Below are 72,089 nucleotides of genomic sequence, written 5' to 3'. Positions count from 1 at the left end.
AGTCAAAACCCAAATCGAGCTCTAATCTCAGCTTCAACATATAACCTCTGTAAACTGAGTAAATCAGTGCTCAATCCAAGCTCAAATCCATAGGCAAACCATAGGCATACATTCCCGTATGTATAGGCACCAACCGAGCATCAAATGCCAAGACCTATAAGCATAAAATTGAAGTAATAGGTGGCTGTCCTGTGTTGGATAGATCTGGGATTGTTCAAAACAGTCAATGGCTGAGCTAAATCAGCTCCAAATGTGTCTCACATAAGAGGCATAACATCCACAAGTGATCCGATATCAATAGACATCAGTAGAAGCATCACATAAGCCATAGGCATACAAATACATACTGTCTCAGACCTGAAATCTGTTGCAGAATATTCTGTCAATCAGAATTTGGCAAATCCAATATCGCCATCACGTCCGAAGCATGGCAAAACCCCAACTTAGACTCTTACCTTGCTTGAATCGGGTTTCGAATGCTCGCAAAAAGAGTGATTTTTGGGCCAAATTTTGAAACAGGCGCAAAAAAAACGTGAGCTGGCTGGGGAGGGTCTGTTGTCCCAGGTGTCAACAATTATTGAGATGGCAAGCTCAACACATGCGGACATTGATGATGGACCACCTGGTTAGATGGGTCCACACATCTACACTTAGCACGTCGATGGTCATTATGACTCTCACATGGCCACTGACTCATTACTTATTATATTCAGGTTGTTACACCTATTTACAGAGCTGGCATAGTTATAGCGCCAGTCGACTAGTGTAGTCGGTTATGCATTGTTTGACTTAGTAGGCCACTTTCCTTTATGTTATATCTTATCTATACTTTGTGTACATTGTAAAGTGTATGGAAGAAGAAGAAGAAATAAGCAAGAAAACGTTTTGGCCTCCATCTCTCTTCTTGTCTCTTGAGTGAGCTTCTCCTTGTGCATTCTGTGTGTGTTCGGCGCAGTATCTTGAGCAAGTCCCCACCACGCGATTCTTGACATGGTATCAGAGCTGCGCCACTGAGAGAGGCTGATTTCGAAGGCTGAAGCGAAGGAGAAGAAGCAAAGTTCGAGCAAGCAAGCCACGGGTAAGAAGCTCTCCCATTCTTCCACTCTCTCTCTTGGATAGTGCCTGTGGAGGCACCGAAAGCAGGGTCGAGCAAAAATCTCAGATTGCAGTGAGATTTGGTGTGCACAAAGAGCAATGTGTATTCTGTAGCTAAGCCCTTTTGGGCTTACCCGCAGTTATTTTGGGCATCTGAGGCCGTTTCAAGCCCCGTTTTAGAGCCGTAAGGTTGGAGACAGTAGTTTCAGGGTACACTGTGACTTCGACTGTATTGACCGAAAGTGGATGCACAGGTTACAGATTTCAGATCTGTAAGTTCAAAGGTGTTTACCAGCAAGTAAACACAAGGTTTATTTGCAAACTGGTTTTGCAGATTGCATGTATTGTTGAGTAGATAATGAAAAAGGCTGTCTGGTGTATTGCTGTGCTCTACAGGTCGAGGGTTGCAAAAGATTTGCTTGCTGTTGGTATTAATTTTGTGATAATGGCAGAGAATAGTGGAAGCCCCATCACTGAGAAGCTTGACAAGAACAACTACCCTTCATGGAAGTTCCGTATCACGAACTTCCTTATTGGAAAAGGCCTCTACGAGTTTGTTTCAGGTGAAGAAAAGGAGCCGGAGGTGAGTGATCCTCCAACTGCAGAAGAGACAAAGGCATGGAAGGAATGGAATGCAAAAGACAAGAAGGTCATGTATTGGTTGTCTGCAGTAATTGACAATAATATGCTGGGACACATTAGAAATGCAGAGAACTCATATGCAGCTTGGACCATACTTGAAAGTATGTTTTCTGTAAATACAAAGGCATGAAAGATTCAACTCAAGCAAGAGTTGAATACATTGAAGAAAGGGAAGATGTCTATCAATGAGTATGCACTGAAGATAAGGAGCATTGCAGATGCATTGGCAGCGATTGATGCAATGCCCGATGATGATGATTTGGTGTCATCTACCTTGGGTGGACTTAACAATGAAAAGGCTTGGAAGTCTTTTGTAACTTCCCTACATGTTAGAAAGCCATTTCCAGATTTCGTTGAGTTGGTCTCCCTTATGATCACTGAAGAGATTAACATGCAGAGTGAGACATCTGAAAGAAGTGGTGAACAGGTTCAAGCTTTCTACTCTAGTTCAAGAAGGGGACGTGACAGGTTTTCTTCAAGAGGCCATGGTACATGACGTGGTAGTGACAACCAGCAAAACAGATTGAATCAGCAATTTGGAGATATGCAGGTTTCAGGAGGTCGTGGTAACTTTAGAGGCAAGGGGAGCTTTAGAGGAAGACGTGGATGGCAGAACAGAGGTTCTAACAACTCTGGTATTGTGTGTCACTACTGTGGCAAAACAGGTCATATTGCAGCCCAATTTTATGCTAAGAAAGATGATATCCGCAGTGGTAAGTTGCAGCAAGGAAACTATGCATCGTCTTCACGATAGAATGAAGATAAAAATGAACGTTTGTTTGTTATGCAGCATATGATGAATGCTGTTACAGGAAAGGGAACACATGATGATGTTTGGTATGTTGATTCAGGTGCATCCAATCATATGACCAGCCATGCAGAATGGTTTGGAGAGATGCAGGATTTGCAAAATGCAGGTTATGTGTAGACGGGTGATGATTCATGCCACCCAATTTCACACATTGGAAAAGTTCCCTTGTCATTGCATGATGGTAAGACAAAGAGTCTTTCAGATGTATTACATGTGCCATCTATTACAAAGTACTTGGTATCAGTCCGTCAAATGGTAGAGCAAGGGCTGCAAGTGAGATTTAATGCAAAGGGCTGCTTTGTAGAAGACTTCAATGACAAGTGCAGGTTAGTTGCAAAGGGAAGTAGAGTTGGACGTATGTTTACTCTGGATGCTGGAATTCCTACTATGAATGCTGCTATGTATGCTAAAGGAAAAGGTGTTGTCAGATATTGAAATTTGGCACAAATGCATTGGACATGCAAATGTACAAAGATTAAAATTAATGCAGTCCAAAGGGTTAGCCTACATTTAGAGTTGTAGAATTTCATAAGGTATGCGAAGCATGTCAGTTTGGTAAGCAGGCAAGACAACCCTTTTCACATGACAGAGATGTAAGTAGAAATATCCTTGATGTTGTGCATACAGACATTTGGGGGCCTACACAAAATGTATCTCTTGGAGGCAGTTCATACTTTGTCACATTCATTGATGATTGTTCTAGAAAGCTGTGGGTATATTTTATGAAGGAAAAGAGTGAAGTGTTTGAGCACTTTATAACTTTCAAGGTTGCAGTTGAAAGAGAAACATGCTTCAAAGTAAAGTGCTTGAGGTCAGATGGAGGGGGAGAGTACCTCTCGAATGAGTTCACTGATTTTCTGAGGTGTCATGGGATAAAGAGACAGTTCACATGCATATATACCCCACAGCAAAATGGGGTTGCAGAAAGGAAAAACAGGCATATTGCAAAAGTTGCACGTGCCTTGATGTGGCTGAAAAGAATATGCCTAAGCATTTTTTGTCTAAGGCTGTTCATACTGTTGTTTATATTATGAACAGAACTCCCACATCTGTAGTTCATGGTATAACTCCTGAAGAATGCTTTACTGGCAAGAAGCCTGATGTATCACACTTGAAGGTATTTGGCTGTGTTGCATACGTTCATGTGCCAGATGAGTTGCGGAAGAAACTGGATCTAAAGGCTGAAAAGTGTGTCTTTATTGGATACTCTTTAGAGCAGAAAGGGTATCGTTGTTATAACCCTATCACATGTAAGTTTAGAGTGAGCAGGGATGTCATCTTTGATGAAATGAGCAGTTGGTATGCATCTAGTGGTGATGCATTGGATGATGATGATGATCATGACACTGATGTGCAGGTTGAAAAGCAAGAATCACAGACTCTTAGTGGACCAGAGACGTCATCTGGTAGTCCTTGGTCTGGGAGACTAAGGAGTACCTCTACATCTTCAGGTGCATCTAGTAGCACTATAGGTAAAGACAAAGGAAAGAATAAAGTGTCAGATGGCATTGATGCAGTTCTTGATGGAGACTCCAGTGGTTCAGAGAGCTTGGATGATGAGCTTGGTATTCCTCCTGTCAGGACACCAGGTGTACAGAGAGCTCATAGTAATGTAAAGGCTCCATTGAGTGATCCGGTGGTACGCAGATCTAGCAGGGTCAGATACCATGTTAAAAGATTTGGTTTTGAAGGTTATGCATCTCACCATTATGCTCATATGGTGAAACTAGTTGAGGATGTTGAGCCCACATGTTTTGAGGAGGCTGTTGGTCATGCTCATTGGGATGCAGCAATGGATGAGGAGATGGCTGCATTAGAGGCCAATAAGACTTGGGATCTAGTATCATTGCCAAAGGGCAAGAAAGCTATTGGATGTAAGTGGGTTTATAAGATTAAGCACAATGCAGATGGTTCTATTAGTAGGTACAAAGCTAGGCTGGTTGGAAAAGGCTATGCCCAAACATATGGCATAGATTATGAAGAAACCTTCAGTCCAGTTGCTAGGATGGCAACTGTCAGATGTGTGATTACTTTGGCAGCAGCCAAAGGTTGGAGTTTGCAGCAAATGGATGTGAAGAATGCCTTCTTGCATGGTGATTTGCAGGAAAAAGTGAAGATTTAGAGCATCCCACATATGTGTGCAGGTTGAAGAAGGTGCTCTATGGGCTCAAGCAAGCACCTAGAGCATGGTCTGACAAGATCAGAGAGTATCTTGTCAATATTGGCTTTTATGTTTCTGATGTTGATCACTCACTTTATGTGAGAAAGGGAGATGCAGGTTTGGTCATCATAGTCATCTATGTGGATGACTTGATTATTACAGGTGATAGTGATAGTGGGATTGCTGAAGTCAAGGAATTTTTGAAGAAGAAGTTTGAGATGAAGGATTTAGGTGAGCTAAGGTACTTCCTTGGCATTGAGGTGATCAGATGTGATGATGGTATATGGCTGTCCCAAAGACAGTATGGCTTGGATATGTTGTCCAAGTATGGTATGACAGCATGCAAACCACTTTCAGTCCCATTGGAGCAGAATGTAAAGTTGAGTGCTGATGTTGGGGATGAGATAGAAGACCCTACTATGTTCAGGAAGATAGTGGGGAGTTCGATCTACATGACCATTACAAGGCCAGACTTGAGCTATGCTGTTGGTCTTGTGAGTCAGTTTATGCAAGTACCTAGAAAGCCACATTTGGATGTAGTCAGACGCATATTGAGATATGTGAAGTCCACATTACATTATGGACTTTTCTATGAGGCAGGTACAGATGTACAGGTGTTTGGATACACAGATGCAGATTGGGCTAGTAGTATGTCTGATAGAAGATCTACCAGCGGATATATGTTCTCTCTTGGTAGTGCAGCAGTTGCTTGGAGCAGCAAAAAACAATCTACAGTTGCTTTGTCGAGTACAGAGGCTGAGTATAGAGGTGCTGCTATTGCAGCATGTGAGATAGTATGGCTACAAAAGTTAATGGCTGATTTGGATGTGCAGGTGGAAGGTCCAGTTGTCATTTATTGTGACAACATGAGCAGTATACAATTGGCTAGGAACCCTGTGTTCCATGCCAAGACAAAACATATTGAGGTACACTACCACTTTGTGAGAGAGAAGGTACTAGCAGGTGAGATTGACTTGGTGTATGTCAGCACATAGGATCAAATAGCTGACATCTTCACGAAGGCATTGGGTACAGAGAAGCTTCAAAAGTTTCGAAGCTTACTTGGAGTTGCAGAGATGCAGTTGAGCTTGAGGGGAAGTGTTGAGATGACAAGCTCAACACATGCGGACATTGATGATGGACCGCCTCGTTAGATGGGTCCACACATCTACACTTAGCATGTCGGTGGTCATTATGACTCTCACATGGCCACTGACTCATTACTTATTATATTCAGATTGTTATACCTATTTACAGCAGTTGGCATAGTTATAGCGCCAGTCGAATAGTGTAGTCGGTTATGCATTGTTTGACTTAGTAGGCCACTTTCCTTTATGTTGTATCTTATCTATACTTTGTGTACATTGTAAAGTGTGCGGAAGAAGAAGAAGAAATTAGCAAGAAAACGTTTTGGCCTCCATCTCTCTTCTTGTCTCTTGAGTGAGCTTCTCCTTGTGCATTCTGTGTGTGTTCGGCGCAGCATCTTGAGCAAGTCCCCCCACCACGCGATTCTTAACAACAATGGGGCCTAAAGGGGGCACAAATGGGGGCCAAAGAAGGCCTACACTAAGCCTCAGCAAGCCTTGATAGGCTGGAAGCAAGATCCTGGTGAAGGAAGCTCCAAGAGGTGTGAGCTATGGCTGCCCACAACCTGTGAAAACCCTATTTACCTAGATCTGTGGATTGAGATAAATCTCTGAAATAATGAAGTAATACCTCAATGTCAATGCCCTGATGGTGCCTCAATAGGCCGGAAAGAAGCTCAAGAAGCCGAGGAGTGACGGGAGCTCAAGAGAATGAGCTATGGCTATCGGGAAGGAGACCCAATGCGAGTGGGGAGTCAATGGGACGCTGAGAATGCCATGAGCCAATCTCAAGAGTCGGGAAGCTGTGCTCTGATACCAGTTGAAAGGTGAGAAGGATCGTAGCTTGCACTCGAGAGCTATGGCGGGAGAGCAAGAGCAAGAAAGAGAGAGACAAGACATGGAAATTCCAATAGTCACAATGTGTGACCGGGCCTTCCTTTATTCAAATTGTCACTAAAAGAATAAAGAATAAAGTGATGGTGACGGGCGCCCACCACCTGCAGTGTGCAATGGCGGTGACTGTCAGTGTAGTAATACATGGGCAGCTAGACGGAGGCGCCTTTACCCCCAACACTTCATTGTCTTCACAGGCACCGTATGGCTTTGATTTCTTCATCCAGTCTTGCCTGCCATTTAGCTTCTACTTCGTCTTTAGCGCCTGTAGCTGTTCTTTGAGCTCATCGATCTCCCTTTGGGCCATGGCTATTTGGTGGATTTTCTCCAACTGAATTGCAGCCATGGCCTCCTTTTCTGCTTCTAGCTTTGACACTGTGATTTTTTTCTCTTCCTTGGCTTTCTCTAGTTGAGAGAGAAGCTCCTTGACATATTCATCATACGCCGTAGGTTGTATCTTTGTTGCGGGGATGGAGATTATAGAGGTTGCTACCGTTTGCCTCTTCGGGTCTTGTCTAGACTTGGCATTTGCTTCAGTCTTTTGATTCGTGCCAGAGGGATCCCTTCTCCTACTCCTTGGCTCATTTCCTTAGTCACAAAGTATTGGACCCAAGCCATTAGGTTGTCGGCATCCACTTGGTCACAGAACTAGGTGTGGATATGGTAGTGCTAGTGGTGGCCGCCAAGAGAATAGGAATGGGGGTGATTGAGGCCTTGCCCTTGCCTTTTTGTACTACAGGTGGTACGAGTTCTGTCACATGGGAGCTTGAGCTTGGCCCTTCATCTCTAAGCGGGCTCATGGGCTTTGGCTCGTCCTGCCTGGACTGTTGCTTAATGGATCTGTGCATAGCAAGGGCTATGTCTTCCTCCTCCTCCTCTTCTGCTTTCTCCTTCTTTCCTCCTAAGCCTTTTTGGAATCCTTGCAAGCCTTTTGTGAGTCTGCTTTTTCTTTTTTCCTCCTCTCCTCTTCGTGCTTTTCCTATGCAATTTTCTTTTTCGCCTTCTTAGCCTCTCCACGGCTAGACTGTTGTTCCTATTCCATGTTCTCTTCTTGCTTTTCTTGTGCAATTTTCTTTTTCATCTTCTCGCTTTTCCTCCACTCCTCTTCTTTCTTTTCCTGTGCAATTTTCTTTTTCATCTTCTTAGCTTGCTCTTCCTATTCCTTGTCCTCTTCATCCTCACTCATCATCCTTTCACTGGAATGGGCCTCTTGTTCCTGATGAGGTGGCGACCTGCTTGGTGTCTCATCTACTCCTTCTTCTACTTCATGGCCTTTCCCCAAGGCTTCTCTAATGATGGCGGTGAGGACCCCACCGAATCCAATGGTTAAGGCTTTTGAAGATGAGGCCTTCCTTTTAGTCTTGGTAGCAGGGGACTCTCCTCCGGTGGGCTGTCCTCCTATTGCCAAAGCCTTTGTTGAGGTCTCAATGGTCTTCTCACAAAACCATTGAGGTTCACCTCATCCAGCGATCGTGTTGCTATGCTCTCTAGCAAGGGAACATATGAATGTGTTGTACCTCTAACTAGAGAACAATGCGTGTATCATCTTGGCTTGGAGTTGGATTTCGGGATCCGAAATGTCTGCCAAGCTGATGCCGTCATTCATGTGGACCTTCACCTTGTCCATTCCTAGCATGGCCTATACACATCTCTTCAACTTTCTCTCTTCTTTGTTTGCCAAGCCCAATGTTTTTTCTACCAACTTTGAGGTCAATTCAATCTGCACCTAACGAGTTTCTTCTCCCTCTCGCACAATCACAGTGCTACGGTTCCTATGAAAAGTCTGTAAGAACTTGATATGTTGGAATTTAAACTGATTGAAAGCCCTCGTCTCCACCAAGAGGTCGTTTTTACAAGTTCAACCAAGTTCATTAGCTTATCTTCAAGTTAATCTTTGTCTCCTGCCCATACACGAGAATTATATATCTCCTTCTGTCCGCTAACAAAAGTACCCCTTTTGCCCTATAAAAGTAACTAGTCCAAATCACATGGCACCATAAATTCCATCTTCCATCCATTACCTAGAATAGGATCTTCCAACGCCTCAGATGTTAGGCTCATGGCAGTCCACCTCCATTCCGGACTAGGCAAGGGGTGTCTAGAGCTCCACTTGTCCCGAAGCGGCCTAGGAGTGAAACACAATTTTCGCGGTTGGCCTTTTTCGCCACTTGACCTTCTTTATCACATAAGTAAAGTTAGTTCCTATCGATTTAATAAATACATACGAGGAACGTGGCTATATATTTTTGCACTCGTTTTTTAGTACAGACTTACAAATAATGAGAAAAAGTTTAACAAAGGAAGGGACTCTCAATGTCCAACACATATTGTGCAAGTTAATTCAATGTTTAGACTCAAAAAATATCATTTGACAATCAAACAATACAATGAATAACAAAAAGCACACAAAGATCCATAATGTAGATGTATATGATTCAAAGCAATGAAACATAATCATCAAAAGCTAAACACACATAGAAAATCAATACAATGCCAAGTAGACAAGGTAGCAAAAGTGGCACAAAGGAACACCACGTGACTACAAGGAATGTAAATATGCTCAAGAAAGCTTTCTTTTTCTAGAGCATATTTTCTCTGGGAGGACCAATGGTGCCTCTACAACATTATGCATCTGTAGCTTGCAGAATAATGGCCAGAATGTTCAAATTTAGCACCCTTAGTCTTAAAAATATTCCTTTTAGCTACAAACACATGAAGTTGAACTTACGAGGACAAAGGACCAGAAATTGCAATGGAATGTCCAACCAACAACAATATTACTTGCCAACATTCAAAGAAGGCATGTGAGCTTATGTGCCACATGATGACTTGATTGGATGCAAAATTGATGCACCCTAACCAGGCATGATAAGTCAAAGAACTTGTGATGTTGATAGGAAAAAAGGAACCCTCAAGGTATGCATCTTCTGGATCAAGAAACCACCTAAGGGGCCCATAACAAGAAAACATTGGGCATATCCTCCATACTGCACCTCTACAAAAGCATTTGTCAATGGATCCAAATATGGCAATGTAGGAAGCCCCTCAATAATGCGAGCTAGGGTTCTACCGCATAATGGCATCCGACAAAAGGGGTGCGAACTACTCCTACAAGCGCAACTATGTAGATGAAGCAAGATAGTATCTATAGGTTGGGGTGGACATCGAAGTCATCATGATAGGCACTTGGAACATGATACGTAACAAAGTCTCAAAATATTGGTCAAAAAAAAAATCACATAATGCATAGGCAAGAAAACACAAAAGAAAATATTAATGAAGTAGGAAAAATGATGCTCTTATCACAAAATAAGGCTCATGCAACCACATATATGCAATATCTTCAATGAGAGAACAATAGAGTGCATGCAAATTATTTCACAAACAAATTTAAAAATATGCACCTCATTGAAAAAACTAATGTACGACAAATTGTGGAAATAATAAACACCTCAATCCTATTTATTAATGGAATTCTCCCAGACACTCAAGTATATGGAAAAGCAAGTATTACACAGAAAAAACTCATAAGCTAAAGTAGATTTTATCCATAAAAGACAATTAACTGCATTGGGCAAGGAACAAAAAAGACCAAGCTTAGTGTAGAGAATGTTAATATCTTAATACTCTTAATATCTTAATAAGTTTGTCATGGAAACAATGAGGAAACCAACTAAATTTCATGATGGAATAATCTCAAATGTCCAAGTTTCATGGTGAAAACATTGCATACTATGATGTAGAGATTTCACTTTTTACCATCAGCAGAAAAGGAGACTTCAACTCCATTGGCAAAAGTACATGGGATCACATTTCAAAAGTGTTGTAACTTTTACATCTAAGGTCCAAACACCACAAGGGATTTGGATAGTAGTGACATTTTTTTGGCATTGCTATTAGAGATGCTATTAGTGTCAATACAAGCATCAATCATAGGACACATTATTGTGGGGAAAAGAATGCAAAAACAGTTGCAACATTTTTGCCACGACTACTTCAAAGAGAGAAATAAAGGATTAAAGGAGAGTGAGAGTGAGAGAAAGAGAGGATGAGGATGGGGATGAGAGAAAGAAAGAAAGAGAGTGAAAGAGAATGAGAGGAGAAGAGAACAATCCATTGAACCTAGCCACAAACATTTTCAAAGTTGAAACCTCCTTTTTCATGACAAACACTTGTTTTGAAAAACAAAGGAATGACACATGACATTCATTTCTTGAACTCACTTTGTTTGTCTCCTTATTGGGATTTTTGCTGACATTAAACACACCCTTGACCATGGCATTCACATATGTTGTTGCCTCGAATGCAACACTGTTTGCACATTTCACTTCTTGCCACAACTTATGTTATGAATGATACGGTGAAGGTTAACTTGCATTTCACTTCTTGCACATATGTTATCAATGATACGGTGAAGGTTAACTTGCATTGCCCACACCTAGTGAAGGAGTCTATACAAGGATGTTGTTTGAGATCTCAGTTCCTTAGTCAAACATTCTTTGGTTGTATAGACATTATCACTTTTTTTAAAATCTCTTTTTCAAATTTAAGAGGTTCATATAACATCGAAGAAGACATTCTTTGCTCCAACGATCTTGGATGTTTGGGGTTGAGAGCATGTATTTGTCTATCTCTCACTGTCACTTGCACCTAACGTGATCTGCTCTCTCTATTTGCATGAATAGGCTTACTACTGAAAATGAATCTGCCAAGATTTATATGTAGACTATCCAAGGCTTTGTTTCATTGAATTTCACTCCATAGGTAGTGAGGATTTGGCATTTTGAAACATTTAAAACAAGGCAATAAAAGAGGCAAAGTGACCATACCCTACTAAACAACACCAAGATGGCAAGACTCAGCCATGCTTTGTTATCCTTCCTCAAGGGACATGCACTCATATTACTGGGAGAGGCAACAAGTGCCAAACTTGGAACCATTTTGACAACATTGGGGATAGCAGATTGCCCATTTGCTTTTAGCTCCATGGAATATTCTATCTGAACCACAAAATCAATACCATTTATTAAAAAATTCATAACAATAAGAAATCATGACCAACATTCATTTGTAATTTTTTTAGAAGCATACCTTCAGGAGAAATGCATAGTAGACTGCGACAGTGAAATGGAATACCAAAACTCAATAGCATAACAATATTTTTTCTAACCATCACAAAATCAATACCATTTATTAAAAAACTCATAACAATAAGAAATCATGACCAACATTCATTTGTAATTTTTTTAGAAGCATACCTTCAGGAGAAATGCATAGTAGACTGCGACAGTGAAATGGAAGACCAAAACTCAATAGCATAACAATATTTTTTCTAACCATGATAAAGAGCAAAGCCATGAAACACAAGACACCAAGGTTGCACAAATTGGTCTATCTTGATCTTTGCAAAACATCATGGTACACAATATTTGTGGTGGAATGTGTCTCTACACTCTTATCGAATAGCAAAGCTCTGACAGAATCAAGAGGTTTCACCTAGGAGGATGCAACATACAATTGTCCATGTGAGAAGACTGGAGTCCTTAAGTACAACTCCATTTAGCTCAAAGTTTGTCCTTGGGATCTATTGATTGTCATTGCAAATGCCAATCCAATGGGAAACTGCAACTTTCTCATCATGAATGGAAGTCCTGCTGACATGGGAATAAATGCAATCGTCATAATAAAATTTGTATAACCAATATTTGTAATAGTAATATTTTTTTCTTCTAACACCTTACTATGAAATACTACATGCATAGTAACTTGGTACCATTACACAAATCCATCACTGGATTAAGATTTCTTAAGAGTATAATAGGGGTGTTCTTTTTAAGTAGTCGACAATTGGGGGGGGGGGGGGGGGGGGGGGGGGGGGAGTGCATCACTTTCAATGATGGAATTAGCATTGTAATACATCTCTAAGAGTTCTATCTAGAGCTTCAAAGGCCAAACCATTTTCATAGGAGTTGCATCCCAAATGATAAGGCTAATGGCTTGGACAAGTTGCCCCTAAATAGGGATATTGCAACATGATGTGCTAGTTAGCTCCAAAGGTATCTTGAATTTGGAGTGGGTACTACGACCTTTCGGCAACAACAATGTTGCAATTCCAGATGATGATGTTGTCACCAGCACAATTTTTCCTTTCCCCCCACAATCTCTCCAAGAGACTATTGTACAAGTACATTTTTTCAGACCTGGACCATCCAAAAAGAACACAACATTTTGTGCATTGTTCACTACATCAGTAACTTCTACAAAAGACCTTATTTGACAACCATTCAAACATGACTCCATTGAACATGCTATGCTTTGCAAATGCACAATGTCTATATCCAAGTCCTCACAAATCAAAGGGTTACCAAAAGTTGCAACTAATGTTTTGTCTATTTCATGCATACCCTCAAACTAACCAAGGCTTTGTCCATGCTGTCGTGCAAGATATATTCTATATGCATCAATTCAACATTGAAATCCATTTCTTAAATAGTAATGATATGACCATTTGTAGCAACCAAGCTATGCAAAATGTTATCTGTCATATCAAGTTTAAACCTCTTCCACAATTTGCCTAGACCACTGGGTCACAAAAAACCAACAGAGTTGCAAAATGTGCGTGCAACTATCTTCATGTCTGCACCATCACTGCTTTCTCCATATACACAAACCACTCGTGATCACTTTCCAGCAAACCCTTGGCCATGCAAGGTGCTTCAAAAGTAGGGTACAAAACCTCACCCACAGTATGCACTTGTTCAAAGGATTTGCACTCGGGCTTTTTGTTAATAGCATACATAGATAATAAAGCTCTCCAGTGGAAGCCAAAACAAAATAAATGTAACCACAAGGATTTCCTTTTTTTTTGCCTAATCTATACTTTCTTGCTTGTGTTCCAAACCCACCTAGTAGGGAAGTCCCGATACAATAACTCATTTGTATTAGGATTCAATTGATTGTTTACAAGAAAACCATTCTATCCAGGTTGTCTTTTGAATATTTTCATTAGCAAAACTAGCTTGCCAGTGTTATCATTGTCATGAAATTGACCATGTTTTGACCAGGCAAGTGTGTTTGTAAGCGTTGCACATTAGGTTTCTCATTGTGCAATATGTAATCATAGATCCTCCAACATGCCTTAGACACAAAAACATATTGTGCATCTAGATACATTTGGATCTCATCCACATTGTTAGCACACCCACAGGCATTAGTGGCATTTGATGAATTGACAGTCATGACTTGGAACTTGACTATAGAACGATCATGTCCCTTATAAACATATATGTAGAGATATTTCATAGTGGATATGATGGAGCAAACCTCCATGTTGATATGTGCATTGTATTTCTGCAAAAGATATGGATTGTAAGGCACCACCTATTGGTTATCAAGGAGCACACCTCTAAACATGACTTGTTTGCTATCATTTCTTCTCATGTAAATAGGGTGACCTTGCTCGTCATCCATTGTGGCACCTGTGAAGTTTTGCGGGTCATGCTTTGAGCACTTTCCATCCACCATGCATGGGCTACTTTGTCTTTGACTACCACATGGGTCATGCATATTGCAAGCAACAGTAGTCTCAAACAATTCACATAATTTCTCTTTATTTGATAGCTCAGCACAAACCATTTTATTGCATTATTCTATATTAGACAATTTATAATCAACCTCCATGATAAGCAAAGTACACGAGTGTGGCAAGCCACACTTTTGAAACCCCACCATACTAACATATCCAATAGCTTTCCCAAACAATTTTTTTTCCAAAATTGAATCCATCATGTCTCTATGGTTTTGATAAAAGATCCTTGTGATCAAATCTGGCCTATCATGCCTCGTTTGTTTGAGCAAACGAGCATCACCAATTTTCGACCACCAAGAATTGCAAGTAAATGCAACAAAAATATTGGACTTACCTCTACAATGAACAATTGCCATTGCATATGATACAATTAGTACATGCGGTGTGGGGCCCATTAAATGATGATGGAAGAACTATGCACTTGCCAACAAACCTTCTTGAAATAGCAAGATGGCCATCATTTGCAGCAGTGATCATATCGACAAGCCAGAATAGACCATTGCACGCAAGTTGGACTGATTGAGCCAATAGCAAGTCAATTTAAATTACTCTATGCTACAATAAGCATCCACCATGAATTATTGCAATAATCATCCTCCACATAGCAAACACATGATAGTATCTGATCAAATCTAAATACGAAAAGCATAATATTGCATCTCTGTGACACATTCCTTGTTGGGTACCTATTCTAGAGGGATATTAGAGGGTATATTGATGTATGGAATTTTCATGTGCCATCCATCTTCACCATTAGGAAATAGAAGAACCTAAAGAAATGGCATATAGCTCCTATGTAAGTTGGATATAGAGACGAAGACACCATTACTTGTATACACCTTTATGTCACACTATTGCAAGGTATCATTGTCACCTTGCCTAGGCATTATGGTAGCAACCTCGTTGTTAGTAGGCACAAAGTATTGCCTCGAGGTGCCTTGACCTTTTGCAATAGTCATTCTTAACTCCATTGAAGGGTTTGAACCAAGATCTCAAACAATGAACAAAATGCATGCGCATAAACATTGTGAGCATGCATCATATCTTGGAGCTCCATAAGGACTTCATGATTAAGGTTTGGCATAACATTCATCCTATTCTGAAGCTCATGCTTTGTGTTGTATATGTATAGTTGTGCAAATCTTGTTCCTACATGGTAGTGGGCATCTGGCACAAGAGAACTAATATAATAATAAATTGAACCATGGTCATGAAATGTGTAACCATTTCAACCAACAAGCAGTGACTCATCTATCTTAGCACCCACCCATTGATACGAAAGCAATGGAAGCATTGTATGCACAAATATTTTACTTAAATTAAGCATTGTAAATATGCTCACCATGCATTAAACTTCACAGGGGCTCTATTGGAGCACGGAGCAAAGGCAAATACCTTCCCACTATCAAACCATCTATAGTCTTGAACTTGCAACTCTAAATCTTTGCTTGACAATGTGAACACACTTTATTAATTTCTAAAAGGCTATGAGTTCCAGGATCACACAATTGAAGTGCACACATTGTTGGATGAATTTCACATCCTAGAGGATTGCCTCGGAGTGAAAAGTCTCCACCATTTGAATGAGCAAAACTTAGCGGTTTAGCCAAACATTGGTCATCTACAAGTCCTTGAAAATAAAATATGTGTGTTGTTGCACGTGGCATATGCAACACTGGGTGCACTTCACTTGCAAGCATGGATACATTCAACATTTGACCATTATGATCACCATAAGATCTCCGACTATGAAACAAATGCACACTCAGGGATAGAGGTATTGAGAATTATGTGAGACATACACATGCTACCAAACATAAAGAAAGAGACACATGTAAAGTTTAAAACCTTGTTAGAGAGAGAGAGAGAGAGAGAGAGAGAGAGAGAGAGAGAGAGATGAAACAATTGTGCACTCAAAGATGGAGGTATTAAGATTTACGCAAGACACATGCATGAAAACAGACACAAAGAGAGAGACACCTGCAAATTTTAAAACCGAGAGGGGGTGTGTGTGTGCGTGTGCGTGTGCGTGTGCGTGTGCGTGTGTGCGTGTGTGTGTGTGTGTGTGGAGATAATGATATGGCTATGCATTTCAATTGAAGAATCTAAAGCATGCGTGATATGGCTATGCATTTCAATTGAAGAATCTAAAGCATGCGCACACATACAACTATTAAAGTATTACTATCAACGCATAGTAAATTAGAAATATTGATGATAATCAAACACATATACACAATGATTACTCAATTTTTTGCTATTAGAGACAAATTGGCACACACTCCCATACATAGAGGTATTGATAATGATTTCACACACACACACACACACACACACACACATGTAAATTTTAAAACCTTGAGAATCATGTGACACACACACACATGCAAACACAAAGAGAGAGACGTGTGAAATTAAGACCCTTGTAGAAACATGAGAGAGAGAGAGAGAGAGAGAGAGAGAGAGAGAGAGAGAGAGAGAGAGAGAGAGAGAGAGAGAGAGAGAGAGAGAGAGATGTTTTCCTATGATATGGCTATGCATAACAATCTAACAATCAAAAGATTGCACACATATACAACTATTAAAGTATTGCTATCAAGGCACACAAAGTTAGAGATATTGATAATAATAAGACACACATACACACAATTATCACTCAATTTTTTGCTATTAGAGACAAAGTAACATACACACTCCCACACATAGAGGTATTGATAATGATTTCACACACACACACACACACACGCACGCACACACACACACACACACACACACACACACACCCAGACACACACACACACATGTTTTGATAATGATATGGCTATGCATAACAAACTAACAATCTAAAGCATGCACACATACAACTATAAAGTTTTGCTATGGAGGCATAGTAAGGTAGAGATGTTGATAATAATCAAACACACGTATACATATAGATTACTCAATTTCATGCTATTAAAGACAAAATGATACACCCACTCACACACACAGAGGTATTGATAATGTTTTGACACACACACACATTCGCATTGTTTGTTACACACACACACACACACACACATTTTCAAAAGTGCACTTTAAACTAACTAATTTTTCAATAAAACAAATGTAAAAACATAACAATAAACCAACTAAGTTATAGTCCCAGACATGGAAGGTACATAATCAACAAAGCCACAATTGGCATAGGGCCACAGAAGCCTATTGCCTAAGCCTAGAAGGCCATGCAATTGTATTGCCACCACCAGAGGGTCGCATACTGCTCGATACAAGTGGGGAGACATTGGTATTTATTCTAGCACTCACTTCATTACTTAGTCTAATAGTGACAGCATTGAGACAACCAAGTTGCACCCCAAAGTTCGTAACCTTTGCCTCAATTTGATCAATTTGAGACCGCAAGCTTTGTAATACCAACCCTCCTCTTGACCCCACAATATGGACCACATCTCTCCATATAGCTCACTAGTATCCTTGAGCATGATCGAAGTAGGTACTGTAGAGCTACATTAACACCTACCTTCCACACAATGTCATCTTTTGTTGTAGTCTCTATCTAATGCCATAGGAATTCTAGCTCTTGTGTAATGGCGGCCCTCCAAGCAACTGTCTTGTTGCGCTGCACACTCAAACTGATGGTGCAAGAGTTGGAGCTCTGATAAAAAAGCTCCACCAACACCACTATTTTTAGTTTGCTTGTTTTGTGCAACTCTCATTGCTCTTTCAATTGCTTTACCTCTAGCTAATTGTTTCGCCTTCTTAGCATTCAAATGCCTTTGCGGAATAGATGCAATCACCTATGGAGTATCACTATCGGAGGACTTCACAATGGTATTAAGATCATGATGGCTTTGTTGAGTTGTGGATTGTCTTCCTTCCACATGTACAAGGTATCAGGCTTGCACGATGTGCATGCCATCCATTATAATGCATCTCTCTACATTGTAATGCATCGCTCTAATCCTTGGGCCTTTTCTCTTATTGCGTGTTTTCACATCTAAACTTCTATATGTTGTCCTTGATAGCTATTCTTGATATGTGAAATGCTCTGATAATTGTTCTTGCTATCATGTGCTATGAAATTCTAGTTTCATACTACTCAAAATGCCTGATAATTGTTCTTGCTATCATGTGCTATGAAATTCTAGTTTCATAGTACTCAAAATGCCTAAACAGTGTTTCAAGGAGTCACAAGATTCTATATTGTTGATCTCTCAAAATTGAAAATGCATGATTGAAAAGTACTTAAAAGGATCACTTTCAAATTAGTTACAGTGTCTCACACCTTGGCGACAAAAAAAAATCATATGGTTTGTGTAAATAAGAGTAGATGCCCAAAAGGCCCAAACATATTATTGTGTGAAATGGCCTTGCAGTCTAAGCACTATGCATTTTTTGCATGGGATGGGGCAGCAAGGACATGTTATTGATCATGCATGCCAACAAGCAGGTCTACGAAAGGTTTCACTTACAAGCGGCCTTCACATTTCATGAACCATTAGTCTAGTATGCTCATAGCAATGTAGGGCCTTCAAGCACAGAGCAGTATGCATTTTATGCAGTTTTTGCTATTCTGCTTTGCAATTTCATTTTTTTAAAAAATTTTGGTATGTAGTTTTGCTCTTTTTTTTTTCACCCTTAGTTTCGTTTGTTTTTTCCTTTGTAAAACCATGGACATGTGTACCCACATGCACCACAAGTGTTTTTCATTGCAACAATATGCCATTTTAATACTTCTAATAATGTTTTTTTACATGTATTTTGTGTATAGGATAACATGTAATGAAGACCAACCTCAGATGTGCAGGTGTGGAAAGATGAAAATGAGCTTGCAATGTTTGCACATGTCGATGGAGAAAAGTATTGATATTGAGAAAGCTACGGACCTAGAATGCAAGAAGCACGTAATAAAACATTTGAATCCCAAAATAGTTCCAACCTCTGAGATTGTGAGAAAAATCAAGATCAAAACATGTAACTATAGGATAACTTTCGTTTTGTACTTGTAAGGTACGCGTTTACAACTCACCTACTTATGCTATTACCATTAATAACCCTCCGGATTGGAGGTAGCCACATGCATCATTAAAAAACCTATTTTTGAATAACTTCAATCACTTTTCCGTAGCACAAAACTTTTCTTTTTTCATTGTGCTTACTTTTCCATTGTCTTAACATTGATGACCCTCCCAATTGGAGAAACAAATTTCTAATTCTGTTTCCATTATTTGAAAAAAATTCCTATGCCAAATACTATTTGGTTTCAAATGTATGGATTCTTGCCATGTTGGTTTGGAGTGAGATTTGGTTTATTAGATTCGATTGGGAGACGTGGGGTTAAAATCAAGTTTATAATTTTGTGGTTGTTATACCTTTACTCTAGTTTCTACATGCCCAGAGTCAGTGGACTTGGATGTGGCACTATTCTTAGCTAACTACACTAAAGTGAATTCGTCTAACTACTTTATTATTGTAACTGTAGGTTTGAAAAGCCTCGAACGTCCAAAGGGCTTTCCGAACCTTATCCCTTTTCCAAACCTCCATTTTTCAATTAAAACCCCCTCCCCTACCCTCTCTCTCACGTGTAGTCTCTGTCCTTTTTAATCAAAAGCCCCTTCCTTCCCCCCTCCCCCCCCCCCCCCCCCCCCCCTGGTTCCCCTCTCTGTCATTATAGGAGGGCATAGGCTCTCTTTCTCTCTCTCTCTCTCTTTCTCTCTCTCTCTCTCTCAAATTAAAAAGGGAGATAGTTTTAATTTAAAGTTTCTCGGACATACTTTTTCACACACTTTGAAAGAAGGGAGATATAAGAGAGAGAGAAGAAGAAGAAGAAGGATTAAAAGAAGAAGAAGAAGAAGAAAAAGAAAAAGATGGAGAGGGAGAGAAAGAGGAAATACAATAATTTTTTTTAAATTAAACATTTTTTTCCTCCCCTCCTCCCTCTCTCTCTCATATGTAGGGCCTAGGTTCTCTCTCTCTCTCTCTCTCTCTCTCTCTCTCTCTCTCTCTCTCTCTCCCCCCTTTACTACTATATTATTTTTGTTGTAGGTTTGGAAATCCCTGAACCTCCAGAGGGCTTTCTGAATCTACCCCCTTTTCCAAGCCTCCCTTTTTCAATTAAAACCCCCTCGCCTCCCCTCTCTCTCACGTATAATCTCTCATTTTCTCTTCCCCTTCCCCTTTTTAATTAAAAGCCCATTCCTCCCCCTCCCCCTCCCCCCTTCCTTCTCTCTCTCATTGTAGGGTCTAGGCTCTCTCTCTATCTCTCTCTCTCTCTCAAATTAAAACCCCTCTCCCCTCTCTCTAACTTGTAAACTCTCTCTTTCTTTTTTCCTCCCCTTTTTAATTAAATTCCTCCCTCCTCCCCCCTCTCTCTCTCAACATGTAAGGCCTAGGTTCTCTCTTTACTAGATTAAAAATTTTTAATTGAACATTTTTAAAAGTTTTTTAATTTAAAGTTTTTTGGATAGTTTTCACACACTTTGCGAGAGAGAGAGAGAGAGAGAGAGAGAGAGAGAGAGAAGAAGGATAAAAAAGAAGAAGAAAGAGAAAAAGACAAAGGGGGGAGAGGGAAAAGAGGAAAGAGAATAGTATTTTTTAAAGTAAACATTTTTCTTCCCATCTCCTCCCTCTCTCTCTCATGTATAGGGTCTAAGTTCTCTCTCTCTCTCTCTCTCTCACTCACTCACTCTCTCCTTTAATTAAAACAAACATATTTTTAAACAAAAAATTCTCTCTCTCTCTTTCTCTCAGTTAGATTAAACTTTTTAGTTTAAACTTTCTTTTTAATTAAATATTAAAAAAATAATTTAAAGTTTTTTTAATATAGTTTTTCACATACTTTGAGAGGGAGATAGAAGGAGGAGAAGGAGAATGATAAAAAAGAAGAAAGAAAAAAAAAGAGAAAAAGGCAGAGACAGGGGACTAGAAAAGAGTATAGTCTTTTTTACATTAAACATTTTTTATAAAGTTTTTGACTTAGAGAGAGAGAGATAGAGATGACATATAATTTGAAAGAGAGAGAAAATAGGGGGAGAGAAAGGAAAAGAGAAAAATATGAAAAATAGAGAGAAGAAAAAATATATAGAGAGAAAAGAGAGTGAGAGAAAAAAACTTGAAAGAGAAAGGGAGGGAAAAAAATAGAGAGAGAGAGCAAAAAATAAAGAAATGGAGGGAGAGGGGAACATAGAGAGAGAATTATAGAGATAGAAAATATAAAATTTAAGAAAAAGAGAGATGAAAAGAAAAAATGAAAAGAGAGGAGAGAGAGAGAAAGAGAGAAGAAAAGTGGAGAAAGAAGAAAAGGAGAGAAAAGAAGAAGAAGAGAAGAGAGAATTTGAACATAGAGAGAGAATTATAAAGAGAGGAAATATCAAATTTAAAAGAAAGAGAAAAGAAAATAATTTAAAGAAAGAATAAAAAGAGAGAAGAAGAAAAAAAAGGAAAAAAGAGAAGAGAGAGAGAGAGAGAGAGAGAGAGGGAACATGAAGAGAGAATTATAGAGATAAAATATAAAATAAGAAAAATAAAGGAGAGAGAGAGAAGAAGAAGAAGAGAGAATATATATATATATATATAGGAAATATAAAATTTAAAAGAGAGAAAAAATTTTAAAAAGAGAATGAAGAGAGAGAGAGAGAAGAAGAAGAAAAAAGACAAGAGGGAGAGAACAAAAAGAGAGAGAGAGAGAGAAGAAGAAGAAGAAGAAGAAGAAGAAGAGGAAAATCGGGGAGAGAAAAAAGGAGAAAGAAAGAGAATCAAGCGAGAAATAGAAAGGAGAGAAAATTAGACATTAGGAATTGGGGGGGGGAGAGAGAGAGGGAGGGTAAAGAAAAAAGATTAGAAACAAAGAGAGAAAGATGAGAAACGGATTGTTGAGCAAAATATAGCATGGCAATTTCGCTTGTCGCAGTAGCTTAGCGTTCCATGCATGATCATGCACTTTGGAAGCTTCTAAAATTGGTTTAAAGAAGGAAAACTACCTTATGGATAAAAATATATAAGCTTTATCATATTTTTGTAGAAACACAAAGAATTCACTGCCTCTAATTTTTAAATTCCGAGTCAATGGGGTTATAGTTGAAGTGGTTTGGGCATGGAGGTGCACACATGATTTCAAACCTTGGATACAACCCTTGAGGCATCTTTGAAATTTCAAAAAGAAAACCTTTGAAAATTCAGGTCTTCTAAAAAAAAAAAAAAAAAAAAACCAATTCTATCGTGATGATAGATGAGCTTAGAAGGATATGCGTATGGCTTTGTCTTGCCTTACCCTCAACGAATCTGTAAGGCAATCTTTGGCAAAAGCGGAGATAGCAAAGAAATTGGCTAAGGCCCTTCGATAACCGGATATTATCGCTTCGCGTTAAATAAAAAGAAGAGTGATAAACCAAACCATAACGATTCCGATAATCTCCAAATAAATGATGGGTTAAAACGATTTGTTGGTGGGGGGCGGGGAGAAGAGTGCTGCCGGTTTGTTATGTGAGTGTGAAAGAGGTTCCGGGTTTGGAGCGACGAGGACTCCGTGTCCGGCTCTTTGCGGCTTTCCTTTCTTTCTAGAAGGTCGGTCAAGATTTAAAAAATAAGTAAATACTACAAGAACAATACATCATCGCCTAGGCAACCCAACAAAGAAGAAGCAAAAGTTTAAAGAACGATTTAGACTCGGGAGGACCAAAGGTTGCGCTTCCTTTCCTCTCTCCTCTGCCTGTCACAGTCACACACACTCTCTCTATCTCTCTCTGGTTTCCGACACTCGGAACGAACGCGCATGCCAAAACAACCCCATTATACTCTCACTGTCCTCAAGCCTCGCTGCCGCTCTCTCTCTCTCTCTCTCTCTCTCTCTCTCTGTTGCCCATTTTCCACCCTTCCTCGCATTCTCCCCTCGCCCCGACATTTTTCGTTCTCCCCCATGTCCTCCTCTTGGCCTGACACCCTGGCTGCCATGGCAGTCATGCCCTTGCACCTCACCCACCCCTCCCTCCCCTTCCCATCTGGTCCCCCCGCCCAGGCCCAGGCCCACGCCCAAGCCCCACCTGCCCCAGCCGATGACCTCTTTCCCGGCAGCGCGGCCCCACATGCCCCCTCCATGATGATGATGCTCAATGGCAGCAGCAGCAGCGGCGGTGGCGGTGCCTCCGGCAGCCTTGTTAAGAAAGAGAACCATTTACTTCATTGGAGCCATCCTGACAACAAGGACTTAGGCAGTGGTGGCGGCAGCGCCGTAATCAAGAAAGATGACCGTATCCCACAGTGGAGCCACCAGGAAACCAAGGACTTCATCGCCATTCGGTCGGAGCTCAAGAAGGACTTCAATCAGACCAAGCGCAACAAATCCCTGTGGGAGGTCATTGCTACCAAAATGAAAGAAAGAGGTCATAAGAGAAGTGCAGACCAATGCAAGTGCAAGTGGAAGAATCTCCACAATCGATATAAGGTAGCCTTCCTTCGGATTTTTGTCCTGCCTCCAATTGGGAATGTCTCACATTCTTAAAGGGATGCTTGCAGACGTACGCAGAATGCTTGTTTTTGGATCTAATGGCTTGTGTGTTTCCTTGGATTAGGAAGTCTTAGCCATTTTTTCTTCAATGCTTGTGCAGGCCATGGCTGTTATTCAAGGTGCAGAATCCGGGGAATTTGAGAACTGGCGGCCTTGTCCCTTCTACGAGCAACTGAATGCAATTTTTTCAGAGCCGGACACTGCTCCCGCAGGGCTGCTTGCAGAATCTGGGAAAAGGAAAGGTAGAAAAGGACAAATGGGTGACAGGTCTTCTGACGAAATCTCAGACGGCGATGAAGACGAGGATGATGACAGTGAAGTAGAAGGTTCAATGAGAAGGTCCACTAAGAAACTGAGGAAAGGAGATGCTCGAGAAAGAACCAGATCAAGTGCAGATAAGGGACGGTCAAGCTCAATGCAGGAGGTTTTGGAGGAGTTCTTCCAACAACAAGCCAGAATAGAGAGGGAATGGCTGGAGGCCTTGGCCGTCAAAGAAGAAGCAAGGAGGAGGAGAGAGCAAGAATGGAGGGAGACAATGGAGAAGCTGGAGCAGGAAAGACTTGCCAGAGAGACCAGGTGGCGGGAACATGAGGAACAGAGGAGGGTCAGGGAAGAAGCTAGAGCTGAGAATAGGGATGCTCTTCTGTCAGTCCTAGTGTCAAGGTTTGTCAAATAAGGTTGAATGGGGGATGAAAGGAAAATTTGGGCCATTTTTTCAAAGCTCTTTGATGTGCACACTGGACAACTGAGCCGGACAGAATGACTTAGCACCTCAGTGGCAATGGCAGATTCAAATTTCATTCATATAACAGGCCGCGCAGTTGCAAATAAAAATGATTGTGTTGAAGTGGCTACAGCAGATTTCTATCGGGGTTTGTAAATGTGTGGGGGATTGAACGTATTGAGTTGCTACCCACTTTCCTTTCCCTTGGTGAAAGGACAGAAATTCCATTAGTTTGCCAAGCTTTCATACCAGCTGAGCAAAAGAGACTGGAGTTGGTCAGCTTTTCATGACAAGGACCAAATGACAGTGCCTGTTGGTTTGAAGAAGCAATCTTGTGATTTCATGCAAACAGCATTGCTATGGGCTTGTAGTGTCTGATAGATTGCCACCATTTCAACAATTATTCTTTTGGAGCCAGAGGCATTTGTGAAAAGTTTTATGCCTATGGCATCTGAACAGTTTTCTTGTGTAATGCTGCAAAGCCAGGAGTAATTCTTGATGATTGATGAATGAGACATAGTTGGGTCTCAGTCATTGTCATTGCAACCAATTTTCTTTCTGGTAAACAACTTAAAGACAAGACAGTGCCATTCTTGAGCAATCCTATTTTCGTCTAGGGTCTTCATATTAGACCAGAAGCTTTGTCAAGTAATATACAAAATATATTTCTATCATATAGAAACAACCAGATGAGTGTATTAGGGACCAGGGGACACAGCCTTCATCTTCTCTCAGAGTACAATGCACAATGCATGGTCGATGTTAATACATTTAGAACTGATTTACAAATAAGATAGGATGGGTTAACGTTGGAAATGGTGTCATTAGGTTCCAGCACCATTATTTAAGTTGCTATAGAAATGACCCAAAGGAATTAGCAGGAGTATTTGTCTACTTATGCAATAGTAAAATTAATGATCATCACCTGCCAAAAAGCTTGTGGGAATAAAGCGGCAAGTCACAAGGCTATGGTAGATGGAATGTCAGCCTAGAGACTACTTTCCAATTGAAAAACATTAGCAGCAGGGACTTGATTTCGTACAATGTCCTGATCATCCATTTTTTTAAAGTTTCAGGTGAATCTCTCTGGAATTGGAGCTGTCACATCCACAGTATACTTTAACTCGACATCGTTGGGTTTTGGACGTATAGCAACTATTATTGACTTTTGTGGTTTGTATACAAACTTTTTGACATCTATCTAAAGAGGTCAAGAAGTCTTGTGCATACGTATAAAGAATGCACTAAGCACTTCAGTGCAATAAAAATGTATATAAGTGCAAGGTGTTCAGAATCATTAGATTTGTGGAAATTTGACTTCACACTCAATGTGATGACTTTTCTGCACTAAGTTCGCCAGTGCAATACGGATGTATAAAAAGTGAGTTGTTCAGAATCATTGGACTTGTGGGAGATTGACTTAAGTGATGTGATGACTTCTCTTCCATATAATGCACTGAAAGTGATGTGCATATATGTTTACAAACAATAATATTAGACTGATAATTTGGAATGTGTATTTCCACAATCAACGCATAATAAGATTTGCATGCCCGTGTACAATTTTTAAGAAGAGAATTGTTCCTATGTGAAATATGATACGAAAATTGATGTGTCAGTTTCTATTAGCAACAAAATCTTCTTGATGGAATGGGTGCAGCTGGAAAGGAGTGCTGAGTGGTTGATTTTGTCTTTTAAGTGACTGAATACATACCGATTGCAGGTACAAAACAAATGATTAAAAGTGTTGAATAAAGTTTTCTTGGGAGGCTGCACATGACTAAGGACTAGCATGGAGGCTAGGAAGTGCACTTTTCTTTGGAATATGGTTTCATCCGAGCCTTTGAGATCTGAGAGAAATGAAGCTCAATCATGAACAGGGCAACTGAGATATTGGCATGTCAATTAGTGTACCTTTCAAAACTCTATAAACCTAGAAAGTCAGCCCAGAAATTCTGAGTGCTTAACATTTATAGATTGGGAATAAACATACAGCTTGGAAAAGTCCCAGGGTTGGCTAAAATTAGGCGTGTGTGCCAGCATCTTATGCATTACCGAGTACAGTCTGTAATGGCAATGTTTCAACAGCTCCTTTATGCTCTTGTTGTACTTTTGTGCTAGTAGTGAGCACTTCATGCTTTATCAGTACATTTTTTGGACTCTGCTTGAGGCTACCCAGGTCAGCATCAAGCCCAGATGAGATGTTTGGGGCTCTCTGTTTTAAGTTCATCCAAGCAGCAAATAAATGTGAGATTTGGGTACCTAGAATGGTGCACTGGAACGTGATCACATTGCATGAGGATGTGTTGCAAAAGAGGGGTTGTGGAAGTGTAGCCTTCTTTTCTTGTGTCACTCCATTGTTAAAAGCTTTAAGATCCAACACTCCCACTCAATTCTTGTGTAGAAGATGCTTTGTAACTGAACATGCCCTAACTTATGGTGTTGTCTTTCTGCACTTCAAGTTTCATCTAGTCTAGGAATCAGAAAACACTGTGTTAATAGGGCTTAATCACATTCAGGTCTCCAACAGTACCCATTGGTATTGGAGTCTGATTTGTTATTCTTTGCATTTTCCACACATTCATCATAACCTGAATTTACAAAACCGGTTACATCAAAGGAGATAACACTTCCCTCACTGCTAAAAGAACAGACAGAACCGGTTCGTACTATAGGCTTAAATCCAAAACATTGAGTATCACGACTATGTTTTGTTGAATATCCTTCAGAAATTTGCACGGTAGGATTCAACTCATTTTCAGATGAGTAGGTCGGGGAAAAATGGGCTTCATGCTCCTTATTGCTGTTAAGAAAACCTTCACAATTTTCTGCAACTTGGGTTCTCATCAATTGCTCTGGAATCCAGGGAAAACAACTATGAAGCATGTTACACATAAAAACCATGCTTAAAGCCAGAAAATACAAACATGAGAACCAACAGCAACAAACGATAATCGCAAGTCATAGAGTCTGCAACCAAAGTCTTCATCTTTGAAATTGTCTTTCATTATAAAAACAAGCAGTCCCATCAATGTGCATGTGTGTTGCATTTTACAAAGCACTTTGTATTTAACATGCAAATGTCTTGTATCTGTCATGCCGATTGTAAGTAATCGTGTAAGCAAAGTGGAGGTGCAGGAACGAGCTTAAACAGTCAAAGTGGCATTCTAATCAGAAGTATCTTCTTTACACTTGCTTTTTGGAAATGTTAAACTGAGGCTATGTGGAGGTGCAAGAGTGAGCTAAAACAGTCAAAGTTGTGTTTTAATCAGAAGTGTCCTTTACACTTCCATTTTTAAAGTTCCCAGTCTAAAAGATTGAATGTACATGAGGCCACATATCATAGTGTGAGATTCTCGTATTTAATTGAATTAATTCGTTTGGGACTTTTTAAGGGACAGAAAAATGCGAGAAGAGTATGATTAATTAGTGGCAATTTCTAGGTGGCTTAACATATAAGCATGGTTTGGGTGCCTTGGATTCTCAACCATCCCACGCTCATCTAGCTTGCATTTAGGTTCTCTTTACCTTCCTTTTAGCAATATAGGCTTAGATCCTACTTTTGCATTAGCTTCCCTTGGCTTTCTTTCTTTTCCTCCAGCTACTTTAGACCCTCTTGTAAGCCTTCTTCAGCTTTTCCTTACTGACATGCAGCTGGAGGCTAAACCTGATGTATATCAATCTTGATCATGAACTTCAAGATTTTTCCGTTGAAGAAAGGAATGATTTGGAGTTAAGTTGGCTGAACATAGGCATCTACTTATGGAGTTTGCCACCACTGGCTTTTCTTTCTTAACAAGCTGTCCCCCTTTATTTCAATTTCATGCAACGAAATGATATCATTGCCCAGTTTCCCAATCTTCTGTGAGTTGGAATGGCAGCTCCTGTGTTACTCATGGATGCATGACAAAGTCCACAATAAGACTTCTTCTTCTTTGTTATCTTCAGAGGGGGGGTTTGGTTTCCACTTTGAAGGAGCAGTAAGGGGGTGGCAAGAACTGTCAAGATCGAAAGGCAAGTTTCGAAAAGGGCAACTCTGCTTTCTTAGATGGAACCCCATCTTCTAAACTAGCTTTGTAGAAATTTTCCAAAAAGAATAGGTACTACACTCACATTTGGCTTTGAAAAATTTCCAAGCTGTTCTTTCAAGAAATGCCCATGAAAAGCATTGTGTATTTTCTAGTGCTAACTTGAATACAAAATGATACCATGATATTCCTAAAAAGGGCCATAGTATTTGTCACATAACTTGGGATGCAGTAACCTTTCAAACTTTTAAGAGGTCCCAATCATCTTATTTTAAGTATATGTGACATGTATGCTTTTCCGCATGTTTCCCTCCCTTTTGGATGTGTTTGAATCTTGAATGCAATTGTTTGGATTATTGCTAATTTATTTCAATAGGCCTTTATTCACAAAAAAGACATCTATTGAGATCTTTACCTACAAAGAGATGGTAGCAAGATGTGCAGATCCCAAGGGCTGCAAGCAAGGCAGAGACTATGCTATATCTCACTGTAACTGATGTTGGCATTCTATCACAAATATACAACCATCATTAAACAACTGAACATGACCAAGTTAGGAACTACAAATAATAAAAATAAAAACACCAGGTCCTGACTTGCCATTTGTGGAGAATTCAGTGAGCAGTTTGACACGCTCTCTCCACCAGTGGAGCTCCCCCTCATGTGAGTGTACTTTGTCTTCCGTTAACTCAAGCCTTCTCTCAAGTTCTGTGATTTCCTCCTCCTGTCTTTGATGTAGCACTTTCCAAAGTCTCCTTTCCACCTCTATTGGTGGCAAACTGTAACTACACACATCCAGTTCTTTATGAACTGTTGAAGATTTGTCATCTGAAATGCTCTCTGGATGAAAATGCTTCTTATTGCCCCTTCCTGAGCTTGAATGGTCTTCTGCCTTTTCCTAGGATACATATTTATTATCAGCTAAAAACGTTCCAATTCACTACTCAGCCTGCAAACAACATTAATATGTACAAAAAAGTTCATCCACGTAAGTATGCTAAGCTTATCCATTACCTCAAACTCTCTTGAATGTCCTTTTTGCTGATCCAGAACAATCTTTTGGAGTTCCCTGAATTTTATAAGATCAAGTTCTGCTTCAAATTCAGCTTCAAGGTCCGATATATGAACATTATCTTGAACATGTTCCTCAGTTAGCACACTCTCAGCAGAGTCATCATCCTCGTTGAAATTATCCTTATGAGAAAATTCAGGAAAGGCACAAGTCTTTTCCGTCTCTAGTTCACATGTTGAGCTTTTAGCTTTGTATGTTGAAAAGGTTTCGCTCCCTGCAACTATTTTTGAAGCTAGAATTGTTTGTGCCTTCATCTTCTCCAGCTCCTTTTTCATATCACTCACCAACTCCTCTGTTTCTTTCAGTAGCCTCTTCATCTTCTCTCTCTCACTTTGGCTAGAGGAAAGCAACAAGAAAGCAATCCCCAGTCCAAAACCAGAGAGCAACTGGCCTGTGAAAATTAAGCTAATAAAAAACCAATATCATCATGGAACAACATAGTTCAAGTATCAAGGTGTCATAAAGCATATCTAAGTTCTGCAATCTTTTCTTATCTATTTTGCTGCTAATTAAAGAGGTAGCTCAAACATGTCAGAGCTCATCTATTGACATTGCAGCTCTTTAAAGCACCGAATCATCCATTGTTGGCAAGTTGTGTCTTCAAATCACATATCCTCTTACGAAGAAAACAAATTATCTGAGATATTAAGAGCCATAAACTTATAAGATAGTACTTGCCTTCAGAACTATGAGAACGCACAGGATCTGTACTCTCACACAACGACGATCGTTTTTCCCTTGAATACTGATGTGCATAGCTACAGCAATTCCTTAAGTCTGATACAGACTGCAAATCCTCAGAAACCAGAGTGATGAACTGTGCCTCTGCTTTAGAATTCAGTGAGGCTGTATCGATTCCAATAACAGGATCTTTTGAAATACTTAAAGCATTTTCTTCAAGCGCTCTAGCATTCTTTCCAAGATGCGGAGTATCAAGAGGATAAATTTGACTGTGTATAGGGTTAGTAATCATATCTAACTTTGTCAGCTCACCCCACAAAGCTTGTTTTGTTTTGTCACTATGTCCTTGATGTATGAATCTAATATACTGACCACCTGGGACAAAGCTCCCTTGCCCAAAAACAGGTGCAACATTTTCACTTCTGTAAACCAGCAAATCATTTTCCTGGTGAGCATCAAAACCTCCAGCACTATAGGGAAGCTTTTTTCCAGTAGCCTCAGAACATTCACTACAGAAACTAGTGGATGGATGGGCACATTGTTCAGATGAGAAATTCAAGAGAGAGCTTTTAGGATCCACATCATCATTCTTAGCTCGTGGCTGTGGCCTATGCCTATTCTGCCAGCACCGTGCCAAGTAACCAGCACCTACAGCAACTAGTATAAGCCACATTATGCATTTGATGACTTGAAGCCACAATCTGCAAGAAGACAATGTGGAAGAGCTGTTATTTTAATAAATTGGTATCCAATTAATGGTTAGAAACTCTGAACACAAGAAGACTCAGAATGGACATATGACACAGCCAGATACCTGAGACACTTCTCTATTCACCCATCTGCACCTTTGTGTCAAGTTGCACATTAAATTACAATAAATTAAAAATCATTTGAGAAGATTATGACCTTGTCTAGAATGTAAATCTCCCTTTCTTTCCTCTTATCAACAGGAAAATTTCAAGTACCTGACTAGCAGCCATACATACTGGCACTTAATAGTGGAAGAATCATCTGAATTACGAGCAAATATGACTGGCAGACATTGTAAGATTCAATGGCATAAGTCAATAAAAGCAACACAAGGGTATTCAAGCACCCTGTGAGAATACTAGCAGCAAGCACTTCAAAAACATTTAATAAAAACCAGGTGTGTCAAGCCTTGACAAGCACCACTTATTTGACAGTCCAAAACCTGTGACATTGAAGACCCTGCTTTCCATAATGAACCTGAGGCCACTTGTTCTGGATCTGAAGACTGAGGCCATATCAACTGAAGCAAGGCCATCTGTGCTGGACCTGATGCATCACAACTGTTCAGCATGACTCAAAAATTTTGCAATCGGTGCCCTGAAGGCTGAAATGCTTGTTTGTGTCTGCTTAGTGTTGAGTGATTGAGTTCTGATTCAGACCAAAATTCAATTGTCATGTATCATCTGCCAAGTCACATATGTTAGAGCACTGTGCATCTCTTACATGACAAGATCAGGAAATCAAATTGGTGACACAAGCTTTATTTGACTGTTTTTTTCAAAACAGTCACATCTGCTCAGCTCTGGGGATGTGAGCTGCCCTCCCACTCCCAATCTTGAGCTGATGAGAGGATACTCTGAGCTGGCCAAGGGCTGTTCGTGTCTCATGTGGCATGTATACATCTAGGTATCCCGGTCTCACAATGAAGCCATCCCTTGTAGTCCTCTTAAAGTGATCCCTGTAGTATGACATCGTTGGAGGAAGAGGCTGCTTTGGGGTGAAATCCATGTGTGCAGTATGTACAACTGATAAAGGTCCTGTCGCATGACCAAGTTCCTCTTAGTGTTTTTTTTTTCTTCCTGGGGGGGTCTCCCTTTTGCTTCCGCAATTTTTAGATGCAATATCTCCAATGGTTCGTGCTTCTTTTGTTCTACAAGCGTGGAGACATGTCATCATTAGTTTATCCCCTGCCTGGTGGCAAGGAAGATCTGGTCCCTTTTATCTGAGATCTGACATTGTGTGGTTGGAACTAACAAGCATCCCCGTGATTGGGTATTTGGAAAGCCTAAATTTTCAGATCTTGCACAGCCGCATATGAAGATTGTGTTTCATTTCCTACATTTCTGGGGTGGTTAGCATAACTGGACTATATGGAATACCTTCAATTTTTTGATTTCCATCCGGAGTGCAAAGCCACGTTACTCGACTGAGAGGTCTTCTTCATTGGCAATTTGCTATCATGCAGTACGTGGGGGTTCTCCCCAAGGATGATTTGGTCTCTTGACACACAAAAGTCTCTTCAATTCCTATGCTGCCCGTTTAGTTTGTTGGACTTTTGTACTTTCCCAATAAGTTGTGTGTGTGTGTGTGTGTGTGTGTGTGTGTGTCAGAGAGAGAGAGAGAGAGAGAGAGAGAGAGAGAGAGAGAGAGAGAGATTAATGTCTACATAAGGTCAATTTGGCCTATGAGACAAAATCCAAAGTCCATCCATGTCTAATGTCATCTCACCAGTAAGGTGAAGATAACATTAAAATAAGTGGCCTATGAAACAATGCTAAGAAATAACTTTATGATGGGACTATGCTAGAGTAAAACCATGTCTAGTGTTGTCCCATTGGTAGAAAGAAAAAGAAACCCAAATCTCACAGAACTATGTATAGAAAAATGTGGTAGGGACTATGAACTATAGCTGATCTCAAGGTTTGCACATGATCTCAGCTATGATGCAATCCCTAATTGCTCTATTGATATGCTTGGCAATAAGTCTTCGGTGTCTTGTGATAATGGCTCTGATCCGACCCAGGGCATAGTCTCCTCGATCGTGGTCCTGGTAGACAAGGTTGTCGTACTCAACAAAGTGAAATGGCTTTATCCAATGTGACTCCATGGCATGGAATGGGTGGTGTCTAGCAGGGTGGCTCTTACCTCCGCAAGACTATACTCCAAAGGTGGAAGGCAGTCAATATCCAAACCATGTAGGCTCATCCAAATAGTCATCTGTAGTTGAAAGATGGAAGGCAATCAATATCCAAACCATGTAGGCTCATCTAGATATTCATTTGTGAAAACCAACATTTCTTCTCAACCTCTGTTGCTAGTTGTCTAGATGAAATTAGTGCCAATCTGGAGTATCCATGACGTGGGAGATCCCATAATCGGTGCCAAAAGGTCACTTCCCTAGTAACTCTACCCCCAGCTCTGCTCTTTGACAATGGGATGTGGGGTGGAGGGATTACTCCTAATCATATGTGCTATCATCATGATCAATGCCCTTTTCATGCTATCCCAACCATTATAATAATCTCTCTATGTTCCGGTTTGATCAATAAGTCGATTGAGACGCTTGTGGTACAAGCTACAGCCCCATACCTCTACTCCGTATAGTAGTGTAGGTGTGACTATGGTGTCAAACCACCATAGTTTAGTGCGAGGCTCTTGGAACTGTATGTGAGCACATGGACTCTCAAGTGCCCCTATTATTGCATAGCCTCATGCCAGATGTGCCTATGATGCCACTCTCAACATAAATCATGGGCCAGAGAAGGTACCTCCTAGATAAACATATTTCCTCACATGGTCCACTATGTCTTCTCCAAATGTGAATTGGTACATGGATCTAGTCACCCATGCTATTGAAGTATTGAAGACCATGGTTTTGGTCTTCCCAAGGTTTACTGTGAGACCTCTATCTTTACAAAAGACATACAAAGCATCTAGGTGGTGTTGCAATCCCTCTGGTGAATCCAAAATAAGAACAATGTCATCTGTATACAATAATATTAATATCAACAACCCTACTAGGCTGTCTTTGACGACTCCACCTAGGTCAATGTGATCAGACACTTCACCTATATATAAACCAAACAATGTGGGTGAAAGCAGCATCCTTGTTTCACTTCTATGGTACTATCAATCCTCTCTAATAACCCCCCCAAGTGCTTGTACATTACCTTTCATTGTCTCATATAATACATAGATACCCCATCGTTACCTTTTGGTACTCCAACATCTTGCAATCTCTGCATAATACATGTACGAGTTAGTCTATCAAAAGCTTTGCAAAAACCTACAAAGCAGCAATAGATCCTCTTGTCTTGAGCTCGACCCTCCTCAATAATGGCTTTGAGTGTGACGATATGGTCTAGTGTGGTATATCCGTGTCTAAAACCTACTTGTCCTTGTGCTCTCTTGCCTTGCATCTTAGCCCACTCACTGAGTTTGTTCTCCAGTATAGATCCGTATATCTTGGCCAAGGTATGGCTGATCATGATAGTCCCGTAGTTGCTAGGGATTAAAGGATCACCACTCTTAAAGAGTGGAATTTTAGTATTGTCTGACCAGCTCATAAGCCCTCACATACAACTCTATTGAACATATGTGCTAGTATGCTGCAAGCATGTGAAAAATGTTTTGCCACTCGCCCATCCTCATCCTGTGCCCTCCCATTTTATAATTTATGAATTGCATCCTTGACCATTTTCCATGTGAAGAAATACCACTATGTTGGCATACAGGCTTGTGGGGCTGCATAGGTGGCTGTCATGGCATATCATACATCTATCTTCCATAGTCAAGCCAAACATCTGGTGATGTAATCTATATGGGGGCCTGTTTTACATGAAACATCTTCAATGCATTCTTGATATCCCATCCCAAAAATAATTGATATATCTCTGCTTCTGCTTTCACCAAGTAGTCTCACTTCTTCTTCCACACAAGGCATTTGAAGAATGTCCTTGCTTGACGATGTGTCCAAGTGCCTAGCCCCACTTCTCTCTATAAGCTACCCCGAGTGACTCTACATGCATCATCATACCAGCTATCTTGGGGAGTAGTAGAGAGTGTGGGTCTACATCGAGGCAAAGTGTGTGGGAATACATACATGGTTGATCTATGTATGGCTTAGCACCAAAGCGTAGGGCTCCATTACAATTCCATACTAACATCCTAAGTGCCTCATAGGCCTCGTACTATCATGCGGTCCTTTTGTCAATGATGATAATCTGTCCATTCCTATAAACAGCCCATTTTCTCTCTTTGCAGGCTTCCAATACTTTGGGCATGTGTTCTTTGTGATGTGCTATTTGTACTAGGGTAAGATCCTCATCCAAATAAAATTTCACCTTTGAGGACTCTCCTCTTAGAGAGGAAGGCCTTTTTTTCTCTATGTTCCCAAAGCGAAGGATTAAAGCCTTGGACTAGAGTCCTCTTTCCCCACTCTCCAAGCACAAACTATAGGCACATCTAAAGCCCCAATTTTGTCAGAAAGTATCTTAGCATCTGTTAGCCTGCTCTATTTCATTCTCAGTCTGTCATCTCCTGGTTATGAGCTCCTGTCAGAGTCTGGCAGGAGACAGAGGAGCTCTATCAGTTTTGTGTCTGCTGATTTAGTTTGCATTCCTCTCGGGTGGCACTCAGCCCAAAATGGGCCTTTTTGTGTGCAGTCGGCCCATATTTGGGCAGGTCGGCCAGATTCAGCCAGGTCGGCCAGTTTTGCTGGTTTGGGGCTATTTATAGCAGCCCCCCAGTCATTCTTTCACACTCTTCTGCAGATTCAGCACACACTCCCTCCTCTCCCACTCCGGCATTGGTGCTGCCATTGCTTCCAGCCTGATCTGGTGCCCTCACTGACGCTCCGGGCTGCGTGAAGGGACTGATCAGTCCACTTTGGTGTATTCAGCATTTCATTTCAGTCAGTGCAGATTTTCTTCCTTCATTTTCTGCTTTCTCTCTCTCTCTCTCCTCCTCTGTGTTCGTGTTCTTCTTCCATTGCGCACTCTCACATGGTATCATCGCCTAACTGAGAGCACGGAGGACCTAACCTTGTGGAGAGATACCTCACCCCTCTTCTGCTGCTGTCGCCTCATCTCCAACTGCCTAGGCGGCCCCTCCAAGTGGCCATTCTTCTTGCGTTTGCTGCAGACGACTCCTCCAGAGGCTGCCACGTCATCAAACGACCCCTCCTGCTTGCGTTTACCATCAGACGGCCTCTCCTTCAGCTGGGCGACACATCATCAGGCTGCGTTTTGCAGATTTGGTGGTCGTTTCCACTCCTGGCGGCTCATCTCCTGCTGGCGACCCTCTCCCAGGCTGCGTTTTGGTGCTGGCGGCTTCCGTTCTGGTGATCTTCATCAGATACCCTTGCGTTTTGCAGCTCCAGGTGTTTGTCGGCTATCATAGCCTGCGTTTTGGTGGTTGGTGACCATACTGATGGTCATACTTCGGCTTCGGCACAGTTTTCTTTGGTGTTTGGTATTTTGCAGATTGGAAGATGTCTTACCAGTTTTCAGGCTTTGACGACTCAGAGGATGAGCTCCTTTCTCATCATTCCTCTGAGCGGAGGCGGGATTATCAGGAGTTTCGCCGTCGGGAGGAGACTCCTCGCACTTGTCCCTCTTCAGTCCATGCTTCTCAGAGGGCTCCATCTACCGTGAAGGTGACTTCCATGAAGACTGCTTCAGATGTGCGGATGCCTTCCTTGATTCCCTCTATTCAGGTGCCGATTCTCCCTTCCTTTCCGAAGGAAGATAAGTTGGATGGTTCCAACTACTCCCTCTGGTCGTGCAAGGTGGAGTGCATCCTCGATACATTCGACCTATGGGAGCTTGTTTCTTCGCCCATCGACCGTCCCCCCGTGGATTCGTCAGATGGAGCCTCTATGGACCATGCAGCCTTGTGGGATAGGCTCAACTCTCGAGCCCGTTCCTTTCTTTTTATGAGTTTACATGATTCGGTTCTTGTACATGTTCATAGGTTAAAGACCGCGGCGGAAGTGTGGAAGAAGCTTGCGTCTTTGTATCAGCACAAGACGTTTGCCTACAAGATTTCCTTGGAGAAGAAGTTGTGGATGCTCAGTCTTGATGATTCTTCTTCCCTGAAGGAGCACATCACGAAGATGGAGGACATGAGAGGCGAGCTAGCCTCTCTTGGTCGTGTGATATCGTCCGAGGATATGGCGATGATTCTATTGACTCAGCTGCCATCACCCCGCTATGATGTCTTCTACACCAGCCTCATCACCTCGAGGACCCGCAAGAAACTCCTATGGGAGGAACTTTCCCCGCTTGTCTTGGAGCATGACGAGCGACTCAAAGAGGTGGGTGCCAGTAGCTCCACCAAGGCTTTTACTGCAGGTACAGGTGGCGGCAAGAAGAAGCAGCAACAAAAGGAGAAGGCCAAGGACAAGAAGGATGCGAAGGAGAAGAAGCCCAAGTGCCCCCATTGTGGGAAGGGTACTCATCCTGAGGAGAAGTGTTGGCAGAAGTACCCCCATTTGAAGCCCAAGGAGAAGGACTCCAAGGCGGCCCCAACCACGACAGAGTCTGCATTTGTGCATGTCTTTGTTGAGGAGGATATAGCCCTAGCTTCTACCACTCAGGAGCAGCCTTGGGTCGTGGGCAGCGGAGCATCTTCACATATGACCTTCAGACAGGATTGGCTTCAGGATCTTCGTTCCAGAGGGGGCACTATCACCATTGGTGACAATTCTACAGTTCCTGTTCAAGGCGTGGGGACTCTACCTATGTTTTCTGACAGGCGGTCTTCTTCCACCAAAGTTCTCTATGTACCTGATTTGGGCTTTAACCTATTGTCTGTGCATGGTCTTACTCAGCTAGGTACCCGAGTCATTTTTTACACAGGATGCAGTCACAGTGGAGGATACTTCTACAGGTGATGCTCTTTGGACAGGTACACAGGAGGGTGGGCTTTATAAGCTCACGGCCTTGGCTGCGAGGGCTTCCCACGAGCTTGGGCTGCTTTGGCATGCTCGGTATGGTCATTTGAACCTCGATTCTATTCGGTGGGCTTCTCGGAGGAAGATGGTGGAGGGACTTCCCGATTTCCCTCCTCTTCACACTTTGTGCCCTAGCTGCTTGAGGGGCAAGCAGCATCTTCAGCCTCACCCTCAGGTTGCCTCTAGGAGGGCTACTTCTCCGCTTGAGTTGGTTCACACCGACCTTTACGGACCTATGGGCACGGCCTCCCTTGGGAAGGCCAAGTATTTGATGCTGATTGTGGACGACTTCGGTCGTTATGTGTGGCCTTATTTCTTGGAGTACAAGAGCGAGGCGTACTCCCGTTTCTGCGAGTGGAAGGTGTTTGTGGAGACACAAACAACTTCCAAAGTTCGTGGCATTCGAGCTGATCACGGTGACGAGTTCACTTCTCACCTTTTCTCTCAGTTTTGCAAGGATCACGGCATTCGGGTGGAGTATTCCCATCCAAACACACCATCAGAGAATGGTGTGGTGGAGCGTGCGAATCAGACCATGGTGGAGATGGCCCGATCTATGCTGGAGCATAGGAGTCTTCCTCATTTCCTTTGGGGTGAGGCGGTGGCTACAGCGGTGCATATTCGCAACCGCTCTCCGACTTCGGCTTTACAGGACATGACTCCTTATGAGGCTTTCTTTGGGAAGAAGCCTTCCGTGTCCCACTTTCGCATCTTTGGGTGCGATGCTTTTGTCCATGTGGACAAGAAGAAGAGGAAGACGAAGCTCGACTCTAAGTCGAGACAGCTTATCTTCGTGGGCTATAGCACGACCACGAAGGGATATCGGCTCTACGACCCGACGACATGGAAGATTGAGGTGAGCAGGGATGTGATCTTTGATGAGGCTTCGGCCTCCGAGGATCCGATTGATGGTTCTAGTACAGGTGCTTCTTCGACATCGACAGACCACCCCCCACCTTCTCTACCTTCTCTTCCTTCCAGGATACCCCTTAGCACCCCTCCTTCGTCATCGCTTCCTCCCCCTCCCATTCCTCCTTCTACTACGGCTTCCCCTCCCCCTTTGGCGGATGTGCCTCCTTCTTCTACGAGTTCTTCCACCCCTTCAGCCTCCCCTCAGGAGTCTTCTCGGGATCCACAGCCATCAGATGGGGAGCCTTCTTCAGATGAGGAGGATCTACCTTCACTTGGTGAGGGGGAGTCCCTCTTAGACACAGGTGCTTTGCAGGTTCCGGAGACTACTCGGTCTCCCTCGCAGTAGGAGGAGTCTCTTAGGATTCCTTTATGGTATCGCCAGCTCATGCAGGATTCAGGTGTTACTCACTTTCCTGTTTCTTCTACAGGTCCACACAGATCAGCCCACTTACAGGCCCAGGAAGATAGTTCACTATGTGTGAACTATGCTCTTATGTCTCAGATTCTTCAGGATTCCGAGCCTTCCACTGTGGAGGAGGCTCTTGCACAGGATATTTGGAGACAGGCTATGCAGGCAGAGCTCGATTCCATCGAGCGGAACCATACTTGGGAGCTTGTACCGCGTCCCAAGATACGGAAGGTGATAGGTGTGAAATGGGTCTTTAAGACCAAGTATCTTGCAGATGGCTCCTTGGACAAGCATAAGGCTAGGCTTGTTGCCAAGGGTTTTGCACAGCGAGCAGGATTGGACTACTTCGAGACTTTTGCTCCTACAGCTCGGATGTCTACCATTCGAGTTATTTTGGCTCTTGCAACTCACCACCGTTGGCCTGTTTATCAAATGGACGTCAAGTCAGCCTTTCTGAATGGCATCCTTGAGGAGGAGATCTATGTTTCACAGCCTCCTGGTTTTCTTGTGCAAGGGAAGGAGGATCATGTCTACAGGCTGCGGAAGGCCCTTTATGGCCTGAAGCAGGCTCCTCGTGCTTGGTACCAGAGGATTGACCGCTTCTTTCTACAGAGTGGTTTTTAGTGCTCCGATCATGATCCCAACCTCTACTTTTGGGTTGTGGGTTCTCTTTGTGTTTTACTTATTTTGTATGTAGATGATCTTATCATTACAGGGAGCGACACTCAGCAGGTGGAGCATACTCGGTCCATTCTTCGGCAGGAGTTCGACATGACGGATCTAGGGATCCTTCACTTCTTTCTAGGACTGGAGATCTATCAGATGGCACAGGGCATCTTTATCTCGCAGCACAGGTACATCTCCGAGCTTCTTTCGAAGTTTGGTATGGCCGAGTGTCGGCCTATTTCTTGCCCCATGGACCCTGAGTCCAAGCTTTTGGCAGATGGAGTCCCCCTTACAGATGCCACTCGTTATAGGTGCCTTGTAGGCTCTCTCATCTGGCTGATTCGCACTCGGCTGGATATCTCTTTTGTGGTGGCTTTGTTTTCTTCTTTTATGAAGATTCCTACACAGGATCACTGGAGGGCAGCCTTGCGTGTTCTTCGGTATTTACAGGGGACTCGATCCTACGGGATCATGTATGGAGATGGGATCACCCTTTCTGGATGGAGTGATTCTGATTGGGCAGGTGATGTGGATTCGAGACGATCCACTACAGGTTATGCTTTCACCCTTGGATCCGGTGCTGTCTCTTGGAGCAGCAAGAAGCAGCCTACTGTGGCACTTTCTTCTACAGAGGCTGAGTATCGGGCCCTATGTTCGACCGCTATGGAGGCAGTTTGGCTCCGTCACTTGCTGGCGGAGATTGGCTTTTCCCAGACAGGATCTACGGAGCTGCACGTGGACAACCAAAGTGCCCTTGCTCTGGCGAAGAACCCGGTGTTTCATGCTCGCACGAAGCACATTGAGGTTCAGTATCACTATGTTCGAGAGCGGATCGTGGATTCGGAGCTGGCGGTGGCCTATTGTCCCACGGCAGACAATGCGGCTGATCTCTTCACGAAGCCTTTGCCTCATTTTTCTTTGCTTCATCACATGCGGTTGTTAGGTCTTCAGACCCTCCCAGGATCTGAGAGGGGGTGTTAGCCTACTCTATTTTATTCTCAGTCTGTCATCTCCTGGTTGTGAGCTCCTGTCAGAGTCTGTGGCAGGAGACAGAGGAGCTCTGTCAGTTTTGTGTTTGCTGATTTAGTTTGCATGCCCTTCTCGGGTGGCACTCAGCCCAAAATGGGCCTTTTTGTGTGCAGTCGGCCCATATTTGGGCAGGTCGGCCAGATTCAGCCAGGTCGGCCAGTTTTGCTGGTTTTGGGCTATTTATAGCAGCCCCCCAGTCATTCTTTCACACTCTTCTGCAGATTCAGCACACACTCCCTCCTCTCCCACTCCGGCATTGGTGCTGGCATTGCTTCCAGCCTGATCTGGTGCCCTCACTGACACTCCGGGCTACGTGCAGGGACTGATCAGTCCACTTTGGTGTATTCAGCATTTCATTTCAGTCAGTGCAGATTTTCTTCCTTCATTTTCTTCTTTCTCTCTCTCTCTCTCCTCCTCTGTGTTCGTGTTCTTCCATTGCGCACTCTCACAGCATCTTCCTATGGGCTATGTAGTGATGAGTTGGCACGGAGATCAAGACAGTCGTTGTTCCTTATGCGCAGAGAGACAGAAAGAGTGAGAGAGAGCAGAGTAGAGAGTGTGCACGGTTTTTGGGTACAATGACGCGTGTTTCACTTTAGGGTTTTAGATAGATATATATGTGTAAGTACAAGTGCTAAGGGTGTGTTCACACCCGAGCACATTTAAAGGCACGAGGGCCTTTATTCCCAACAACCTTCCACCTAAAGGCAATGTGTCTTAAGAGGAGAAAAGAATCAGCTAAGTTTAGGTATGTATAAAGCTAAAATACATATATCTATCCAACTCCCATCATCTGTCGGCAATGAGCAAACTGCTCTGCTAGAAGACCCTTGGTGAGAAGGTTTGTAGGATTATCATCTGTATGCACTTTGACAAGCTCAATGCTCTTGCTGTTAAGTACATCTCTGATGAAGTGGTACTTCACCTGTATGTGCTTTGTCTTTGCATGAAAGACAAGATTCCATGCTAGCATGATAGCACTCTGACTATCACAATGGAGAATAGGTAACTCTGTGATGCCAAGCTCTCCCACCAAACGTGAAAGCCATAAAGCCTCCTTGCATGCCTCAGTGGCAACCACATACTCTGCCTCTGTAGTAGACAATGCAACACACTTTTGTAGCCTGGAGATCCAAGAGACTGCTCCTCCTGTGAAAGTAAACACAAACCCAGAAGTGGACTTTCTACAATCCGCATGACCAGCATAGTCTGCATCTGTAAAGCCAACAACAGATGCCTTCTGCTTGCACAACTCCTTTGTGCCTTTGAGGTATCTCATAATACCTTTCATTGCATCCCAATGCTTTTTGCCAAGGTTTGCCATGTATCTGCTAACCACTCTCACTGCAAAGGCAATGTCAGGACGTGTAGCAACCATAGCATACATCAAATTGCCAACAGCTGAAGCATATGGTATCTTGGTCATTTCAGCCTTCTCATCATCAGATGTAGGGCTGTCCTCGGCACTGAGTTTCACATATGGAGGCAATGGAACCCCAATTGTTTTCCCCCCCTCCATATTGAAACATGCAAAACCTTGGAGACATACTCCTATTGAGATAGATAGAGTAAGCCTTTCGATCTATCTCTGAGTATTCGCATGCCAAGAATGTGATTTGCATCACCAAGATCCTTCATGTCAAAGCTGCCATGAAGACTTTTGCTTCAGTGAATCCAAGGCATGAGTATCCCTGCCAACAATTAGCATGTCATCAACATACAGAACCGAGATAATCAGGCTGCCATCTGCTGCCTTCTTAGTATACAAGCAGTGATCCACTTGACTTCTATGGAAACCTTGAGATTGCATAAATGTATCAAATTTATGATACCATTCTCTTGGTGCTTGTTTCAACCCATATAAACTCCTTTTGAGTTTACATATCATCTTTTCTTTCCCTTTTTCAACAAACCCTTTAGGCTACTGCATATATATGTCTTCATGCAGATCACTATGTAAGAATGCAATCTTTGCATCCATCTGTATGAGCTCCATATCTTCAACTGTAACCAAGCCCAAAATGGTTCTCAAAGTAGTCATTTTGACTATAGGAGAGAAGATCTCATCAAAATCAATTCCATGCTTCTGCTTGTACCCCTTTGCAACCAATCTTGCTTTGTACTTTAGTGAGGAACCAGAAGTGGCCTTCATCTTGTAAATCCATTTGCATGGAAGTGTTTTCTGCCCTTTAGGCAACTGCACCAAGTCCCAAGTGCCATTTTTCTCAAGAGATTCCATCTCTGACAACATGGCTTTATACCATTTCTTGTTGTCCTGTCTATCCATTGCTTCCTTGAAGCAAGACGGTTCACCACAGTCTGTCAATATGACATAATTAGCCACATTGTTTGCATCAGGAACAAATCTATCAAGTTGTCTAGTAGCCCTAGACGATCTCCTAACCCAATGATCATTGTTTGCTGGCTGTTGAGCATTTTCAACTTGCTGTCCTGGCATTTCAGCCTGCAAATCAGCATTAACAGCTTGTTGTCCTAGCTATTCCTGCACATGTAGTGGCTCATTATCATGGGCAATAGCTGGCTGATCATTTTCAATATTATTTTCTGCATTTACATTTTCATTTACAGCAGGTACTTGTTACTGTACAGTGAGCACATTTTGCTATCCAAAAGGTATTTCTTCCCAAAATACAACTCTACAGACATCCTCAGTCTTTTCGGGTTGTTTATGCATGCAATCTTCCCGAAAGATAACATCATTGCTGCGTACTACTTTCCTTTTCTCGGGATCCCACAATCTATATCCCATTTCACCCTCATCACCATATCCTAGAAAAATGCATTTACAGGACTTTGGCTCAAGTTTGCTGCGTTTTTCTTTACGAATGTGCACATAAGCCTTGTAGCCAAACACTTTCAGGTAAGCATACGAAGGTGGCTTGCCCGACCATGCTTCTTGGGGAACTCCCCCCCCAAAGACCTATTTGGTGGCCGATTAATTAAGTGTACAGCTGTTATAATAGCCTCTGCCCAAAAACGATGGGGTAATGCAGCATGAGACAGCATCGTACGGACCTTATCTTGTATGGTCCGATTTATACGCTCTGCAACTCCATTTTGGGGTGGATTATAAGGGGCAGTGAGCTACCTCTTTATCCCTTTGCTATCACAAAATGCTTGAAAGGCCTTGGACACATATTCCCCATCATTATCAGAGCGAAGACACTTGAGTGTCTTATCAGTTTGATTTTCAACCAATGCCAAGAATCTTTTGAACTTGTCAAGCACTTCATCCTTGCTACGAATAGGATAAACCCATACCTTTCGTGTAGCATCATCGACAAAGGTGACAAAATATTTCTTTCCTCCTAAAGATAATCCTGGCATCTGACATACATTTGAATGTACTAACTCTAAAGGAGAAGATTTCAAAAAAAGAGACTTTTTGTGAGATATTTGTGCATGTTTACCATAAATACAATGATCACAATGCTCAAAATCAGCATAATGAAGACAAAGCAAGTAACCCAAATGAGAAAGCACTTTCATTCCTGCCCGATAGCAACTATGTTTATCAATCCTATTCGGGGTTAGGCTAGATGCAACAATAGCTCTAGGGCAAATGAAGAGTTCAAGGAATTAGGAAACCCTAAGTCAGAGGAAAGACCGATACTTTTGTACTTGTTGGGAAGAAGGCTGGGTTATCGACCAACGTAAGTGACTACTAGAACTTATATCCTGTACAGTGTTTGAAACCTTAACATATGCCTTAGCCGAAAAAGAAGGGTGTGCTAAGTAGATTTTATGTAAAACCGCTCCTAATCCCAAGGGGGAGAGTAAATACGCGATGGAAAGGTTATCGCGACTATTCCTACAATGTTTGAAAAATGATACCATTGTTTTTGTTGATTGATCAAATAAGTCCTAAATGCTTTTGCATTAAACTGATTGTTGGAATGTAATTTGGATGAGTATTCCAAGTGCTTATGTTTGATGGTAAATGCATGGCAGGGGTCAGTGATGACAAGTTGCCAAGGGAAAATAAAGGAATGTTTTCTTGGAGGATGATATTAGGCTAATTGCCTTAATTGTGCTTGATTCTTAATTGGATTAATTAAGGAAGAATATTTTGCGCGGGTGGATCATCTCCAAGGTCACGCTACGTTTCAACCCGAGAGGGCATTGCTTGATTTATGGGCCGAAGGTTGAGTGGTGAAAAAGCCAACCATGGAAGTTATGTCTCACTCCTAGGTCGCTTGGGGTCAGTGGTGGTCTAGACACCCCTTGCCTAGTCCGGAAAGGAGTTAAAGACTGCCGTGAGCCCAACGTCTGTGGCGTTGGAAGATTCTATTCTAGATAATGGATGGAAATTATGGTGCCATGTAATTTGGACCAAGTACTTCTGTTGGACAGAAGGGATACATAATTTCTCCTGTATGGGCAAGAGACAAAGACTAACTTGAAGATAAGTTAAGAAAGTTGTTTGACAAAAAGACTGCTTGCTCTGTATTCGTGTCTGTGCCATAAATTATACGAACGAACCCTGTTCCCTAAAAGGCCTAATTAATGAAGTTGATTTTCATGTCACACATAAATGTGATAGGACCTAATTAGATAACTAAAGAACACCTATTGAGGAAAGCGAGTGGGCGGAACTCCCTGACGGGTCCATGTCCTACGGTAGGGTGGTTCCAGAGAATTGGGAGGCTTCTCACAAGGTTTTACCATCATTCGACCTTAGACATTGCTAGGTTGGAACCCGATTTATGCCGTTTTAGGGGACTGGAATGGGACTAAGCCCTACGGGCAGAGAGACTGAGCAGCGTATCCCTCTCATTTCCCATTCTCTTTGAACCAAGTGCGGCATGGGTCTGCTTCGGCTTTGGTATCTCTGCGTAAAGTAGGATGTCCAGGTCCCAACGCTAGAATGTTGACAGGAGACCTTGGCCGCTAGGAATCCAAATTTCAGGTCAATCCTTGTGGGTTCAGCCATGAACATTCCGTTGCGAGGCAGACTCAGGAAACCCAAGGGGACAAACCTCGGAACATTCCATGGGAGTGCCGGGCAGCGACGCTTAGGTTCGTTTCTCGATGGACCGCTAAAACGTGCTTGGATAGCCGTTAGGCGGACACGTTACATCAAAGCCCTTAGACTACTGCATATAGATATTCTCATGCAAGTTCCCATGAAGAAAAATTGTTTTCACATCCATCTGGTACAAGTCTAGATCCATCTATGCAACCAAGGTCAATACCAAGCGTTATCTTGACTATAGGAGATAATATCTCATCAAAGTTAACTCTCTTCTTTTGCTTAAAACCCTTAGTAACCAATCTAGCCTTATATGCTAACTTAGGATGACCAGGGATACTCTTCAACTTATACATCTACATGCGTGGCAATGTATGTTTTCCACTGGGCAAAGAAACCAAATCCCATGTATAGTTTTTTTTTGGTGAATCATATTCAAACTGCATGGCTCTCTCCCAAGAGTGACTATCACCTCTACGTACAGCCTCCTCATAAGTAAGAGCCTCACCAGCATCTATCACCATGACATAATGCATAGCGGGCTCAAAACAATCAAGAGGATGTGAGGCTCTAGTAAAGCGTCTCAACACTAGCTAAGGGGCTTGTATGGCCTATCCTGTCTATCCAATATCACGATTCTATAAAACAAACAGATCCTAGGCCATTATATTATCAGAGTTGTAGCAGGCTATCTAACAAGGATTGGTTGTACTGTAACAAGAGGCTCCTTCTCAAAGATCACCCTACATATCTCAACTACTTGCTCTGGTCTCATACGCATCTTTTCCTCATGGAAGACAACATCATGGCTATGGATAACCTTCTAAGCCTACAAACCCATCTCACCTACATTACCATATCCAAGAAAGATACATTTGATGGACTTTAGATCCAGCTTACACGTTTGTCTTTGGGAATATGTCAAAAAGTCTCACATCCAAAGACACATAAGTGTGTATATAAGGGAGGTTTACCAGACCATACCTCCTTTGCAACTCTACCACTAAGAGTAATGCATGGGGATCTATTAATTAAATGAATGGCAATAGTAACTGCCTCAACCCAAAAGTATTGTGTAAGCCTACTTGACTAAGACTCTTTCCTGAATAGTCCTATTCATGCACTCCACACCACCGTTGCGTTTGTCTTTGGAAATATGACAGAACGCCTTACATCCAAAGACACGCGAGTATGCATATAAGGAAGGTTTACCAGACCAACCTCCTCTGCAACTCTACCACTAAGCGCAATGTATAGGGATATATTAATCAAATGAATGGCAACAGTAATTGCCTCAACCCAAAAGTATTATGTAAGCCTGCTTGACTAAGCATATTGCGGACTCTTTCCTAAATAGTCCTATTCATGCACTCTGCAATACCATTCTAGGGTGGGGTGTAAAGGGTAGTCAATTGATGCTTAATACCCCTCTCATCACAAAACTACCCAAATGCCTTGGAAACATATTTACCCTCACTGTTAGATTGTAGGCATTTTAGCCTATGCCCAAATTCATTATTAACCATAATAAGAAAGTGTGGCCCTCTCCTAAGAGTGACTATCACCTTTGCACATAGCCTCCTTATGAGTGAGAGGCTCACCAGCATCTATCACTATGACATAATGCATAGAGAACTCAAAACAATCAAGAGGATGTGAGGCTCTAGTGGAGTATCTCAACATTGGTTGTGGGGCTTGTATAGCTTGCCCTCTCCGTCCAACATCATGATTCTGCACAAGAGGCAGATCTTGGGCCACTACATCATCAACAACTATAGTAGGCTGTTTGACTGGGGCTGGCTATACTATAACAAAAGACTTGTCCTGAAAGATCACCATGTGTATCATGGCTGTGGATAACCTTTCGAGCCTGCAAATCCGAAAGGCAATAGCTCATCTCACCTACATTACCATATCTAAGAAAGATGTATTTGACGGACTTCAAATCCAACTTATTGTATTTTTCATTGGAAATATGGCATAAAGCCTCATATCCAAAGACATACAAGTGTGCATATGAGGGAGGTTTACCAGACCATACCTTCTCTACAACTCTAATACCAAGAGCAGTGCATGGAAATCTATTAATCAAATGAACGGTAGTATTAACTATTGTGTGTATTCAGGCTTCCTCCTCTACAACTCTACTACTAAGAGCAGTGCATGGGGATTTATTAATCAAATGAACAGTAGTATTAACTGTTGTACGTATTCAAGCTTCCTCCTCCAAGTCATTTATTCATCACTTGTAGATTCTCAGTGTAGGTTCTATTGGAGAGAGAGAGTTGGTGCCAATGCACACAACCAATAACTCCTTGTTGTGCATGATTGTCTTGTGTTTGGTATATGGATTCCATTTCCTGAGCATATCTTTGAGTTCTCCTTTATAGCATTCTTTTGTTTTCTCTTTTTTCTTGTGTTGCGCAGTCTATTAAAGCAATCATCTACACTTCCATCAGTATATCCATTTCTAACACATCCAAGAACGAAGAAAAGAGCAAAGGGGCCACTACATCAATATTAGCCATATTGACCAAGTTAGTATTCCTTCACATTCATTAGATAGAGGACTTCCCTCCAATTGACTCATCTTCAGAGCAGCTCATGGAAAATAGTACTTCAAGTCACAAGACTCATCGGTGTACCCTGTGATTGGTTTCAAAATCTCTACTCATGAGGGACCAATCTCCATAGGTGACATCTCACATGTGCCTAATTATGTTATTAGCATTTTTACCATTTTTTTCGACCATCTATCTCCAAGCTCAATAGCGGAAGTCCTCCAGGCTTAGACTTCCATCTTCTCTTTGTTAATGGACATTCTTATGATTGATTGGCAAGAGAGAGGGTTGTATTGGCTCCATTCCCCTTCCATTGTGAAGGACCTTCCTTGGCATGTCTCCAATGATGCACCCATTTTCATCAGTGCACCATTCATCCCATCCCCCACCATCTCCTCTCATGGTTCCCTTGCTCTCCCCACTTTTTCTAGGGGGGTATAGTCGCAGTGATGCAATTGGGAATTCTTTGTCCCTTCTTATTTCAAAGGGGGATTTCAAGGATTGTGAAGAGCTCATTCTAGGATTGTAATCTACATCGGGCCTTTCCTCGTCTCTTTCCATTGGTGCACTATTCATCCCGTACGTTTCCTTTTCCATTCTCCACCATTGGCTTTGGTGGTTCCCTTATTCCCCCCATCCCTTTCAAAGGGATGATCTCAATGATGTGGCTGTGGATTCTTTGACTCTTCTTGTTCCAAAGAGGATTCCAAGGATCATGAGGAGCTCTTTCTGGGATTATAGTCTACATCGGGATGTTCTTTCCGAACAAGGTACAATGCCTTCAATAGCTCCTCACTATAATTCCTCAATTTGGGTGGTGTCTCGATTAGTGTTGTGGACCTCTGAGCTAAGTGAGGTGTGATGCTCCACGATCCTCTAGACTGAAGGGTCTCTTATGAAAGTAGTATCAACCACTTTTGGTGGGTGGGTGACAATGTGCTACATGCCGCACCGGTGACATGGTGAAACCGGTTGGATAGGGTGGTAGAGGGCCTAATTTAACAATAATTATAGAAGGCAAATTATTCACAAATCTGAAATAAATACTTTGCCACTTTAATCTTGGATAGTCGACATCTGATTAGCCCCAAAACTCAAGGTGGCTGAGAAACCCTAATTACAACAATAATCATGTTTAATTACAGCAAAGCAGTGCTGGATACTTTCGGATTTGCTGAGAGGAGACTTCAGCTCTCAGCCCACCCTAGTCAGCTCTCCACCAGCTTACACAGCAAATTGTCTCTGTTTGAAAAGTGGCACACATTCTAATGCATTCTCAGCCTCTAGACTCTAATTTCCAGCAATTAATTAGAATTGTGAAAATTAAACGGACCACGTACAATAACTTCGATAAAATGAACTTTTCATGAATGGTAAAAAGAGTAATTAAACGAAGGGTGCAGCATTTCTTTAAATTTTAGGAGTCTAGAATTGGCTTAAAAATGCTAATCCCATGAAAATAGGGATAATCTTTTAAAAATATAAGATTTTGTTCTGACACCTTTTACAAAAGTTGGTTGTTTCTAATCTTGATAGTTCTTAGTCCAAAAAGAAAGGCGATAAAGAAGAGACAAGTGTCAAGGTAGTTCTCTCTCAAGCTTCCTAATATCCCACCACTTTTCTCACTTCATGAAATCTGGCTGGACACTTGTCTTGTGCCACTCTACTTTCTTTCTTTGCACTAAGTCTATCTTTCTTCTATAAAAAGAGCTCACTTCCTCTCATTCAACATCAAATTTTCTTGTTGGAGAAGGGAAGAGAAAGACTGCAATGAAAGAAGAGAATGAAAGGAGAAAATCTGCACTCAATTGAATGAAAGATGAATACAAAAGAGAAATGATCAATTCCTGCACATAGCCCAAGGTGTCAATGAGGACACCTGATTAGGTTGTTGAATGGAGGAAGCACTAGAAGACAGAGAAGAGTCCATGTATGCCAGAGTGTTTTGAAACTTGAAAAGACTAAACCTGTAAATAATCAGCCAACTGACTAGGCATGCTATAAATAGCAAAAAATGCCCAAATTTGGATGACCTGGTCAAACTTGCCCCAAAAATGCTAGCCAACCTAAATAAAATAATCCAGAAAATGTTGTCGCCTACTAGATGAGCTGGTCACCTCATCCTGGCCAATGTAAATGCAATCCAGATCCATTGAAAAAGAAATGCAAAAGTTGGAAACTAAGCAAACGGTGTGAACACACCTAAAACTGATAGAAAAAACAAAATGCATGCTCTAGAAGGAGCTACCTCCTCCATCGAAACACAAGATAGGTTGAGTGTTAGAGCTCCTAATGTCCCCCTCCACCAACTCAAACTGAGTCTCACAAGCAAGACATGACTATGCATGACACACATGACTGCTACCAAGCTGGACATAGCCATCTCCACTTCTTCATTGTCAAATCTCTCAATTCCCTCTTCCCTCATTACAATTTTACAAGACAATAGACCTGTAAAGTCATTGCAACACCTCTTTTTGAAGCTCTTTTTCACTTCAAGATCACGAAGGAAGCTAAGTCAAATGTGCTGCCAATCAACCATACAGAAAGGCTGATTTTCCTTCTCTTCCTACTCTCTATTTGGAAAGAATCAGTTGCTTTATTGCACAATGAGTATATGCATGTGTGAATGTGTACACCCTTTGCATGATCATGTGAAAGTGAGAAATAGTTCTCCTCACTCTTAGTAGGTTGATTGTAATGGAGCTCATCCCTAAGGGACTTGGGTTAAGTGGAAATACATTCCTCTGGAGAAGGGGGTGACCCAAGGGAAAGGGGTTGTGTGTGTGTGTGTTGTGGGGGGGGGGGGGGGGGCGCGGGGGCTGTGTGGGGGGTGGGTGGGTTTGTTGCCCATCCTCAGCCCTCTAACTTTTCTCTATTTCTTTTGCATGTCCATGGGTGTAACTTTCTAAATAATTGTCGTATTCAGCTTCAAGTGTTTGTTCTTTTCACTTTCTTGAAATTCTTTTCACTTTCTTGAAATATCAAATCTTAGAAATGAATGAATAATGTAATTGTCAAGCATACTACATTGTAATGAATAATGTAATTGTCAAGCATACTACATTGTATGGGGTGTTTACAAAAACCCCTCTCTTTTTTTTCGTAAAAAAAAAACCTCTCTCTCTCTCTCTCTCTCTCTCTCTCTCTCTGTTGTGCGCATGTGTGCATGGGGACCTGTAACTCAGGTCTTCTTTATATGGTGGAGTGGAGAAATTTGCAGTTGAAATTTTCAGATTTCTAATTTGTCCAAACTCAGAATTTTCAAGGTTTTGAGATGTGATAGAGCTGTTGCTAGTATCAGCTTGGTCAATCTCTGCAAGCAAACATTTCTGCAATAGATCTATAATCATGGGAAATGTGTCTGAAGGGGCAACAATCATAATTTTATATTTCAGCCTGGTGGGTTAAGAAAGCAGAGGACAAGGTTGCACCATTGGACAAAATTCTCCTTTGGAGACATACTTCATATTCTCAAAGGGGTTCAACAGTATGGGCTTTGTATGGGTAAAGGTGTGACCCTATGACAAAAGCATGGGTCAAAGATAATGTTTCTGGTTGATTACTATGACAGGTTTAGAGGGGACTGGCCATTTAGCATATGTTGTGCGTTGGGACCCCATTTTGATAGTGTGAAGGGGTTCAGATAAATTGCTTGGTGTGGGTGACTATTAAATATTGGTAGTGTGTATTATATTACACCTCTTTTCTTGGCACAATTGTTGGACAAAGTATTAGAAGTACCTGCAAGCTTTCTATTACCTCTTTTACTTTTAAACCTTGCCCTTTGATGTGATGAGAGTTTTGTAATTGAATCCACCCATTTTGGGGTTCCCACAAAGCAACATAAAGTATCGCAGAAAATAAAGTGTGCATAAGGACATTGTCCAGAATCAGGTACCACATTGGTTAGAATACTAATCTCCCTTGGAGGGACCAAACATAAAATTTTATCAATGGTGGCATGGAATTCAGCCCTACCAAGTCTCTGGACCTTTTCAAGGTGTGAATAAGGCTATTCACTATGAATATATGGTTTGGGGGAACATGAAGTCTCAATGACTGATTATTAAGAGTCTAAGAAAGGGAGCTCCTAAGTCCATCCATCTATCATCTTATCTGGTTAATGTCTAACGATTGAATCCCCCAGTTAAAGTTTGTAATCTACATTCATGGTGCAGATGTTATACATTACCTGGAAGGAAGCAAAATACATGGATGATAAAAGTCTCTGCAGCCACATGCTTATCAAGAATGATTTTATGTGTGGAAAGTATCTTGAATGCTGGGTTAATAGTTACTTTGTGTTGATCAAACACTAACACATTTACCATTTGTAAGCCATGCATTTAAGCTAAAATGTATCATCTAGAAACATCCAAAATGACGTTTTCAGCCATTATTGAGGACACCAAATCATGATTGAAAGCTCATGTCAAGGCTGAGGTTCACATATGACTAGAAAAAGGCATTTCTCTATCACCTAATCCCCTGATATCTTGAACTTAAATGATACACAAGCCTTATCAGCTACATGCAGTGGCCCCAAAAAAACGAAGATGCAGGCGCTAGCAATTTGTGCACTCCTATAAGGCAGGTGACAGAACGCACCTCATTTTATTTCAAAACTTCGGAAGTATTAGAGGTTAATGCTAGCAAAAAGGAGGCAAATGGTTTCAATGATTTTTATGATGGGTTTTCTGAGTGCCGGAGTCCAAGACTTTCTGTAATAGCAGAGTCATACACCGATACATACAGGGTCAAGAGTGTGAGATCGCAGAACCAGCATGCTAGGATTGCCCCAAAATGCAAAATCTGATCGAATAAGCAGCCCATGTTGGATTCAAAAGGTAAACTCTGAATGAGTCTGATGAAATGATGCAGCTCAAGGTCGATCTTAATGTCTGATCCGCCTTAAATTGGCGCAGATAAATCAAATTCATGCATTCCCTTCACACAACACACTCAAGTATCTCCCCTTGCATCAAAAGATTCAAAGAGAAGCAAAGTCAAATTTGGGTAAGAGTGGTACCTTCATGCGCTCTGTCCGGATGGCTGACAACTGAGCTTAATTATGCTGGCCATATGGTGAATTGAGGCTAATAATCATGCCCAGTTCTGATTGAGCTCCTGCTGCAATCATCAACACATGAATTCTTCCCAAGTGTAGCTGCTGATATTCATATGAATTGTCCCAAATTGCAGCTCAAAAGAAGAGAGCCTGCCAATGATTCAATTGCAGTGAAAATGTAAGCAATTGCCAAAAAGCCCCATGCAAGGCAAAACTCAAGGGACCCTGATGCAAGCTCAGGATTCATGGACCATTGGAAGAAGAAAGGATTACAGAAGAGCTCTCAGGACGTACTAAAGAGAAGGGGCCCTGAGGGACAAACAAAACAAGCACTTGGAGAAACGATCAGGCTTTTATAAAGAAATCGATCAATCCAGCTTCAAAAGGCCGAATAGGCCTACTTTTCCACTGCGGCCCTTTTCCTAACCCACCTTCGATGGATTTTCTAATTATATTTTAGGTGACCACCTTTCAAGCTTTTTCTACTCAGGCTTTCCAATCCCTTCCTCAGTTTTCTAATCATTAGAGCTCACTTTCTAATCATTTATTCTTTTGAACTGCCAAGGAAAGGTAGATTTGTATCAGTATTCACAGCACCAAAAGGTGTACAATGCTAATGCTAGACTTACAAAAGGTCGAATTTTTTAGACTTTTTCCTTAAGTCTTTTGAAGGCACCCCTCAGGCAGCGTCACGCTTACTCGCCTCACTAGACTTTCAAAGTGAACATAGCCATATTTTTCGTAAGTCAGGAGGCAAAAGAATATGTCAACACTCACACCATGTTCAATAAGTCTAGCCTAAGCTAGGTGTGACACGACCCTTTAACCAAAACCTTTTACACTGATGCTTGTCTACTTAGGCACAGCTTCAAGCTGAATTCAACCCACCATACCATGTTTGCCCTAAATGATCTTGACCTTTGAATCCTAGTGTGTGTAATAAACCATTATTGAAATGCCATATGATCTTGAGAGTAAGTGCATTGAGAATCTACCAAGCTTCATATGATCTTAAGAGTAGGAGCATTACAAATTTGCTTGGTTTTTCATGTTCCAATGTCATGGTCTCCTTGGTTGCCAAGGATAGAAATCTTGAACTTGATGCTCCCACAAAAGCGACCAAAATTACATTGTCAAGAGACGATTAGCGATGTGCCATGACTTTTTTTGAGTGGTACAAGTCTTCCTATCAAAAAGTGGCACGTTTACATAACAAAAATGGCATTTTCAGCTATTTTGAAGGAATTTTCACAATTCTATCCCCATTGGCTTAGTATACATTACCAAGCAGCTCCTAAAGAGCCTTTTAAAGGATTGATAGCAACATAGGTAATCTTTGCGCTAATAAAGGCATACGTAATAACATCGTGTCAATCATTTCTATCCTCTTTGATTTGAGTACCATGATGATCCTATTTTGAGTTTGTATGTGAGAATTATGGTCGTTGAAACAAGTTGTAACCAAGCACAGGAAAAACAAATACAAGAAAAGCAAACAGCAAGAGTTTGGAAGACAAAAAGCATGAAAAGAAATAGTGACAAGCGAGCCTTAACTATTGTAAATGGTTCGAAATAGAGACCTAACCCATAGTTACAAGCACTTCCTAACCTTCTTCTATATAGCATGTATATTGAAGTTCGAAAATAAGTGGGGGATAGTCTTTTTAGTTATATCATAGAGACTACATTGTGGTGACCCACATCCAAATTCACAAAGTGAACTTCTATTAGGAAGTCATGAGTAATATATTGTTATTATTATTCTTGCTACTTTTGTCTTTAATGTGGTGCCATTCTGGTATATTATTGAAATAAACGAGACATCACTCTACACCCAAGGTCAAAGTGATGCGTCTCCAAGGATGAAGGCAGTAGAAAGTTGCTCACTTAAAGGGGTTTGAAGCAAAGAACATGTGAAACTCATAGACCCAACCCTCCCACTAAGTCCCCATTTATTGAGATTATTATTGCAACTATTGCTTTAAAAAACCTTTGATGTGGCTATCCTTGGCATTTTTATGTTATTTAAAACTTTGATCCATGACACATGTAGGTTAATTCGACTTACTAATTGTGGAAGTACAAGTCAGGGCAATAAAGGGTTCATGTTGACGTCAATTAAAACACATAGGGCATTTTTTGAGGTTTAGAGGAAGGGAATTCCAAAAGGAGAGTACTCCATTAGTTCACCTAGTTTTAGTCTCTATCACACCTTCATGTCCAATTTTGCTTCTATTGATAAATTTATCTTTCTATGTGCAACCCAACAAGGTGGGTCCTCATCATCTTACACTTACATGTAGTTTGTTAGTTAATTGTGCACTCCTCAAGGTGGTAATTATATAAAGAAGAAGATGATCACACCAACAAGCATTTACTTATCATAAAAGCTTGACTTTGTGTAGCTATAAAATCGAAGGGTAATGAGAGAGAGAGAGAGAGAGAGAGAGAGAGAGAGAGAGAGAGAGAGAGAGAGAGAGAGAGAGAGAGAGAGAGAGAGAGAGAGAGAGAGAGAGAGAGAGAGAGAGAGAGAGAGAGAGAGAGAGAGAGAGAGAGAGAGAGAGAGAGAGAGAGAGAGAGAGAGAGGAATTAGAATCATGAAGATTGTACAAGGGATTCCTTTCAATTCAATAATAAATGAAAATTTCTATCATAATTATTATAAAGTGTGTTTTCTTAATAGATACATACTCCAACATAATTGTAATGGAAAGTAAATTCTTGAAAGATAGGAAGTTTTTGGACAAAACTTTGTCGTTTATCATGATTTCTTTGATGCTAAGTGGAAACAAAGGAGAGAAATAAAGAGAGGGCACATGTCATGTTATCATTCCATACACATGGCTCTAAGGAAAATAGTTGCTTTTCTTTTTCCTTATGTTTTTGGCATGTCTGTTTTTCCTTATGTTTTTGGCTTGCTAGGTCATCAGTCATTCTTGGGTTTACAAATTTTTTCTTATTTGCAAAGGATTTTTGAAATAAGAATGGTTAGAAAATATTATTGGTTCACTATTTCAAACATTTATTATAAAGTGTGAAATAAGAATGGTTAGAAATTATTATTGGTTCAATAATTTGAACATGTATTATAAAGTAACAAAGACCTTCTACACTTGTCATTTTTATTAGATTCCTTTGAAAGTCTCTCTCTCTCTCTCTCTCTCTCTCTCTCTATATATATATATATATATATATATATATATATATATATATATATATATATATATATATATATGTTTTTTGGGTTCTCATAGATAGATGCTAAAAAGTATATTGACACAAGCTCCTCATTTATTTTTATTTGTAAATTTTAGTATTGGTCACTTAACTAGACAAAGCTTTGTAGTTTCTACTATACCTTAAACTTTCTAATAGCATGCATGGATGGAATGTGTGTGTGTGTGTGTGTGTGTGTGTGTGTGTGTGTGTGTGTGTGTGTGTGTGTGTGTGCACGCGCGCGTGCGCGCGTGCATGCGTGCATGTGTGCGTGTGTGTGTGTGCTTGTGTGCGCGCACGTGCACATGTGTGCGCAAGCATGTGCATGTATGCATGTGGGTATATGTGTGTCCATGCATCTGTGTGCACATGCATGTGTGTAGATATAGTTATATAACTTGTATCAATGTATGAATACTGATATGTATACTCTAACATATAGATATAAGTGTGTATATATGCACATCCACGAAAATGACAATTATATAAGAGATTCATCAATTCTCACTCACAAATATATACCTAACACTCATATGTGCATCTTATTGTTAAACTTCGATGATTAAAACTCAATATTGAAACAAATTATGTGTGTTTAATTATTAATAAAAATCACAAAGTAAGCTCAAATTATTTTTAATCCTAGCCATTGCAAGGCTTTAATACATTCATAAATTTCTACTCTATTTGACATTTACTTTTATCTATGGTTAGAGGACCCCTTTCGCCTTCATCGAGCCTTTGAACCCAGCTAAGAAAATGTGTACAAACCATATTTTGTTAGATGCAATTATGTCAAAGTTAACACAATTAGCTAGATTCTAGCAGGGGGTAGTGTGTAATAAAAATAGGATCTCTAAACCCTTCTCCATTTTATGCATAATTTAAACATGACTTATGCAACACATCATGACGCATGCATAGTTTAAACATGACTTATGCAACACATAATTCATGTTAACATAATAATTGACACAAATCACAAGGCATAACGATATTGTGGCTCTTGGCTCTAGGAAAACTAATTTTGTAAATCTCAAAGAAGAATCGAGAAACTCATGTACTGAAAAGAGTATGAGACAAAGATATTATAGCTTGTGTGCTTACTTAAATAAGAGTAAATCAGGTAAGTCTTTTGAAAAGCTTCCAAAGGTCTTGGCATATTGCTTCATTAGGAAGCTAAGTAAAATGAGACAAGCCTTTAGTAAAGTGAACATCTTGATTGCTCAAGGTATATGCTTCATTTTCCAAAACATTGCCTTGTATGTAGTGCAAATAAAAGTTTGTGAGTAGAGTGGATGAGAGCGTGTGGCACTAACTATTGGGAAATCGAAAATCCTTACTTTTTATGTGCAATTGTTGCCATCATGTCCCACTTGCAATACCTAATCATATTCTATATTTGGACCTTGAAATACATATGATACGTGTACTCTCTAGAAAGCTATACATATATATGAAATTATAAGAGGAAGACGCATGTAGCTTTTCTATATTTATATGTAAGCATTGATGTGGGCTATATTAAGCTAAATACATGTGTCTTAGAACTCGCTCTCTTTTGGGATCTTTTATATTTCTATGCAAATCACATGAAAGTTAGGCCTCTCTTGCATTTCCCAAACTATTGGTTGAAAAACAATTACTATTGTATATGTATATGCCATAGTGTTTTGAGCATGGTACTACAGTTATCTTATAGTACCATGCTCATGGTTACTACTAGATATTTCAAAAGCATCCACATAACTAGCAAGTTTAGAGCAAAAGCATTTATCCCCTTGTATATGCATATGCCATAGTGTTTTGAGCATGGTACTACACTTATCTTATAGTACCATGCTCATGGTTACTATGAGATATTTCAAAAGCATCCACATAACTAGCAAGTCTAGAGCAAAAGCATTTATCCCCTTGGAAATCAATGGTGTGAGTAGCTTCTATTTCAATTCATATTCTCATTTTAATGGTAGGAGGGTAGGATTAGTGATTCAACACAGTAGAATGATGTAGTACAACCTTGGATGTTGCCTCGAGTGCATCAAGGGCCTTTTCATACCATTTAGGGTCTCCTTCTCCTTGTTTATGCTAAGTCAATTTTGACGCAAGAAGAGACTTGAAAAGCAAGACACGTTGTTTCAACCTAGATAACCTTGATGAGATCTAGAAATATACTTGGGTGATTGTCATATTTTTTAATTGAATGCATAATTTATTTGTACTAAATTGAGTTACGATGCAAGTTGAAACTCAATTTTGCATAAGTGATTATCAATGCCAATATGAAGTTAAGACATACTATTGTGATAAAGTATTATCAATATCAAATTATTGTAACCATATTTGGCAAATCTCCTATTAGTGCAAATACATGTTTGAAAGGTGAAAGGAAAATATGCATCCATCACACATGGGATGAAGATTTATTGACTCCAAGAAACTTTATCCTGACATCTTATTCTCACTTGTGCTTTCTCTTGCAATGGCATTTGAATATGGAATGACATCTTATTGGTAATAATTAATATCTAATGTAATTTCTTAAGTTGCATATTGCAAACAAGAAAGTAGGCATTCTTTTGATACCATTTGGACAAATATAAAATTGAAAATGCAAAACAATGTTATATCATCCAAAGTGGCTCTTCAAGTTAGATTCCCACTTCCTTTTGAAAGTATTATTATTCTTTTTCTACAAAAAGTCATAATACCAAAAAGGGTCCTAATTTATCATGTAGATTTGATTGCTTCAAAGCTTTACCTAGAAACTATATGCCCAACTTTCAATGTGTTTTTTTCTAAGAGAAAACTTTGAAATATTAGATGAGAACTTAGGTTCAAGATAAAGTTTCATACTAACATGACTCTAATTGTCAATCCATTATTAAGGTTAACCAATCGTATACTTGGTAAATGAGCATGTAAAATTCTTTTTGTGGACATTTGTTTGTCTTATGATAGCTGCCTTGAAGAGTTGAATAAGGTTGATATAGTATACATTATTTGGGTGTGTTAATATAGTCTTTTTTTGTTTGCATAGCTTTCTTCTATGCTAATGTTAGAGTGGTTTTAGTAGTGCAAAACTAGTGTGCTCAATTTGTCATGATGGTCTAGAAATGCTTATAATTTGAATCACATCCAATGTTAAAGGTGCTCTAATTACTCATTTGTGCATGCTCCAATGTTCTGAACTGGGACATGTTGACACAAAATGTAAAGTCTATGGGTGTAACTTGCATGAAGTGTACTAGCTTCATACACTAAAGTTTAAACACAACCAAGAATAGTTTGATGTTTTCTTACTTTAGTTTGTATAACAATCTAACTAGGATCATAAACAACAAGACCTGTGTGTGTGTGTGTGTGTGTGTGTGTGGGCACGCGTGCGTGCATGCATGTGTGCGTGTGTGCGTGTGCATGCTTGTAGGCATGCGGGCGTGCGTGTGCATGCGTGTAGGCATGCGGGCGCGTGTGTGTGTGCACGTGCACACGTAATTTTGTATCAAACACATTATCTTCGCCTCATTTGACTTAATGAGTAAATCTTAGTTTACATCTATCAGCTTAGTGCCATTGAATAGATTACCCTCATTTTCCAACACCCCCCTCAAGGGCAGGTTGTGTTGGGTGAGTTACATTTCATGGGTAGTCCCCCACACTCCCCCTTTTTGGCCAATGAGTTACAAAAATGACTTTTGGTGCATTAACTTCTTTATAGTCTTTTTTGGGTATTGAACAATATATTTAGATGTGTTATAAGTATAAGAGTTTAAAAGGTTTTTGTCATCAACTAGATGTGGAGCTTTAATATTATTTTTGCTCTAGAATGTTTTCCTTGAGCTCTTTTATCCTTGACTAGAATCTTACTATAATAGCTTCTAGTCCATGTGATATTGAGCTTCTTTAACTCATTGGTATGTTACATGGATATTGTCTTTTGTTCCTTCTTGTCATTGACTTGTTTTCTCAACTCTATTCATGTTGTCTTGCTCTTGGAGATGATGCCTTCTTATTCTTCATTTGCACTTTAGTAGTATTCATCATACCTATAGCAAATATACACACATATCCTTTATGCTTTGTGATTGCATCTTAAGAGGATGGGTTTTCCCTTACAACTATTACATGGATTTTTGGAGATACGTTGCTTTGGCTCAATAACTTCCTTGTATGCAGGAGTAATTGAGAGGTTAGATTGTTCACTAGATAGTCCCATGCCTTTTTCATACATATTGTTTTGGTCCATACATGAATTAGATCATAAGCTTGTTATTGATTCTTGGCCTCATTAGAATACTTCATTTTAGGGCATGGACTTGTTGATTACAATGCTTTTCCCATAGGTTCTAATGTACCATATCAACCACAATTACATATCTTGATGTTGGCATACATGACAATTTTTGCATCTTATTGGCACACATACATGATGGTGATGGATTGAACTTGCTTATGCACACATATGGGATGAGGTTTTGATTTGTTGGTCATAGTGTCTAAACTCTTAGAATATAGTTTCATTGCTTACAATGATAGTTTTCCCCTCAAACTTCAAGGTATAATACGTTAGACATCCACACGAATGATTGAGCTTGACATCAGACTCCTTAGCAACCTCAATACCATCACCATGAGCTCAAAATCATCAAGAAACTTGATTGACCTTTTCCAGTGAGATTTGGATAAGTGATGCTGTCGTGCCGCTACACGCATACTGTGTAAAAAAATCTAGAGTGTGGCTTCCTTTTAGATTTAGAGAGCCAATGCCACTTTAGGTATTAGTATTAGTGTCCATGGTTCAAAATATTAGATTTTTTTGGACAAGTTTTTAGTCAATTTTTGATATTCTAAATATTATCTCTTGTAAAAATCCATAAAACTATAGATAACTTCTAGATTAGGAGGACATGTAAAAGAAAGCATGTAGCTTTCAACCAATTTGAGAGGATTTTATGTGAAAAAAGAGATTACCTAAATCGTGTGACGTGTGATCGTTGTTTTCAGGCAGTGAACAACACTTTGAAAGTGAGAGATGAAGAAGGAGTGATCTAGCCGGATTCTGGTCAGGTGTCCTGGTATTTAACCCCCCTTTCGGAGCCATTGGAAGCATCAGATTGGCAATTTGAGCAGCATAAAGGAAGGTATTATTTTGTACACGTTTTTGTCTATTAGAGTTATATTTTGTCATAATGCTGAAAGAAACTGACAGGCTTCATCTTTGTTAGTATTCTTCTATATTTTCTAATTCTTTTTGGGAGTATTCTTCTACATCTTCAATCTCTTTGAACCCCTTCTCTTCCATCTACTCCTCTCCTTGAATCTACCTACACCACCTTGATGTCTCTTATCTTCAAGAACTTGGCTTGAAACCTTCAACCCTTCTCTTATCTCTACCATCTCTGAAGTCTAAGCTCTTGAACCCCCATACATTCTTCTCTTGCCAAACTCCTATGGTGACCTTCAACCCTACACGCGTTGCGACAACACTCTTAAATCAATGTTGGATAGATAAAAATTTAAAACATTTGAAAGTTAAATGAAACTTTCTACCTTTGGCTTGCAATTCCCATGGGGGGTTGGGGGGGGGGGGTGTGGGAACTTGAAAACCTTACAATGTTGAATGAATCTTTGACCTTTGAACTCCAATACAAGCAGTTAGTGGATGAATGATTCCTACTTCCATGCTTATCTTTTGGAGGTTAAACTCATCAACAAAACATATTAAGATGCAATGGTAGCTCAAAGGTTTTCTTTAAATTGCATTGCCAAAATAGAGCGCAAGTATACAACCTCCAAATCAATGAAATTTTTGCTAGCAAATATAATCATTGGTAGCACGAGTAGCACACAAGTAGTGCTAAAGGGGAGATTATATGGAAAACAAGTGCATTGAGAAGGAATTTCTTTTGAGGTGTAAAATTTGTTATTATTTTCTATTTGCTTCATAATAGTGCCTTGTTGCACATATAGGTGTATAACACCAATCACAATGTGCCAAGTGGATAGGCAAGAAATTAATATGTTTTATGTTTCTGTTAAGCAATTTGCTAATAGCCCAAGTAATGCAGATGCAATCTTTGTACTTACCAATGGAATTCTTCTGGTACACATGATTATTATTTTGGGTGTTGTTATTGCATTGATTTATTTATGTGCTTATACATTGGATTATTTATGATTGTTGCAACCTTCGTATAGTGCAAGAATATTATTTTGGGTGCATTGTTATTGCATGGGTTTGTTTATGTAATAGTGGGATTATTTTTTATCATTGAAGCATTTGCATTATGGCCTTGAACTAAGACAATCATTTTTTTAAGGTTAAAATTATGATTTAGGATTTAGTAAAAACTCGGTGGGGCCTTAGGAATTCTTAGTAAACTCAAGTTGTTCAAGCAAGAAAAACAAAAAACACCCAAAAGGATACTTCTCATTATCTTTAGCAAAAAAAGCAAAGAAACAAATCATTATATATATGTATGAAGGAGTTGCTTGCTCATGCATGGGGGAGTTTGTACCCATTCTCTTATTATGCACTCTTGTCTCTATTTCTCTCTTGCTCTTTTATGTTATGTCAATTTTTGATTGCTTCAGTGTTACTTTATTCTAAGGTGGATATCATTGGTATTCGAGCCTAAGGTGATTGGATAGGTCGTCAACACCAAGCAAGGCTTCATCACATGCATAGAAGACTCCATCCTTAACACCATCATCAGGCATCATGCTTTTGTCCAATAGATCTTTGCATTATCCAATGGTTTGTGTTTCAAACATTCCCCTTTTTCAACACTACCAAGGTGAGGATACCCTTTTGGAAGGACAAACCTCTTGAACTTCATCAAAACACTATAATTCTCTAGATATCTGTCTGACACAATGTGACGTGCGCTACATGTGTATATGTGCAACAAGTCACTATTATGCCACAAATAGAAAATAATATAATAATTCACAAAACAAAAAAGAAACAACTTATTTCATATAGTAGTAAACTAAATACCATAATGATGACATGAACAATTAAAACATCATGTGCAATTGCATCCTAGGAATAGTGCTAGCCTTCTTATGCACATGACAAATGTTGTGGAATTAGGAGATGTGTTTGATTATAGATAGGTGTTAGCCTCCTAGGAAATGTCGCACACATAGTTAGAGGATAATTAATGTGTGAGCACATGTGCTTGCATAGGTTAAGGTATAAGCTAAAAGAATAGGTCCCTTATGTTCTTTAAAGAATGGAGGCTATCATTATAGCAACGGTAAAGAAGATGTAAGGATACAATAATGTGGACAAAACATTGATTGAATTTTATTCGAGTGGGATTGGATGCACAATGTCTTTGTTGTGACACAACCACCTATTAAGATGGCAATTGGTGAAAGAGGAATCTTCTCATGGTGAAGTGTCTCTTTTTCCTTACTACCACACTTATTTCTTTGGTACTAGGATGAGTGGGTGAAGGGAGTTGTAAGGGAAGAAATGTGATTAAGGCCACTAGCTCCATCACTAAGCTGAGGATCCCTAGGCATGGTACACTAGTTGATATTTCTCTTTTTTAGAAGTGTTCCTTTTCTTTTGTTTTGTCTCTTCTCTCTCTTTTTTTCAAAAAGTGTTGTACAATATAATTACATCACATATCAATATTTTTACATGGAGATGGAAGTACAAAGGCAAATAGAGGTTATGCAATTCACTATACAAAGTGGTGTGTGTGTTGGGGGGGCAGGATTCAAGGATGATGAAAGAGAAGCCTCTAATATATTCTTTACTCTTCTATTATTATTCTTCTCTTTAGCTAAACATGGGGAAGGTTACAACAACCATAGCTTTACCTTAAGTGAAAGAGACTCTGAGAGACTATGTATGTGAGGGAGAGCATGTGAAGAAGAAAGACTAAGAGTATGAGGAAAAAAGTGAGGGACTATGAAAGAGAAGCTTCTTCTCCATTCTTGCATCAAATTTTTCTTTCTATTTCTTTTCTACTTTTCTTGGTGGCAATGGAGACAAAGGTGGATCAAATCAAAGAGGTAGCTTGAGAGCTTTAAGGGGCATGCCTTGAATCATGAGGCCATCAAAGCTCATTTGAGTGGATTAGACTATAGCAAGAAAAGTAAGTTTTGGTGAGATTACCACAAACTTTGATCTTACTTTGTTCTTTCACAGTGTGGGAGCTTTTCGCTCGACCGTGAAGACCCACGGACTGCATATTGTTTCAAGCATTTCAAGCCAAGTGTAATGGCTACCTCTCACATAGTCATACATGCTCTCCCACCTACAAGTGTAGTGAACTTACTTTCATACTCGATTAAGTTGCCTCCTCCCACAAGCTCTCCAGTAGCTCCATGATCCAAGATGCAAGCTCAAGCAAGATCAATCCTCAAGCTCCAAGCTCCATGCTCCATTGCCACACATGAGATAAGAGAAGAGAAGAGAAGAGAAGAGAAGAGAAGAAGAAGAGAGAAGATGGAGAGTTCCTCCACCACGGTCCCTCACCCTCACAAATTCACTCCCTCACACTCCCTCTCTCAAGCACAAGCTCAAGCAAGCAAGAACAAGAAGAGGAAGAGGAGGAGGAGGAGGATGAGAGCTAGTTTTGGCCACACACAAGAATGAGCTTCTTCATTCACTTTTTACATTTTATACAAAACCCTAATCCCCTTTGGGCACCCATCCCTTTTTTACATGCTTGGCCATTTTAGCCTAGGTTCTCTTTTCCTATTCCCTTCCTATTTCATTGTTCCTTCACCCACACCCATCTACATTTACAAATTGCACAAGAGAAAGCTTAACGCTCTTTTACAAAGATTTAGAGTGCCTTTTTATATTTAAAATCCACCTTTCCTCTTTTGAGCTTGCCTTGAACTTTTAAGGTTGTCCTTGCACTTGGCCTTTTTTCCTCCTATTTCTTTAGTTGGCCGCCTTTTTCCAAATTTTCATGTGTCTTTTCAAATTTTTTTTGCTTTCTTTGCACGGGAGTTAACATTACCCCCCTTCTGGTTGAGTGCCGGTCCCATGGCACTTGTGGGAACTTGTTGATGAGGGATCAGGTGGTTGAAGGGTTACCATGTGGGTCGGTGATGGGGCTTCATGGAGATTGGACAGAGAGAAAAAGCATCACAAAATTGGATGAGAGATTGTGGAGGTCGAGGATAGATTTAAGTGGGTAATGGGGGCCTCTGATGTCAGAGGTCAATTGTAGTTGTTGAGTGTACCTGGAAAAGAAAAAAGAAGTGCACGATTTGGGGGTGTATCTACTCACCATGCAGTGCATGGTGTTTGTGCCAATGAGACTGGGAGTTGGGTGGAACCGCACAGGAGCCTGTGGTGTTGTCCTACACTTGAGGACCTAGTTTGTGTATGAGGGGAAGTGTTGTGGGTGTGACTTAGGGAGACATATCTACCGTAGGTGAGTGCGAAACTCCCTAGGTGTGTCTTCCTCTTAATGTGCCCTAAGTGTGAAGTGGGGATATAGGGAGGGCTAGGGGGTTAGGCATGGAGCCACTGGCCAAAAAAGAATGCATGACCTTTGGAGCACAAGACCTCCAACCTTCCATTACCTACCTTTTGGACGAGTTCATAGCATGGCTCGACCCTGCTTTCCTTACCATTTGTAATTACCTCTGCCTCTTGCGAATTCTACTAACACAAAAACCAGTAGCCCAAGAAGAGCACATATTACCCCTCTATTTTGATATCAATGTAGGGATAGACAGCTATGCAATGACCCACCTAATGTTAAGGACTACTCTCTTGCCAAGTTTTTGCATGAGCCTTTTAGAAGATATGAGTGATAGTAGGTTCTCAAAATGTAATCATCCTTTCCTCTCTACTACCCCTCTCAATGTAAGGATTAACTAAAAGAGCTACATGCAAAGCCATGCATTCCTTAGAAAATCTCTTAGGCCCCCTCGAAATGTAGCTACTACTGAAAAGCTTTAGGATGATGTCTAGCATGCTCCCTCCCAATGTATCTCACAAAAAAAAAACAAAGCGAAGACCCACACGAAACAAAAAGAAAGGAACAAAGAGCTTCTCATATAACATTGGAGTACCACAAACACTGCACCTAGGGGTTCTATCAAGAGTGGCAGCATTGACATTGTAGATCAAAGAGAAGTCATACCTACCATGCTTCCCCTTGTCAAAATCCACATCATGGCACCTCAAGAAACCCATGTAGGTGGGGTCTTCCCTTTTTATGGTAGCATGTTGCAAAAAGCCATCCATGCCTCAAAATTGGTGTCCCAAATTCTTTGGTGCCATTTAGGTTGGGCTTCATAGCCTTTGACCTTTCATGGCTCTTCCATGACCTTATCCTCCCAATATCTCGCAAGCTCTCTTCTCCATAGCGTGGGATTTCTAGCCCTCTCATCTAGCCACTGCTTTCCCAGCCTCTTTGTGATTTGGATGGCTCCTTCAACCACTTGAGGGGGTAGCACTCGATTTAGGGCAAAAGGGTAGAAGAATTTAAAATCAAATGGCATGCATCTATTCTCCCACTTCTCCCAATGGTTTAATTCCAATGCCCAATTGATATGCCGTCATTCCTTGGTTTGCAGCATCTAGAAATCAAGCATGTCTTGTGGTCTAGCATTAAACTTTCTCCTTGTAAAGTCAGTCAACTCTCTGTTTCCTTTTGGCCTCGACAATTCTTTCTATGGTGGTAGGATCTTCATCTTCTTGGCCTTCTGCTTTTGTTGTTGGAGGTGGAAAAGGGCTTTGTTCACCAAGCTGTGCCTCTGTGTCGGTAGGTTGGTCAAAATCAGGCCCTTCATCCCTTGGTGGTTTTGCTTGGCTATTGTGGTTGGTTGCTCTTAGTGCTCCTATTCTCCAATTTTGAGCTACTCTAACTCCTCTATCGAGAGCCTTGTTTGCAACAAAATTTGCCTTCATTGTGCTAGGCTTTGTCTTTGGGGTGTGCTCTTGCCATATTTTATGGCTCTCCTCCAGCTTTCTCTTTAGCCTTTCCACAGGGTCATCATCCCCGGCCTGAGTTATGGCCTGAGTTACATGAAGTATTGTATTAAGGAAGGAGCATTGCTAGACCTCTAGTCCTACCTTCACTACTTCGGCCCTTGCTTCTGCCATGATTCTCATGCTTTCTGCTAGGGCAAGACATTCAGCCATGTCCGAGACTCTTCCAAGCTCTCTTCCCAAGCCTCATCCTTGTTCTCCATCTTGCCTTAACTTAGCCATAGCTCTTGTGACAGTGTTGTCACCACCTCTTCTTGTTATTTCTATATTGACAATATCTTTTCATTGTCATGTTTGTGGTGATTTAGCTCTTTTTTTAGCCATTCTTACTCTTGGAGGGTCTCGAGGAGTCGATTCTTCACCTCTAGTAGCTTTTTCATTGACTCCATGTCCTTCTCGACCCTAATCTCTTGCAGTTCCTTCAATATTTGTTCCTTTTGCCTCTTCTCCTTTTGGAACTTTGCATGGGCTTGAGAATTGCTCCTTCATATTCTTTTGCCCCTATATGAGGCTTGACAAGCCCGTTTCTAGCCCCATATCTCCCTTTATCTTTTCCATTTGTAGCTCTTTTGCACTTTCTTCTTCCTTCTCCACCTCCATTTTCTTCCTTGCTTCTAATTTCGTCTTTAGGTCATTTACCTACCTCTTATAGATGGTTAGCTATTTTGTCTTCTCCAGTTGGCAGGCAACGAACACGTCCTTTTCCACCTCCAACTTTGCCATGGTGGCCTTCCTATCTTCCTTCATCTTTTCAAGTTCACCTAGGAGCTCCTGCACGTACTCATCGTAGTTAGTTGCTATTGGCATGGCCAATGCCATAGACGTTGTGGATGCTTTTACCTTGGACTTCTTTGGGTCCTTTCTAGATTTTGCATCCATGGAAATAGGTCTCTTTGTTGCTATTATTTGTGCTCCGCCACTAGAGCACTGGGCCAAGATGCTTCATTTGAGTTCAACAGATATTGCATCCATGCCATCATGTTACTTTGGTCCACTCCCCCTTTTGAGCTCTTTTGGGTGGCATGACTAGCATGGTAATTAGGGCTGGTGATGGTGGGTTCATGGGGGCCTTTCCCTTTCCCAGCATAGTGGGTCCTTGAACTCTTTCTTTTGGTGTAGCGTTAGAGCATGGTTCATCACTTAGGCTTCTCCTTGTGAGTTCTCCGGGTCAGGAGGCTTGCTCTACTGACAACCGTAAGGCTAGGGCCATTTTCTCATCTTCTCTTTTCATCCTTTCCTCATTTTCTATTTGCTTCCTTCTTTATTCTCTTCCTCCCTTCTTAACTCCTTTTCCACATTTCTTACTCATTCCTCTTCCTCTCCTTGCTTCTTTCTTCATTCATCTTCTAATTCTCTCAATTCCTTTCTGTGTGGCTTCTACTTGTCTCCTCCTGCAATAGTTTTCTTCCTCTTTCTTGGGATGTTTAGCTTGAGTGTTCTTTTTGCACCTTGGCTCGATGGGACTGGGCCCTCCTTCCCTTCCCCACTAATGGTTCTCTCGCTCAAGGCCTCTTGTTGCTGCTAGACTTGGGGTGGAGATTCCCTCTTTTTGAGTGACTACAAGGGCAATCTATGGGTGGGTGAGCGCTTGAGGGTTTCTTCTACCACTTCCTATCTTTCCAAGTCCCCAACAGCCTCCTGGATGATGGCAGTTGAGCACACCTCCAAAACCTATGTTGGAGGCCTTAGCTGCTAGCTTTTTCCTTGTCACCTTTGTTGTGGAAGTGGGAGACTCCCCGCTTGCTGCTCTGGCTCCAGTGGCTAGTGCTTTTGCTGAGGTTTCCATGATCTTGCGCATGTAGTCATTCCAATTGATTTCATCCAGCAACTTGGTCATGAGGCTCTTGAGTGGTGGCATCCAATCCTGCTCATCAAGGCATTGTACCTCTAACTAGAGAATAGAGTGTGGACTGTCTTTGTTTGCAGTTTGATGTTGGGGTCGAGGATGTCGGCTAGGCTAACTCCATCATGCATGTACACTTGGGCCTTGTCCATCCCTAGCATACTATAAACATCTCTCTTGGGCCGCCTCTCAAGCTTGTTGACTAGCCCTAAAGCTCTTTTTCCTATTTCGGAACTCAACTCCACTTCTACTTTGATGGCTTAACCAACCTTCTCCATGTATTTGCCAAGATTACCTTGGTCGTCGATTTGTTTTACCACCTGCTCTTTCATCATCATGCATTCTAAGTTTTGGATGCTTCTGAACTTAAGCTAATTAAAGGCCCTTGTTTTCATTGTTAGGTTGTATTTGGCCTGCTCTTCTTTCATGAATGGGAGCTTGCTACCTTTGTCATGCCTAGCCATCTCAAGTTCCTATCATGATGGAACAACTCACTATTAGTTTACTTAAAATGACTTTTTGTGAAAAGATGAGGGGGTTATGAATATATGCTATAGAAAGATGAAGTGCTCAAACACAGAATGAAAATTTTTGCTTCAAGCAGTCCACATAGTTCAACCCAGAATTCCATGAACCCTTAAATATGAATTGACCTTTATCAATCCTTTTTTCTTTTTAAAGTTTGGTTTAAGGTTCAAGTCATGTCTTCTTTTTTACTTTACCCCCTCCCCCCCGGGAGGGACGAAAATCCTTCCTAGGATTGGAGGACAAAGGATTAAGGACATGAAGTGAATGTGTGTTGTGCTTTACTTCATTATGAGCCAATCATAGAAGTTTGGGTTATACTACAAGTGAGCATGATGGTCCATGTCATGATGTCTAATGCCTACGTGTGTAATGTAGGTCAAGACATCAATGAGGAAGTCACCGGAGTTCATTCTGCTATAGCAATATACAATTCCTCCTTGGTCCCAATTCGATTGAAATAGGTGTGGGCCATGACATGGTCTTCTAACAATCAATTGCAACTGATAGCTAGTACTCTGAAAGAGGTAGGGGCTACATAGGTTGGGTTGTATTCGGAGGATTTGATTGCCCGTCTCTGCTCTGCATTGGTCATAATTTGGCAACCCTCTTGTTCCCATTAGAGATTAAGAGCGTACCATTTGTGTAGAAAAGAAGAGTCAGAGCCAGCTAGTTTTGTTAGCTTTTCTAGCCCTTGGCTTGTTGTTGGAGAGACTTTGCTCCTACTATAGAATGTGATCATTTGTTGTGTATAAGCTTGCTCTTGAGAAATTTCAGTGGCTATCAATTCCTCAGCTACCATAGGAATCTTGACAAATATGAATTCAGATTCTTTCCAGTTGCATGGCAAGGAGCATACGTATGCTACTAATGGCTCGCTTAGGAGCCCTAAGTCCAGTCGTTCATAACTCCTAGCTAGTGTAGTGAAGGTAGCATCCAATTGTCTAATGCAAGTGACTAAGTCATCCCCATATTAATGGCTAGGTCTAAGGCCAATGTAAGAATATATCTACGCTCGTAGGAGGGTCTAAGGCTTGCAAGAGGTTGGGGTTTGGTTGAGCTGGATAATTCCACTATTGATGCCTGCCTCTTGGGTTGTTTAGTGGGGTGTTTGTCCACCACTTGTGCAATGGATTGGTCTTGTGGCTTAGATGATGCACTGCCTTCTACTCGTGGAGCAATTGGGATACTGGGAGTGTTAAGTTGAGGGGTAGCTAGTTTTTGTTTTGGTCGATAGACACATTGAGGTTCTACGGATTTGGTGCTTTTGGAGTCAATTGATTTCTCATTCCTACTGACTTACTATTTTGTGGAGATGGGATGGAGGGCTTGGATTGAGGGACATGCATGTGTTGCTCGTAGTCTTGGGCAACCAAATCCAATTGTTGCCTTTATAGTAGCCTTGAGCATGAAAAAGGTTGACAATTCGTCTACTTTGGTAGCACTAGATTTTCCTCTTAGGCTTAGGGCGTGAGGTTCCATGGTTATGAGTTCGTGCGGTTTGGCTTCTAAGCGGCTGGGTAGCCATTTGGGCACCCATTTGAGTTGTTGCTCAATGGTCTTAGATGCGGTTCCCTTAGGTTGCGGCCACTTTTTTTCGGGAGGGTGAACCTCCCTCCTTAGGCTTTGCACTTGGTTCCTCTACCAGTGTGGCACTGTAGGCTGCGATGGAGCCATGCTACCTTAGCTAAAAGCCATCACTATATCCGAATATTTCCAATGGTGAGGTGAATGCATTGTGAGTCATAATCAACATTGTAGTGTGCTTGTTTCTTGAATGCATGTCCTAGTAATGATTCCTTACTAGCATCCTTGGTGTTAGGCATCATGTAGAAGATCATAGAAAGGATTTTAGTCTTAATAGAGACCATTATTTTGTACTTTCCTAGTAGTGAGTA

The 72,089-nt window shown here is 41.0% G+C and overlaps 2 protein-coding genes across 5 annotated transcripts; one reads left to right on the top strand and one right to left on the bottom strand.

The window, feature by feature from the left end:
* Nucleotides 1-22,950: 22,950 nt before the first annotated feature.
* LOC148028967 (trihelix transcription factor GT-3b-like) lies at nucleotides 22,951-26,031 on the top strand. Of its 2 annotated transcripts, XR_015692357.1 has the most exons (3): nucleotides 22,951-23,715; nucleotides 23,879-25,063; nucleotides 25,579-26,031. XR_015692357.1 is itself a non-coding variant. In XM_087687762.1 (2 exons), exons 1-2 carry the CDS (start codon nucleotides 23,047-23,049, stop codon nucleotides 24,452-24,454), a joined length of 1,245 nt encoding a protein of 414 aa, XP_087543888.1. In that variant the 5' UTR covers nucleotides 22,951-23,046; the 3' UTR covers nucleotides 24,455-26,031. The 2 variants fall into 2 exon arrangements, 1 of the variants encoding a protein (XP_087543888.1); XM_087687762.1 differs by having other exon boundaries at nucleotides 23,879-26,031.
* A 186-nt stretch (nucleotides 26,032-26,217) lies between these two features.
* LOC148028966 (uncharacterized) lies at nucleotides 26,218-54,057 on the bottom strand. Of its 3 annotated transcripts, none has more exons than XR_015692356.1 (6): nucleotides 53,591-54,057; nucleotides 30,281-30,984; nucleotides 29,545-29,993; nucleotides 29,131-29,428; nucleotides 28,950-29,037; nucleotides 27,221-27,357 (listed from the first exon to the last, which is right to left on the bottom strand). XR_015692356.1 is itself a non-coding variant. In XM_087687761.1 (5 exons), the coding sequence occupies exons 2-5, from the start codon at nucleotides 30,954-30,956 to the stop codon at nucleotides 27,008-27,010; spliced, it is 1,773 nt and encodes a 590-aa protein (XP_087543887.1). In that variant the 5' UTR covers nucleotides 30,957-30,984; nucleotides 53,591-54,057; the 3' UTR covers nucleotides 26,218-27,007. The 3 variants fall into 3 exon arrangements, 1 of the variants encoding a protein (XP_087543887.1); XR_015692355.1 differs by having other exon boundaries at nucleotides 27,225-27,357; nucleotides 28,946-29,037; XM_087687761.1 differs by lacking the exon at nucleotides 28,950-29,037 and having other exon boundaries at nucleotides 26,218-27,357.
* Nucleotides 54,058-72,089: the final 18,032 nt, after the last annotated feature.

This window comes from Lygodium microphyllum, chromosome 11 (assembly GCF_053477565.2).
Source record: "Lygodium microphyllum isolate KBCC chromosome 11, Lygodium_microphyllum_v1.1.10, whole genome shotgun sequence".
NCBI lineage: Eukaryota > Viridiplantae > Streptophyta > Polypodiopsida > Schizaeales > Lygodiaceae > Lygodium > Lygodium microphyllum.
Note: the sequence above shows the minus strand (reverse complement) of the source record. Positions and strands in the feature narration are given on the sequence as shown.

Bases quoted from the DNA above. Each gene is read 5' to 3' on its own strand.
- LOC148028966 (XM_087687761.1), bottom strand. From the start codon at position 30,956: ATGTGGCTTATACTAGTTGCTGTAGGTGCTGGTTACTTGGCACGGTGC. The intron at 29,994-30,280 runs GCAAGTACTATC...TAATTTTCACAG, and splicing joins GCGTTCTCATAGTTCTGAAG to GCCAGTTGCTCTCTGGTTTT. The intron at 27,358-29,130 runs GCAAGTCAGGAC...CCTGGATTCCAG, and splicing joins CACTGAATTCTCCACAAATG to AGCAATTGATGAGAACCCAA.
- LOC148028967 (XM_087687762.1), top strand. From the start codon at position 23,047: ATGCCAAAACAACCCCATTATACTCTCACTGTCCTCAAGCCTCGCTGC. The intron at 23,716-23,878 runs GTAGCCTTCCTT...ATGCTTGTGCAG, and splicing joins ATCTCCACAATCGATATAAG to GCCATGGCTGTTATTCAAGG.